This window comes from Dreissena polymorpha, chromosome 10, assembly GCF_020536995.1.
Source record: "Dreissena polymorpha isolate Duluth1 chromosome 10, UMN_Dpol_1.0, whole genome shotgun sequence".
Classification (NCBI taxonomy): domain Eukaryota; kingdom Metazoa; phylum Mollusca; class Bivalvia; order Myida; family Dreissenidae; genus Dreissena; species Dreissena polymorpha.
Genome location: NC_068364.1, coordinates 48,080,263 through 48,152,351, shown reverse-complemented (window position 1 = coordinate 48,152,351; position 72,089 = coordinate 48,080,263). Strand labels below are relative to the sequence as shown.

The 72,089-nt window shown below is 36.2% G+C and overlaps 4 protein-coding genes across 8 annotated transcripts in view; 1 reads left to right on the top strand and 3 right to left on the bottom strand.

The window, feature by feature from the left end:
* The window catches only part of LOC127848576 (contactin-5-like), a 19,311-nt gene extending 11,238 nt beyond the window's left edge, over positions 1–8,073 (top strand). The window contains exons 3-7 of the mRNA XM_052381122.1: positions 3,292–3,404; positions 3,783–3,880; positions 4,063–4,215; positions 4,499–4,624; positions 7,752–8,073. Coding sequence (XP_052237082.1) covers positions 3,292–3,404; positions 3,783–3,880; positions 4,063–4,215; positions 4,499–4,624; positions 7,752–7,927 — 666 coding nt within the window. The 3' untranslated portion in view covers positions 7,928–8,073. The remainder of the gene's footprint in view (positions 1–3,291; positions 3,405–3,782; positions 3,881–4,062; positions 4,216–4,498; positions 4,625–7,751) is intronic.
* A 2,924-nt stretch (positions 8,074–10,997) lies between these two features.
* Positions 10,998–11,981, bottom strand: LOC127849094 (uncharacterized). Its single transcript, XM_052381816.1, has one exon. The coding sequence runs from the start codon at positions 11,979–11,981 to the stop codon at positions 10,998–11,000; it is 984 nt and encodes a 327-aa protein (XP_052237776.1).
* Positions 11,982–40,059: 28,078 nt separating this feature from the next.
* On the bottom strand, positions 40,060–64,586 carry LOC127847856 (kelch-like protein 21). Of its 4 annotated transcripts, none has more exons than XM_052380060.1 (4): positions 64,193–64,586; positions 60,412–60,496; positions 57,123–58,288; positions 40,060–41,160 (listed from the first exon to the last, which is right to left on the bottom strand). In XM_052380060.1, exons 1-4 carry the CDS (start codon positions 64,307–64,309, stop codon positions 40,669–40,671), a joined length of 1,860 nt encoding a protein of 619 aa, XP_052236020.1. In that variant the 5' UTR covers positions 64,310–64,586; the 3' UTR covers positions 40,060–40,668. The 4 variants fall into 4 exon arrangements, with proteins under 4 accessions (XP_052236020.1, XP_052236019.1, XP_052236018.1 ...); XM_052380059.1 differs by having other exon boundaries at positions 40,060–41,333; positions 57,296–58,288; XM_052380058.1 differs by lacking the exons at positions 57,123–58,288; positions 60,412–60,496 and adding exons at positions 44,561–44,645; positions 47,102–47,450 and having other exon boundaries at positions 40,060–42,326; positions 64,553–64,571.
* A 1,453-nt stretch (positions 64,587–66,039) lies between these two features.
* LOC127848327 (uncharacterized) overlaps positions 66,040–72,089 on the bottom strand; it is a 6,363-nt gene continuing 313 nt past the window's right edge. The window contains exons 2-4 of one of the 2 annotated variants that reach the window (XM_052380714.1): positions 71,549–71,665; positions 71,213–71,297; positions 66,040–70,826 (exon numbers count right to left, since the gene is read on the bottom strand). In XM_052380714.1, coding sequence (XP_052236674.1) covers positions 69,298–70,826; positions 71,213–71,297; positions 71,549–71,665 — 1,731 coding nt within the window. In that variant the 3' untranslated portion in view covers positions 66,040–69,297. Of the gene's footprint in view, positions 70,827–71,212; positions 71,298–71,548 lie in introns of both variants that reach the window. The other variant, XM_052380715.1, reaches the window with a different exon arrangement.

The window sequence follows — 72,089 nt, the reverse complement described above, 5'->3', positions numbered from 1 at the left end:
AGTGTGGATTTTGATTTATAACATTAAGAAAGTATATAAAGAATTCGACACCAACCGCCTGCCGCAGTGTCTGACGAAATTCCTGGGGAAATGCCAGTATAAATATATATTATTCGCTTGTTATTCTTGTCTGTTTATCATTACATTTTAATCAGTGACAACAATCAAATGAAAAATCTATCCCAATCACCTATTACACCAACACATCCGCATTTTGCACCTCGAACAACACTGACAAAGATCACACTCACATACAGAACAATTCTTTAAAACGCAACCTTCCCTAACGCATAACACACTTTCACCCATCTCTTTAGTCAACAAAGTCTTTAATACAGACAGCCTTAAGCACTCAACACTCTTAAACGTCTTTCTCAGTCAACTGTCTCCCACTTACGGACGACCATACGGATAGACAACTGCAAGGGACGGGTTCTATATGCTTTTATTTTAATATGTATTTCAATATTTACACACATTATCAAAGCTTTACAGTATGTACACTAGGAGACATACATCTATACACTTTTATTTTAATATTTATTTCATAATCACACACAGTATCAAGCTTTACAATATGTGCATAAGTAGACATACATCTATATACGTTTATGCTAATATTTATTTCATTCCGTTAATTAATTAAGTACTAAATTGTATAGCATAAAAAAATTAAATATTTATTAAGTATTCCATACTACAGCCTTATCTCTAGGCAACCCCTTTCAGTAATAGCTTTATCTACCCCTCGATAATCAGTACCCTCATCAGCTCTGAAATGGTCTATTGCCTTATCAAAGACGTTACGTGTTTATCCCTTTGTCAATGCACCGCAGAGTACATAACAGGGCGGTAGACTTGCTAAGCATGTAAGAACACCCGACACTTCATCCAGATTTTTTTCCGAATTTTCAGTTCAATTAGTATACAGCGCAATAACTGTTTATACAATGCCGTATCTAAAAGCACGGACTCTGCCACTTATCCGATCGCAGCGAGAATACAGTAATAAGAATGTGTCCTAATTCAAACTACTCTGTTATGCGCAATACAATTTCAACTGCTACCACAAGACATCGTCAGATACTACAGTGAAAACAATTTGTGCAGTGTAACCTTTTCTTTTGCTTTGCTCAAATCGACAATTTACAACTTCCGCCATAAACGATTTGTTATCAAGTTTATGTTTTGAGCATGTCTCAACAAAATACACGCAAATTGATTTCGATTGCAACAGGTATTGTGGTTGTAACAATGTATTAGGTTGATTGAACTCGATTTTATAGACATACGTGAGACATAATTTTTTTACATTAAAAAATGGGTTACAAAGAAGAACTCTGAGCTGTACGTATGTACTCAAAAAAGCTCAGAGCAAAGCTCAGAGCATTCAAGAAGAACTAAGCAACACGCTAACCACCTGTGGTTAAAAACCGGAACGTTATAAAGCGTTACAAACGCGACACGATTAAATGACTCGGAGAGTCTTTTTGTTATCATTATATTGTTTAGACATTGCGAGGATTGCTTATATAACGTATTAATTACAATCTCTTTTGGCATGGATGGCTGAGTGATTTACGTGATACCGGAATCTCGTTCGGAAACTTAGCGCATACCGAACAATCGTTCGAAAAGCTTCCGGTTATTTGGTACTCTAAGCGGAAATGCTGATCGATATCGTCTGCTTGCGTTAATCGTCAGCGCGTTTGTGACGGAACACCGGCATCACGAAGACGTCATAATCTTCGTAATCGTCCTCAAGACACACACAATAACGGAATCCGGATAGTGCCATCTATAATCTCGCCCTTCTTTCATCAAGGGCGACACACGAAGCGATAAGCGATATTTTGCGCGACCCACGAAGCGACACACGATATTTTGCGCGATACACGATGCGACGCGCGAGAATGTACCACGAAATATCGCCCTTCCTAGTGCATGTACATGTAGCCCAAAAGGCGATATATCGTGGTATATTTCACGTGTCGCTTCGTGTATCGCGCAAAATATCGTGTGTCGCTTCGTATATCGCGCAAAATATCGTGTGTCGCTTTTAGTATCGTGCAAAATATCGTGTCTCGCGTTCAAAGGACGACACACGAAACACGAAGCGACACACGATATTTTTTGCCCCACACACAAAGCGATACACGATGTTTTATTATTCAAATATCGCCCATATAATCCGAATAAGACCGCGACACACGACACACGAAGCGATACTCGATATTTTGCGCGATACACGTAGCAACACGGAATATTTGTACTGTTCAAGTATCACTGCAATAATATCGCCTGTCGACTCTCGTGTTTTTTTAAAAGGTGTTACAGTAATTTTTAACCTTTTATTATCAATATGGCTAAAAATTACTGAAACACCATTTAAAAAACGCGAGAGTCGACAGGCGATATTATTACAGTGATATTTAAACAGCACAAATATCGCGTATCGCTTCGTGTATTGCGCAAAATATCGAGTATCGCTTCGTGTGTCGTGACGAGATTCGGATAATATAGGCGATATTTGAATAATAAATATCGTGTATTGCTTCGTGTGTCGTGAAGAGATACACGATATTTACCACGATATATTGCCGTTTTGGCTACCTACACAAGGGTGATATTTCGTGGTACATTCTCGCGAGTCGCTTCGTATATTGCGCAAAATATCGTGTGTCGCGCAAAATATCGTGTCGCCCTTGACGAAACAATGTATTAGTACGTTTTTCTCGATAAATGTTAGATCTTAAATATAGTTTTCAACGTAGTAACAAGTCAGAAAAAGTAATATAATGTTTTCCGGGTTATTCTGAATAACGTCATACATGACGCCATCGAATTTGACGTTGATAATTTAACGGAATCGGGACCATTTTAAAGTCGAAGCCGAAACGGGACAAGTAATTATTTGTTTAAATAGAAAAAAACAAGTATTTGATAATACGAATTTAGTGTGTCGTACGCAGGACTAAGTACCTCAATATTAAGGAATGTGTACCTTTTCATTAAGTAAAGAATATATCATCGTGTTTAGGAGTTGTTGTTTCCTTATTTAGGAGTTGGTTCCTCGTTATTTAGAAACTAGGACCTCCATATGTATAAGTTGGTACCTTAGTATTGGTGACTCCTTATTTACGACATGAAACCTCCTAATTTATTAATTGGTGCCTCCTTATCTTCGAATTGATACGAGTGTGTAAAAAGTATCTCCCTATTTAGAAAGTATAGTTTTGAAACCAATGGTATTGACTGCACACTGACGATTTCACTATGGACGTAATTCAGGTTAGGTGGCTCTACAACTCCTTGGTGGTGTCGGAGGATGACAACGTTACCATGGAGATGGCCGATGCCGACAGGGCGCGCTTCACCATTCAGCGGCCATACGAAAGTGACTGGTAACCGACGTGTTTTTAATATGTTGAAAGTAATGTACACATATGCGCTCCAAGTTAATTAAGCAAATATAGCCTACTTGTTTCAATATTCGAAGTTTCTGCATTGGAATATATTAACACTTAATACATTCGTGAGCTCATTTGAATACATATAATCACGATTTGCTTGTTATGCCCCTAACCAATAAATATTGATGATATTTTTAACTTGATTTTATAATCGGAAAATCGATATAATTATTTACATCAGTATTTTGAACATACTGAAATACCTGGGACTTAAAAACCCGTGTCGTAAACAAAAACTTTACGGCCACGGTCTAAGGTGGGATATTGTTGGTTAATTTATTCGAGTCCATCTTTTGTTTCTGTACCCAGGTTCCTAGTGATCAAACCCGCACAAAGAAAGGATGCTGGCTCGTACGCATGCGTGGCGAATGCATCCACCGTCATATCCGCCCGAGTGATCATAGAATGTAAGTAAACTGTTGTTATTGCCACGGTCTTCAATGTTACAAAACTAAAATGAAAGAGCGATTAATAAATCCATCAATTAATAAGTAACAAGATACGCATGTTTGAAAACAGGTTTTATAACCAAATAGTCAGATGTTGAGCAACTGTACTTTGCACACATATATGTATGCGACCCTTTTAGACGCCCCGAAGATCGTTGGTTACCACTCACGTGACATCCACATGCAGGTGTGCGAGCGGACACCACGTGTCGTCATGTGGTGCAACGTGACCGGTCAGCCCTCTCCCAGCGTCAAGTGGTTTTACCGGAAGGACGAGAACTCGCCACAGACTTGTGAGAAAATCCATCAGTTGTTCGTATGTGATATTGTCCCTGAGTTATTTCCCTTATTACAAAGAATGTATTTGTTTGTTCAATCTGATATTTCTACACAGTATTTTCAGCCATATTAGGGCGATATGTTAACTAACAGTATTCCGGTTAACTTATAGTAAGTGTACTTACATACTATTAACTGACATTCGCCCTAAATAAATCAGATGTAATGAAAGAATGGTAATAGAAAGGATTTCACGACTAATCCAACAATAGTTAAATGAGGCGGTTTATATTGCAGATATCGGCCTCTATAATCACATGATCTTTATTCCGGACGTGGATCACTCCAACCAAGGTCAATATCGATGTGAGGTCAGCAACGCGCACGGAAATGACGTCATTGTATTCCACGTTCACGTCATAGGTAAAAGGAAACATATGAGAGTTGTTGACAAACGTTTTAATACTCGTGATTTCTCTGTCTTTATTTCTCAAAGAATATTGTATATAATGTTATATTATATATATATATATATATATATATATATATATATATATATATATATATATATATATATATATATATATATATATATATATATATATATATATATATATATATATCAGGCATTTCCCCAGGAATGTGGGCAGGCACAGCGGAAAGACAGCGTGGACGGGGCTTGCCCCATTGCGCGTGTCGATATTTTTTATTGTTTTTAACTGTTCTAAATCAAAATCTACCCTACTTGGGAGCTTCTAAAACACAACATTTTCTCTTTTTTTTATTTATTTATTTGTCCTCAATTTATTTCATTCAAGTCATGTATTTAAATATTAAATAAAAAGCAGAATAACAGTAGACATTAGCAAGCAAAACATAATTGAAAAACAACAACAATACAGTCACATATTACATGTTCAAAACACTGTTCTGCGAGGCTTCTCCTGTTGCCAGGCATCCACCATTTTCCCGAAGTCTACTGCCTCAAGCTCTCTAAGGTGTGTTGTGAGACTTGTAGTGATAGTCTCTGCCTTGCAGTCGTTTAGTGGCAGTATTGACAGGAATCTTGTCTGGCTCCTGCCATCTTTCAGGAACCTGATGAATATCATGTCAGTAATTATAACAGAGATGTTTATCAAAATATCAGGAATTATACAGATATTTTTAACAGAATGCCATTAACAACAGAAGCTCTAACAAACTACTAGATTAAAGTTGTACAGTCTTGTTGGGTCCCAATGTACCTTTTATATACTGTCATCTCACTGATAACAGATATATCTGTTGTCTCATCCACCATGATGGTGTACCATGGGGAGTCGATGGCCTGGGTCAGGATGTCCTGCCGAATGATGTTGCCCATGGCCAGAACCGCTTCCTGTACAAAGCGCTGCGATTCACCTTTGTTGTTCTGACCCTGGTTCATGTTAGCCAGGATGGAGCAGCCTTGGAGCTTCACTGAAACAGCAATTATTCAACATACATTTTTTATTAGCAAGCAACTTTATGAAATGCTCTTTATTGATATAGAAAATATTAAAATAAGCAATGTCCGAATATCATAATGCGCAGTTACTTACCAAGATCATTAAAAGGGAGGTAGTTTGTTGTGTGAGGAACTTCCTGCTTCATCAACCAGTACAAATTCTTGAATGCTGCGATCATAGCACTTTTCTGTAGAGAGCCCATCTCTTCAAGCTGCCCCACCAGATTTCTTGGAGCCAGGCGGTTTGCCTCCAATAGTTTGGTCTGGGAGTGGGTCTCTGTCCTCTGATGGCGATTAAGTGAGTCCCTTGCTATCCAAGTGCAAGGCACATCTACCCACGGGGCACTACCGATTGCTGAACGCGCAGGTCTGCACATGTGACGAATGCACAAAGAGCACATCATACCTACAAAATATTTTAATTTTCAAACAACTGTTGTATTAAATATTCCATTGCATGTTTGAAAAGTTACATTTATTTATGCGTTCATATTAAAATGTAATTATCTGAAATGAACAGGCTAATCATGGACGTCACTTAATGCACATGCATTAAACCCCCTTTTCTCAGAGCGCTACTCATTTGCGAACTGCACAAGCTAATCTGTGACGTCACTTTACGCACATGCATTAAACCCCCTTTTCTCAGAGCGCTACACATTTGCGAACTGCACAGGCTAATCTGTGACGTCACTTTACGCACATGCATTAAACCCCCTTTTCTCAGAGCCCTTCTCATTTGCGAACTGCACAGGCTAATCTGTGACGTCACTTTACGCACATGCATTAAACCCCCTTTTCTCAGAGCGCGACTCATTTGTGAAAAGTTAAATGCTTGTTATATAACCCAAGTGCGGTAAAGAACTCAACACTCTTACCTCCTTCAACTTCTGTGACCCATGGAAAATCTTGCTTCCAACTACTATCGAACCCACTGGCACGCTGCTTGGACCGCTTTGTTGGTGGTTGGGAAGTCTCATGATCACTTGCTACGTCCTGGACACTTTCACGTTCACTTAGTGAACTCTCTGACAGCGACGGTTCATTATTAATCCTGACCAAGAAATTAGTTATCACAGATTTGCCAGAGACAGGGACTGGTCGTTTCTTAGACCTAATCATTCTGTCATGCACAAAAACTAAAGAAAAATGTGTTGCAGGTATTTTGCTGTTATTAGCGTATTCCGTAAATACGAAAGAAACTATTTGATCTGAATAAATTAAGTATCAGTACTGTAAAGTTATAGTCGCCGATGAAAAAAATAGTGTGAAAACATTTGTAGTGGGCGGGAGCAATCAAATGAGACTTCTAATTCCAGTTAATTGTAATTATAACTTAAATTACCCACAACCGCAACAAACAAAAGTAACTGTTTAGTTTTGAAGTACCGCTAAAATCGTCGTTAACAATTAAAATAAAACAAACAATCCAATTGAGCATAACTTTAACTTCTCTTACGCCACTAGTACCGGTAGTAATCGATCATTATCGCCCATAATTAGGGGACAAACACCATAATTGACCCCCATAAACGACCCGTAAATCGTTCGCACATCTTATCAAAGCCCATTATGCACACACCGCTGATTAGCGCGTGCGCGTTTTATCTGGTCGTCGGCCGAATGCAGACAACATTCGGATCAGACCTTGCGAGCGCTTGTGAATTTTTCAAGCGTCGCGGCGACATGATCGGAAAAACAAGCGCCGCGGGGAGATTGATTTTGAACTCCAAGCACCGCGCACCCGCTGTTCTAAAACCGCCTGGGGAAATGCCTAATATTATAAATATAAATATGGGCTCATTCCTTACAGTTTAAGTGTAAGAAATGTATTTATCCAAAATAGGACACAAGTGGAATAGAGATGAATTGCATACCAAACGTTCGATGCAATGGCAAACTTCACAGACAGTTCTGACTTACTCTGATGAGTGAAGAATGAACTAGTTTTCACTTTTTGGTGAAAGTGTCATGGACGTCATTTATAGGATTTTGTTAAATAATATTTCCCCTACGTTTTAATGGCTTTAAATTGTAAACTTACGCAAATGTGCTCCATTACAGATCGTATTCTAACACTGGATCCAAACAACCCAAGCTGGCCGGGCATCATGATACAAACCGGAAATGCCGTCATAGATTCTTCTAACATGGGCCACAATAAAAACAATGACAACAACAACAACAATGCGTTAACACTAATGTTGGCGGGTCTTGTTTTATTGAATGTGCTTGAATGACTTAAAACACTAAAATACACATTTCAAATCACAGCGAAACGACATATCAATTAAATACTTCAGTTAAACCAGAAAAGAAAACATCTAAAAGTGTGTTCAACTGTTTATACAAATCATAAATGACAAGTAATGAAGCTAGCTATACATATCATATCCATGTAATGATATTAATTGGCTGTGCGTCATTTCAAAGGCGTATATCGACGGAAAATACAAGAACGGAATTGTTTTCAGAAATACTTAGTAAACGATCAGTTTATCGGTTTAAAGGGGCCTTTTCACAGATTTTGGCAATTATTGAAGCTTGTCATTAAATGCTTTATATTGATAAATTTAAACATTGGACCTCAAAATCTCAAGTAAAACAAAAGAAGACAATTTAAAAAAAGAAAAACAAAATAGCCCTCAACTAGGCTCGAACCACTAACCCCTGGAGTCCTGGAGTAAAAAGTATACCGCCTAGATCACTCAACCATCCGTGCTTATGCTGTCAGCGGATGTATTTTTGCTTATTTAAGCAATCCTCGAAGTTTCCCAAAATATAACAACAACAGACATTCTAAATTATTCAATCGTTTCGCGTTGCAACGCTTTATAATTTTCAAGTTTTCAAATCGTCAAAAGATGCATATAATGGATATTTTAGAGCATGGTAAATGTTCAGTATTACTATTTCCTCTGAAATATCATAACTAAAACGAAAGTTTGCGAATCCGATACAACGTTTTTTTAATTTTGTCAGTTTACCAAAACGTGAAAAGTCCCATTTAATGCTGAAAAGTTGACCAAGTATCGCACTATTGATATGAATTGAACAGCTTGACTTCTGTAGAGGTCTGTTCAAGTCCTATTTGAAAGATGTCCATAAAAACGCATGATTCCATTTAAAATACAATTTAATAAGACATAGGAAGCCCAACAATGAATCACAATTGGAAATAAATGTTTTCTGATATGCTATGTCGATGTCTTCATATTTTCTGGAGTAAATGTCAAAAGCTGGCGTTCCGCGAAGAAAAAAATTTCAGAAGGCATTAAGAAACGAAGGAAACATCAATCAATGCAGTAAATGACTACACTACGTCAAGATCTTGGGTCCAGTGCGACCCGTCATGATCTTCGATGGATTGGTTTCTGAAATATAAACGAACAAAGCATGATATGTGTGTATTTAGAAGTTAAAAAGGTCCTTCCGTGTCTTAGGCCGCTTTATGTGAGGACACGGAGTGTGTCCCAGCATTCTACCAAATGAACTGGCTTGACTCCCAAAAGTTGAGACGAATTTTAATTATATGCATATAAATTAGCTTCAATTGCATTTTCATTTTCTTTGTTTTTGAAAGAGTTTCAATTATTGTGTGTTTTTGAATTGTGGGGGATGGCCGAATACCCGAAGGAAACCCCACAAGTCAGGTATAGTGATCACCAACCAAACGCACATGCTTTCGGGAACAGGGATTGAGCCAGGGTCGAGTAAGTGAACCAACCACTGCACGGGGATTGAGCCAGGGTCGAGTAAATAAACGGGAATTGAGCCAAGGTCGAGTAAGGGAACGGAGATTGAATCAGGGTGGAGTAAGTGAACGTGGATTGAGCCAGGGTCGAGTAAGTGAACGGGGATTGAGCCAGGGTCGAGTAAATGAACGGGGATTGAGCCAAGGTCGAGTAAGTGAACGTGGATTGAGCCAGGGTTGAGTAAGTGAAAAGGATTGAGTCTGGGTTGAGTAAGTGAACGGGTATTGAGCCAGGGTCGAGTAAGTGAACGGGGATTGAGCCAGGGTCGAGTAAGTAAACGGGGATTGAGCCAGGGTCGAGTAAGTGAACAGGAATTGAGCCAGGATCGAGTAAGTGAGCGGAGATTTAGTCAGTGTCGAGTAAGTGAACAGGGATTGAGCCAGGGTCCAGAAATTGAACGGGGATTGAGCCAGGGTCGAGGAAGGGAACGGGGCTTGAGCCGGGGTCGAGTAAGTGAAAAGAGATTGAGCCAGGGTTGAGTAAGTGAACTGGTATTGAGCCAGGGTCGAGTAAGTGAACGGGGATTGAGCCAGGGTCGAGTTAGTGAACGGTGATTGAGCCAGGGTCGAATAAGTTAACGGAGATTGAGCCAGGGTCGAGTAAGAGAACAGGGATTGAGCCAGGGTCGAGTAATGGAACGTTGATTGAGCCAGGGTTGAGTAAGTGAAAAGGAATTGAGCCAGGGTTGAGTAAGTGAACGGTTCTGAGCCAGGGTCGAGTAAGTGAACGGGGATTGAACCAGTGTCGAGTAAGTGAACTGGGATTGAGCCAGGGTCGAGTAAGTGAACGGGGATTGAGCCAGGGTCGGGTAAGTGAACGTGCATTGAGTCAGGGTCGAGTAAGTGAACGGGGATTGAGCCAGGGTCGAGTAAGTGAACCAGGATTGAGCCAGGGTCGAGTAAGTGAACGGGGATTGAGCCAGGGTCGAGTAAGTGAGCGGGAATTGAGCCAGTGTCGAGTAAGTGAACCGGGATTGAGCCAGGGTCCAGTAAGTGAACGGGTATTGTGCCAGGGTCGAGTAACTGAATGGGGATTAAGCCAGGGTAGAGTAAGTGAACGGGGATTGAGCCAAGGTCAAGTAGGTGAACGGGGATTGAGCCAAGGTAGAGTAAGTGAACAGGGATTGAGCCAGGGTCCAGTTAGTGAACGGGGATTGTGCCAGGGTCGAGGAAGGGCACAGGGATTGAGCCAGGGTCGAGTAAGTGAACAGGGATTGAGCCAGGGTCGAGTAAGTGAACGGGGATTGAGCCAGGGTAGAGTAAGTGAACGGGGATTGAGCCAGGGTCGAGTAAGTGAACAGGTATTGTGCCAGGGTCGAGTAAGTGAACGGGGATTGAGCCAGGGTAGAGTAAGTGAACAGGAATTGAGCCAGGGTAGAGTAAGTGAACAGGGATTAAGCCAGGGTAGAGTAAGTGAACATGGATGCCAGGGTCGAGTAAGTGAACGGGGATTGAGCAAGGGTAGAGTAAGTGAACGGGGATTGAGCCAGGGTCGAGAATGTGAACGGGGATTGAGCCAAGGTCGAGTTAGTGAACGGAGATTGAGCCAGGGTCGATTAAGTGAACGGGGATTGAGCCAGGGTCGAGTAAGTGAATGTGGATTGAGCCAGGGTCGAGTAAGTGAACAGGGATTGAGCCAGGGTAGAGTAAGTGAACGTGGATTGAGCCAGGGTCAAACAAGTGAACGTGGATTGAGCCAGGGTCGAGTAAGTTAATGGAGATTGAGCCAGGATCGAGTAAGTTAATGGAGATTGAGCCAGGATCGAGTAAGTGAACAGGGATTGAGCCAGGGTCGAGTAAGGGAACGGGGATTGAGCCAGGGTCGAGTAAGTGAACGGGGATTGTGCCAGGGTAGAGTAAGTGAACGGGGATTGAGCCAGGGTCAAGTAAGTGAACGTGGATTGAGCCAGGGTCGAGTAAGTGAACGGGGATTGAGCCAGGGTTGAGTAAGTGAACGTGGATTGAGCCATGGTCGAGTAAGTGAACGTGGATTGAGCCAGGGTTGAGTAAGTGAAAAGGAATTGAGCCAGGGTTGAGTAAATGAACGGGTATTGAGCCAGTGTCGAGTAAGTGAACAGGGATTGAGCCAGGGTAGAGTAAGTGAACGTTGATTGAGCCATGGTCAAGTAAGTGAACGTGGATTGAGCCAGGGTCAAGTAAGTGAACGTAGATTGAGTCAGTGTGGAGTAAGTGAATGGGGATTGAGCCAGGGTCGAGTAAGTGAACGGGGATTGAGCCAGGGTCAAGTAAGTGAACGTGGATTGAGCCAGGGTCAAGTAAGTGAACATAGATTGAGTCAGGGTGGAGTAAGTGAATGGGAATTGAGCCAGGGTCGAGTAAGTGAACGGGGATTGAGCCAGGTTCAAGTTAGTGAACGTGGATTGAGCCAGGGTCAAGTAAGTGAACGTAGATTGAGTCAGGGTCGAGTAAGTGAACGGGGATTGAGCCAGGGTCAAGTAAGTGAACGTGGATTGAGCCAGGGTCAAGTAAGTGAACGTAGATTGAGTCAGGGTGGAGTAAGTGAATGGGGATTGAGCCATGGTCGAGTTAGTGAACGGGGATTGAGCCAGGGTCGGTAGTGAACGGGGATTGAGCCAGGGACGAGTAAATTAACGGGGATTGAGCCAGGGTCGAGTAAATGAACGGGGATTGAGTCAGGGTCGAGTAAGTGAACGTGAATTTAGCCAGGGTCGATTACGTGAACCGGGATTGAGCCAGGATCGAGTAAGTGAACGTGGATTGAGCCAGGGTCAAGTAAGTGAACGTAGATTGAGCCAGGATCGAGTAAGTGAACGGGGAATAAGCCAGGGTCGAGTAAGTGAACGGGGATTAAGCCAGGGTCGGGTAAGTGAAAGGGGATTGAGCCAGGGTCAAGTAAGTGAACGGGGATTGAGCCAGGGTCGAGTAAGTGAACGGGGATTGAGCCAGGGTCAAGTATGTGAACGGGGATTGAGCCAGCGTCGAGTAAGGGAACGTGGATTGAGCCATGGTCGAGTAAGTGAACGGGGATTGAGTCAGTGTCGAGTAAGTGAACTGGGATTGAGCCAGCGTCGAGTTAGTGAACGGGGATTGAGCCAGGGTCGAGAAAGTGAGCGAGGATTGAGTCAGTGTCGAGTATGTGAACAGGGATTGAGCCAGGGTCGAGTAAGTGAACGGGGATTATGCCAGGGTAGAGTAAGTGAACGGGGATTGAGTTAGTGTAGGTGTAAGCGAACAGGAATTGAGCCAAGGTCGAGTAAGTGAACAGGGATTGAGCCAGGGTAGAGTAAATGGACGGGGATTGAGCCAGGGTCTAGTAAATGAACGTGGATTGAGCCAAGGTCGAGTAAGTGAACGGGGATTAAGCCAGGGTCGAGTAAGTGAACGTGGATTAAGCAAGGGTCGAGTAAGTGAACGGTAATTGAGCCAGAGTCGAGTAAGTGAACGGGCATTGAGCCAGGGTCGAGTAAGTGAACGGAGATTGAGCCAGGATCGAGTAAGTGAACCGGGATTGAGCCATGGTCGAGTAAGTGAACGTGAATTGAGTCAGTGTCGAGTAAGTCAACTTGGATTGAGCCAGGGTCGAGTAAGTGAACGGGGATTAAGCCAGGGTCGAGTAAGTGAACGTGGATTGAGCCAGGGTCGAGTAAGTGAACGGGGATTGAGCCAGGGTCGAGTAAGTGAACGGGGATTGTGCCAGGGTCGAGTAAGTGAACGTAGATTGAGCCAGGGTCGATTAAGTGAACGGGGATTGAGCCAGGGTCGAGTAAGTGAACGTGGATTGAGCCAGGGTCAAGTAAGTGAACGGAGATTGAGCCAGGGTCGATTAAGTTAACGGGGATTAAGCCAGGGTCGAGAAAGGGAACCAATCACTGCGCTAATTGGAAGTTCCCAAAGCATAACTTTTTTGCAACTCTGTTAATAGAGGTGTGAAATCACTGCGTTCGTCTTATTTCTAGTCAATATAGTCATAATATAATCATTTAATTGTGATTAACCAATCTAAAGAATATGTAAAGCGATCATGTACTGTAAGTATTTATTTTCAATAACTCTTTCGGAACATGCCTATGTATGCCTCTTAATACCAAGAATTTCGTTTGTTATGCGCAAAATCACACATGTTAGTTGAGAATCGACACATGTGGACACATTCTACCCACACAATTTTCTTATAAAATATTTCGAGTTTAGCAACGTAAAAGTGTTTTTTATAAGTGAGTGAAAAATAAAACGAAATGCATTATCCACGTCATCTCGTTTACATAAATGATTACACCAATTTTAATCAGAGTATTTCCAGTACTTTTTGAATCATTGTTGGATTTAATTTTATTTTTTTTTGGGGGGGGGGGGGGGCATTTAAATGCTAGACCGACAGACGGAAATTGTGTAAAACAAAAGTCCTCTCTGGTGTAACAATAGGAGACTAGGAGGTAGGAGACTAGTAAAGGAAACAAAAGTACACATAATTTGAACTATGCATTCACAAAATCCGGCATCAAGCTAAGGTTTATGTAATAAAAACGAGGTTTTTGGTCCAAACTTAAGTATAAAACCAAGCTATAGCTCTGATCACGAAATAATTTGACTTTACTAAACACATAAGAACTATGCTCTGCGACAACGGAGTTTAATGAATGTAAGTAAAGTGTTGTCAAAGATAAGCCTGTGCAGTCAGGGCAGGCTACTGCGGGACGACATTTTCCGCCCGAACTGGATTTTTGCTAAGGAGATATTTTCTTGAGGCGAAAATTACCATAAAAGCTGAAAGTGACGTCACTGATTAGCCTGTGAGGACTCTACAGGCTAATCAGGAGCTACAGTGGTGGTGCGGTGGTCGAGTGGTAACACTCTGGTCTACCATTCCAGAGGTCCCCGGTTCAAATCCCGGCCGGGGCACTGGAAATTTCAGAAATGCTTCAAGTGTTTCCCACTCAACTAGACATGTACTAGTATGAAACCCAGGTAATTCTCGCGTGTATCGGTGCTATACACTGAGCACTTAAAAGAACCAAGGTATTCGCAAAGAGCTAGGGTATCGCACCCGGATTCCTTGTATCCCAATACTGTCTCTTCTGCTTGCTGTCTCTTCAGGCAAAACCAAAGGACCGCATTGGAAATAAGTGCTTGCACTTTCATGGGTTATCCTTGACCGCAAGGTCAAAATAAATACACAATACACATACACTTTGAGCATATGCATTAAAACACGTTTTCCCAGATTGGTGTCCATTAACACAAAGTTTCTGCACGTACTCATCGGCGGCTTGGGCTCCTTGAAGTCGAGCATGGGGTCTGACTTCCGGACGGTGGGACCCGCTTGGGGTTGCCGCTTGTCCCACATTATGGGGGGCGCCGGGGACTGCACCTGGGTTGGTTCCAGTTCCCCGAGAGTGATGCGAGCCACTTCTTCGTCGCCTTCCTCAATGCCGGCCTCAGCGCGCAACATTGCGCGGTAGTTACGGCGCTTCTCCCTATGCAAGGGAAGATTTGTTTGCTGTTTTGTGTGCGTCCTTATATGTTTGTTTAAATGTTTCGATGTTTTCAACAGTATTTCAATTATATCATGGCCGTTAATTAACATACTCACACATTTCCTGAGTTCGCTGGTTTACAAGTATATAAGTGTATAAATATACTATATAAATATATAATGGTATATAAGTGCAAATACGTTTACAATTAACGGACAAGTTTTCAACTCGAATAAGAAGTAGATAGAAAGTTAAGACCAATCAAAAACTATTGCAATAACTTCATTCATGAAAAGTGTTCACCTTATTATAAACGAATTTGTATGACCCGCTTTTTAATGCGGGCCCTTTTCTTACTTTCTTGTAATTTTGCCGAGCCCCAGTAGCTTCTTCCGGCACCAGGGTATACACCAGCGGTATCGCTTGACCTGCACCGTATACGCCACAGTGAGTGCAACGACCACCAGTAACAGCGTCCCGCCGAGAGTAGACAGCACGGAAATCCACGAAACGCTTCGGGTATCTTCGAGAAACTCTGTGGGCCGATCGGTGGTCGTCGTGGTGGTCGTTGACGTCTGCAACGGGACTTCGGGTTCAAATCTATGTTTCTCATTCTAACAGGGGCCGCTTTTAAGTTAACGGCAGAAAACTTATGAGTTTTTTGTGTTTTAAATGTGTTTATATTTGTTCATAATAACCAGGAAGCCTTTTGAGAACGGGTTTACAAGGAAGCTGTAGTAGATGTTACTGTATTGGGTCGACCTGTCGCTGTTAGCAGCAGTCGGCTGACCGACAAACCGGCCGGCCGCCAGATCCGGCACCTGGAAAATGTAGTAGGCGGTCGTCTGTGCGGCGCGTTGTCATTAGCGTCCTGCGGAAATAAAATGTTTGTACATTTTGTATTATTAATTGTTTGTAGTTGTGTTTGTATCACCTTAAATCTGTATATACAGTCTAAATCCTTTATATTCATAGGAATGCAATTTCGTTTTTTATTAAACACGCGGATCTCTGATTAAGGAAAAAAATATCAATTTTGTTACAGTCATTTTCCGATTTGTGTATGAACATTAATGTCCCCGGAATAATTTACCAGTATATGAATTTGGTAAATTTTGCATCATTTTAAGGAATATATTTTTTCCTCTGAATTATAGAACTCTATTTGCATAAACGACACGATTGAATTCTTTCCTGTCGACATATACATATCCGATTTTGTTCACGACAGTGTTTCAATGGGATAAATGAAAAGTGAATGTAATTTTGATCACGGGTGCCCCGTGCTGAACGTGATGTTCAGGGAAAACATAATGATGAATTTAAATTTGCAAAAAGGGTCTGGAAATACAGAATTTATCTATTTATCCTTTCTATAAACTCGCATAAATATAGAATTAATCGTTGATTTTTTAAAAATAACATGGCGTGAATGTTTTTGTTTATTTTTTCTGTTGTCCTTATTTTTATGTTGGTGGGACAGTGTAAATGTTCAACAACAAAATAATACTAATATAATCGCTGTAGTGTTACAGTTTTGTTCAAATACGAGGCCCCGAAACACTTTGTTCGTGCCCAATCTTTTAGGTAATATACCATGCCCTAAAATTCTACGTTGGTTCTGTACAGTCATGGTTCTTTAATATTTAAAGAAGACACGAGCTTCGTTCTGACAAAAACTGTGTTTAATGCATATGCATAAAGTGTCGACCCAGATAATCCTGTACAGTCCGCACAAGCTAATCTGGGACGACACTTTCCGCCTGTATTGTATTTTCGCTAAGAACATACTTCCTTTAATCGAGAACTTCCATAAAAGCAGAAAGTGTCGTCCCTGATAAGCCCAAGCGGACTGCACTTGCTAATCTGGGACGACACTTTACGCACACGATTTTATCCCATAAAATCTCACATCGATGAGCACTTCCAACAGAGTGGTTGCGGTCATTCCAACCTTGTCCTTGACCTTCACCTTACAAGTGAAGGGCGTCGTCAAGTTAGCCGTGTCGTTGTCGAAGTTGGCGGAGAATGTGACGTCACCGGTGATGCGGTCCAAGAGGAAAAATCGCGTGGATTCCCCGCAATCCCACGAGAGTGTATGTGCTTCGCTTAGAGCCGATACAAGTAAATCTTGATCTTCAATGTCCTTTGTCTTATCCATCCAGCGACCCCAAGTACTGGCGCCACTACCTTTCTGAAAGTTACAGATTAATATAAAATATATCCATACATAGGAGTTTTCTTTGTTTTCTGATTTGTTTATGTATGTGATATAAAACCAAACGCTCGCAAAGATGGGAGGAGCTAAGTATGCAGTGTAATTAATAAGTTTTTAATAAACACCGCGATAGATAGTACAACTATTGCACGATAATCTCCATGCGTTCAACAGCGATTTATTTGAAAACGACTAAAGATGCCCAAGCACACCAGTCATTGCAAAACTAGTTATTCCTTTTTCAGTAGCATGTTTGGTATGTGTCTGAGTAATTGAGCCTCATTCTAGGAATCTGGGATGTATGCATGAGCGTAAGTCATAGTCCCAGATTAGGCTGTTCAGGGAAATTTATTCATGAGCATAAGTCGTAGTCCCAGATTAGGCTGTTCAGGGAAATTTATTCATGGGCGTAAGTCGTTGTCCCAGATTAGGTTGTTCAGGGATATGTATGCAGAGCGTAAGTTGTCCCAGATTAAGCTGTTCAGGGATATTTATGCAGAGCGTAAGTTGTTGTCCCAGATTAGGCTGTTCAGAGATATTTATGGAGAGCGTAAGTTGTTGTCCCAGATTAGCCTGTTCAGAGATATTTATGCAGAGCGTGAGTCGTTGTCCCAGATTAAGCTGTTCATGGATATTGTTCCGCCTACACTCGATTTTCGTTTAGGAGAGACCTCCTTTAAACGAAAATTTCACAAAAGCGGAGAGTGTCGTCTCTGAAAAGCTTCGCGGACTGCAGAGGCTAATATGGAACGACACTTTATGCTGATGCATTAAGTCCAAATTTCCCAGAACAAGTCTCCATTGAAGTAGCGATTGTGCTTCGTAGTCTAGTTTAAGTAAAAATCATGTTCATTAACAGAACAGTTACAGCAACAATGGCATCAGCATAATCATCTTACGACATGTAGGGCCCTAATAAAGAACTACATATCAGACCTTAACATACTAGTATTCTTTTAAAAGAAACATTAACGCAAATTGTTCGACACATTAGAGCAAACATTATTTAAGTATTCACGTACCGCTTAACACAAAATTGGCATACCTTTTTCTGGCCCAAAAGTAAATTTGCAAGGTTTCTGGTTACATAAAAAAATGCGAAATCGCTTGCAGGAAGCCCATAAGCTTGCTGCTGAGGCCTCTGCGAAGCAAGGCGTAAGGAATCAGGCATTTTACAACCGCATGGTTAATGCCACCAGTATTGAGGTAGAGTTTAAATGAGAAAAACTCATTTTGATGGTAAACACAAGTTGGCTGACCGGTGGGAGTCTGAACCATATACCGTCATGGAAATCCCAAATCCTGACATTCAAGTATACAAGGTTAGGCGAGAAGATGGTACTTGTCCTATCAGAACACTGCATAGGAATTTACTGCTGCCAATAGCAATATTTCCTAGTACTTCTCCAACATCAATTTCCAAAAAGGGAGCTCAAAATCCTAAAAGGATTACCAGATCAAAGTCAAAACCCATGGATACATCCGACATCCGACAGTGACTGTTCGTCCGAGTAAGAAACTTATGTCATTCCGCAACGGAGAGTCAGATACGTACCTGAGTATGTCACAAGACAACGGGCAAACAGTTCGGTTGCCAATCCCAATTCTGAGACTCTAAGTCTTGTATTTCAGACACCGTCAGCGGTTGATAGTAGCAAGTTTGAGCAGTCAAACAACTCACTCAATTCGTTTAGCGCACAAATTTCCACAACCTCAGGATGTCACTCTCATGAGAAGCCAGTGAGTAAACAATCTGAAGGTGAGACTCAGACTTCATCACATACAACAAAGCAACGTACACCTCAGGTTACACCACATACAATAATGCACCCAGAAACAGTTGGCCGACCCTAAAGGCGCAGGCAACCTCAAGATCGATATGGAGAATGGGTCATGCCAATCTATGCTCATGACTATAATGACTGTAAAAAGGAAGTCCATATTTGTTATGTATAACTTCATTAGTATACATAACAGATCCTATGAAAATGCATTGAATATCTGCTTTTCATGAAAATATTAAAACATATTTAAAATAATAATTTTGATATAATTTTGTTTTTCCAGGTTTTTATTTCTCATATTTCAATGGTTTAATAATATTTAGACCTGATGAATGGTATTGTTTATTTTTCATCGTGTGTACATTGTCTTCTAAAGTCAATGTGATTAATAGTAGTACTGTTTACTTAAGAACAGTTTTCATGATATCATTATCAGGATATATTTATCAATATTTTGGTCAGTAAATAGACTGTGTTAACAGGTTTAGTTATTTGCAACCTCATGCATTATATTGCAATTGGTGCGTGTACTTAGATACAGCCATCTTAGTTGAATAATTGTGCATATTTTCCCTGTATATATATGGACTAACTCTGTTTACATTTGACTGACATCTACATTTGTAGGTCATTGTCAGCTGATTGAACAGCTTTTTTCATACCTATATATGGCATGATCTTTCGAATTTTCCCACGCACCTGGTAAACACTGTCTACTCTGGTGGAAAGTGTACGTCAGTAATGTGAATTGCTGTTATAGTAAAGGGTGTATTATTGTAGGGATAAGTTATTTAAATTTTTGTGTTCTATACTTAAAATATCAGGAGCCATTTTTATTCCAACAGAGGGAGTATGTAACAAGGTATTCACCCACTAATCCTTTACTACTAATACTAACCCAATCAAGACTGTGAGAGAGTATCAGAGTGGGTGTTAATTGGTGAGTGAATGAAGTTACTAACATTGCATGTTTTATGTGAGATGTTTTTAGCTATAGAGTTTCACTGGTTTTATACACTAGTATAGTGTCATTCGTTTATAAAGTCTCGTAAGAGATAGATGTGATTTCAAACTGGCATTTTCCATTTGCCAGTACCTATTTATCCTAAGACTAAGTCTTCGTGTCGCTGGTGAGTATACTTTTATTGTTCATATAAATACATTGTATTGTTTTGTTTATTGTAATACAAATGTATTTGCCTGATTAATGTGTATTTCAATGCAATATGTAACTAATATTGTTATTTGTAAATGTTATTAATAATTGTTTTTGTTTATTTCAGGCCATCATTTTCATCATCATCTAAATATATATAATAAATAATATGTACAACCCACACTTCTTATATAAATACACAACCCGGCTACATTAATAAAATTTATCATAATAAAGCCCATTTGTGTTCAATATGTCAAGACAGTCGATAGCAAGCTTTACTGTCCAATGGATCTTGTTAATGATCAAACACTACATTTGTTTAACCGATCTTTCAACGACTAAATTTAACGAAAATTTTGCAGCATTTTACTTACTAGTATGTTAAACATTCACATACATAAAAACAATTACTCAGCTGCACTTAAATGCAAATATTTTCTTTTTTAATTTAAATGAGTATTATTTATGAACATATTGTCATTAATAATAAAAATTGGCCATTTATTGCTATTTCAAGAAGTATGCTTTCTGACAGATCTTATACCTGTTACATTGCTTATCAGTAAAGATTACTGAGCATTGACTTCTATACGTGATACTTGTTGACCTTTAGGGGGCGTATCGACGACTTTATATTATCATAGTATATTTAAGAAGTAAATATTGAATTAGTGTTTAACCAACTGAATTGTATTTACAAACAATCAGTGAATAAATAGGTTTATGATTACACAAATGTCTCCGTGACATTTGCTGCAGATGTTGATAATAAAATATTTGTTTGCCATTGCATCTATTGTTTCTTTATTATCCAATACTTATACGATTATAACTTCTTTTAGTCAGGATGATGAAATTTTATTTCGAAGGACCCCTGTAGTATTTATCAGGAATACAAACTTTTTAAAATTGTATTTTAAGATAATTATCGTGATTGAAGTCTCTTTAGTAAAGCATATCGCGAAAGGAGTCGCTCAAATATTGGGCTAAAAATAATAGATAAGTATTAACATTGAATTGGTCAGATACGATTCCGAAACAATTCGCTTTAAGCTAGATACTGCAGAAGACTAAAATAACTCAAAATGCGTTAGACGTGACACTGGATATTGGCCTATTGTCGAGCGCAAAAATATCTTCACTTAAAAGGACAATACTCCATTAACGCTGAGAAAAGCTCACAAATTGTAATTATTATGTTGAAAATTTAATTCAGATTATCGCTAAAACTGCCAACTCGATTGAAAAAACATCGATAGAATTATATAACAGATCAAGAGTTATTGAGCAGTAGCAGAACTTGAAATACTGAAACAAATGCAGTTCGTTCTTTGAGTCTGTTTATTATAAACTAACGGAAACATTTATGGAAAAATGTTAATCTAATGATAATAATACAATAAAGAATAATTACTACAATGTTCAACTAGTTCTGCTGTAGTGCGCGTATTTTAAGTCTTAAAAAATTCAAACTCTTACACGGAGTATTGCATGCTCGTATTCAGAGTATAGCATTTGGTAAATAGTTTAGGTACTGTGTACTGCATATGATATGTCACTTTTTTAGTTGAAGGAGACATACTTGGCTTTCTTTATATAAAATTGGTATCGTGCACATCTAAATTTAATATACATTTTTCAATACCAGTAAATGCGAAAATGGGTTCATACTATGCATAATTAAGGCAGTATGTATTTGTAATGTTTAAGGTAAACCTAATATATAACTGCTGCTACTTTGGACAATCTTCAGAAAAGTTCAAATAAATGGATATCATCTGTGTAAAAATATTATTCATATGAACATATTTTATTCAGAAGAATTGATCCACTGAAATAGTAAAAATAATAGAGTACCTAAAATGATAATTATTTACTGTTTGAACGCAACCCTCACTGAACGAGGAACACTTTGTAGTGTTTGGTGTATACATCATGTCTGATTGAAAGCATAATATGAGTCGAAATCTGAGAAAACTGGGCAAAATGTATGTGCGTAAAGTGTCGTCCCAGATTAGCCTGTGCAGTCCGCACAGGCTAATCAGGGACGACACTTTTCGCTTTTATCATTTTTCGTGTAAATGAAGTCTCTTCTTAGCAAAAATCCAATTAAGGCGGAAAGTGTCGTCCCTGATTAGCCTGTGCGGACTGCACAGGCTTATATGTTACGACACTTTACGCACATACATTATGATTATGCCCAGTTTTCTCAGAACGCGAATCATTCAAATATCCCTATGATTTTCGTTTTACTGGCATCCTCGTAAATTTTTTAAGTCTAATTATCTCCATGCTTTTCGAAAAGCGTTGGGATTATGTGGTTATCTCCGCAGTCCGTCCGTCCTGGCTACTATCTCCTCCTACACTATTAGCACTAGAACCTTGAAACTTACACACATGGTAGCTATGAGTATATGTGCGACAGTGCACTATTTGCAATTTTGATCTGTCCCCTGGGTCAAAAGTTATGGGGGTTGGGGTGGGGCCGGGTCAGAGATTTTTACTCATTTAACTAACAAACATGCGGCGTTGGGATACGCGTCGGCCTCTGCAGCGCCATTTCTAGTAAATTTTTAATTTATTTAAAAAACAACAACAAAATCAACAGAAAGTAAGTCGCTTCAAGTTACTGAAAGTGTTCCAACTGATTTTTTATTCTAAATAAAGGACCAGCATTGATATTTTTCCACACTTTCTTTTATATAAAAAATGTTTCTTGCGAATCTCCAGTAAGGATAGTCTTTATAGATAATGTCGCACACGTGGGTCATGCATATTGAAAGCGAATGACCACACGCCTGTTCTCGGCAAGGTCTAACCATGTGCAGTTGCAAAGGCGATTTGCAAAACAATCATTGGTTCGATAATTATAATCTCTTAAATATCAAATCCGAACAATTCATATATAAATATATTCCATGTTGATTCTCGAACAGACATGTATAGTTTTTAAATTTATACACTATACAGTCTGTTTGCCATGCAGAACGTTTTATTAGTGTACAGACGTATATTTTATTTTGAACCGATGCATTATTGCTAAAAAAATGTCATTAAGTTTATTCGTATTTAATTGACATATTATGGAATACATCATGTAGGAAAATCTAACACGTGCCATGAGGTGTAGTTAAAAATAGACACATAAGTCGATTAGAATCCTTTCATTAGGTCAGACAAACCTGTGATCGCAAGATTACATAATTATAGCTTGCGAAGATACGAAGGAATATATATTTTATTCAGGAATTATATATATAAAGGTACATATTTCTTTTACTCTATTACGAGGTCACCGATTTCTACGTGCTCCAAAACATCAATTACCTCTAAATATAACAGAGTATTCAATAGAAAATTTATTAATTGAATGTACCGAGACAGGACAATTCTCACTGGATATGAACTGAATGTACCGAGACTGGGCAATATTCACTGGATATGATCTGAATGTACCGAGACTGGACAATACTCACTGGACATGATCCGAAAGTACCGAGACTTACAATACTCACTGGATATGATCCGAATGTACCGAGACTGGCAATACTCACTTGATTTGAACTGAATGTACCGTGGCTGGACAATGCTCACTTGATACAATCTGAATGTACCGTGGCTGGACAATACTCACTGGATATGATATTACTGTACTGGACTCAGACTGGACAATACTCACTGGATATGATCCGAATGTACCGATACTTTACACTACTCACTGGACATGATCTGAATGTACCGAGACTGGGCAATATTCACTGGATATGATCTGAATGTACCGAGACTGGGCAATATTCACTGGACATGATCAGAATGTACCGAGACAAGGCAATATTCACTGGATATGATCTGAACGTACCGAGACTGTACAATACTCACTGGATATGAACTGAATGTACCGATACTGGACAATACTCACTAGACATGATCCGAATGTACCGAGAATGGACAATTCTCACTGGACATAATCCGAATGTACCGAGACTGGTCAAAACTCACTGGACATGATCCGAATTTACCGAGACTGAACAATACTCACTGGATATTAATTGAATGTACCGAGACAGGACAATTCTCACTGGATATGAACTGAATGTACCGAGACTGGGCAATATTCACTGGATATGATCTGAATGTACCGAGACTGGACAATACTCACTGGACATGATCCGAAAGTACCGAGACTGACAATACTCACTGGATATGATCCGAATGTACCGAGACTGGCAATACTCACTTGATTTGAACTGAATGTACCGTGGCTGGACAATGCTCACTTGATACGATCTGAATGTACCGTGGCTGGATAATACTCACTGGATATGATATGACTGTACTGGACTCAGACTGGACAATACTCACTGGATATGATCCGAATGTACCGATACTTTACACTACTCACTGGATATGATCGAATGTACCGAGACTGGACAATATTCAGACTGGACAATACTCACTGGATATGATCTGAATGAACCGAGAATGTACAATACTCACTAGATAGGATCTAAATGTACCGAGACTGGTCAATACTCACTGGATATGATCTGAATGTATTTTCCAAAAATATGTGATGTCATCTTTTGGTGTACACGAAACTAATATGTGATGTCTGGGAATAAAACATTGAAGACGCGCATTTGTTCGTGTTAATGTATCCTGAATGTAATTATGAAAAAGTGTATATTCTATGGACTAGTTACCTTGGATGGAACAAGTGCGACGAAAGATTAAGAACTATATGTAGATCTAGCTTATTCGTTTTATTGATTTCCAGAATGAGCGTGCCTATTTGGATGTGAAATTGTGTGTGTAGAACATACTGATGGGTGTTTATTTTGGTTCAGTAGTCTATTCGAATTGTTTTGCTTTGGGAGGTAAGTAAACGTAAGGGTATTTTCTTTGATCAATTAACTATGTCTTTGTTATTTTATCAAAGAAAGTCTATTCAGTAAGAATAACCCGTTTGCAACAAGTGTTTCAAATTTTCATAGAATTATTACGGACTATGTTGTGTTTGGGTGACAAACTACAGGATGTGAAGGCTAGATCTGGACGCCATCAAATTCTGCAGCTTCCATGCAAAAAATAAGGCGAGTATAGTTTTTTTAAAATAATAAATGTTTAGAACGACTCTGTGTGTAAATCTACAGGTACATGTATGTTGACATCGACGTCATTTTGTCAGGAGAAATCGCCGCCATAATGGATTTTTATCATTTTCTTTCGAAAATAAAATGAATTATATTAAAGAAAATCTTCTTTTTGCGGTCATAATGTGTTACAATTTGCATGCGTAAAATTGAATGGATGCATATGGTGATATTTTTTCTCGTTTTACAGTTTACAGTTGTGTGAACTGTTTGAAGACTATTTTGCGTGGTGACATTTGTTACCTAGGCTCGCGCACCCGGTGTTCTTAGCCTCGCAACATAAACTTCTCTCGATTCAACGCTGACGTAGTATTCTCTATGTATTTGATAATAGTTGACCGATTTTCGACGATACTGACTGGATCTGAAAACTGAATTTAACAAGGATGGGAACTTTTATTGTATGTGGATGAAATGAATGCTGGTGATTTTGATATTGCCTTTATTTTTTGGAAAAACTATTTTATCTATTGCGACAACACAAATTGCGTATTGTTTATAAAAAATTTACAGCTGAATGACAATACTGCCTCTGTAATCGTAAAGACATGAAGTTTAGCTGCGATATATTTTACGGAATTATGGCCAATATAATAAATAAAGGCAACATTTTTTATATTTCCACTATAAAATATGTTTACTTTTTATAAATAGCATTTTTAATTGGTTGGTTCATTTGCTAAACAGTTCACAGATGAAAATTGTTAAAGTTATCGAAAAGAAACTACATGTATTTTCAGCAACAACATATTAACCCTTTGCATGCTGGGAAATTTGTCGTCTGCTAAAATGTCGTCTGCTGAATTTCTAAAATTAGCATTTTCTTCGATTTTTTTCAAAGAACACTTCAGAATAGCAAACAGTTTGGATCCTGATGACATTCTGTGGCGTCTCTGTGGCGTCTCATCTGGATCTAAACTTCAAAATTCGGTTCTCGCACTGAAAGGGTTAAGTGGAATTATAAGCTTATTGTTTTCCTAAGACACGGACTCTAGATGAGACGCTCCGTGCCTAAGATTATAGTTTAGTATAAGCAAGTCGTACTTACATGACTGGTTGATATATATGCGACCAATTCCTGACAGGTGGACTAGTCTGCAACCAAACGTTTCGTAGGCGACACATGTTTTCGTTAAGAAATGATAAACATTTTGCAAACGAAAGCGAAATAAATTCTTAGAAGACATCGTGCACTTTTAATACATTCGCATACCAGTAGTTTCAATTTAGATTTTTGACAGGCCTTGATAAATTGATGCAGTAAGAAACGTTCCTTAAACTGATATTATGGGCATCTAACAGTTTATAGGTGTCTATCGCAACCGTTGTTTATTTTTGGTGTTTTCACTTCATATACACCTATCTTTGATAATGCAGCATCAACATACTAAAACAATATCACGGGAAGAGAAAAAATATGCATTTGAATAGCAAACGTACTTTCGTTTGACAGCTGATAATGCATGTACGATGTGAGCCTAAATTTAGTTTAAGTGCACAAAGACACAATTTTGTTTTACGGTTATTTCGGCTTAGAGGATTGGATGAGTCACGTAAAGGCTAGTATTCTATCTATCCGCATCCGTATCCGCATCCGTATCCGCATCCGTATCCGCAAAATCATAATACGGACGCTATATTCCATTTATCCACATAAGTCGAACGTATCTTTCTTTTTTGGGAACACAAATATATGGATAAAATTGAAAATTATAATTAGATACTTAATATGAAGGGCAAGCGTGAATTTAAGTAGATGTAAGGCACAAATCATCATTCTGCCTGTAAAAGAATACAAATGGTAAATGCCTGAAACATCTTCTTCTAGTGCCTTGGCTATGCATTTCCAAACATTTGAAGTGAAATCAGAGTCCCGATATGCAGAACTGCGTTGATTGTATAATTCCGGGTAATTTTCAACGAATTCCATTAGTTTTTCAGATGATTTTTTAGATGACAGCTTTCCTTCATCGTGCTAAATGCCGTCCGTATCTTGTCCGCATCCGCATTAGAATGCTCATTTGAGCGTTCTTTTGCGGACGCCTATTGCGCATGCGGATATGCGGATGCGGATGAATGGAAGCGCAGTGCATTTCAACTGGTTCTATTATTTTGCGGATGCGGATATGGACAGATGGAATAGTAGCTTAAGAATATCGAATATAAAATATATTTTTTATAAACAACTGGTAGCAAGATGAGTTGCAGATAATTGGTCAGTAACCACATTTTATCTAACTCTTTTGACCTGTTTATTCTTTTCAGCTCAATTCTAAAGTGAAAAATGCCCATAATATCACTTTATTTCATTTGATAAATTTGACAAATCTCGTAGCCACGAGATCTCTTAAATATTTTTGAACGCACGTAGCGTTCGAGAACGCTCATAAGAGCGGACACCATAACCACTAATTAACGATTGAATAAATCAAAATTTATATGTCTTAATTATATTTTTATTTTATTGATACATTTTGTATTAAATTAAATAATTTTATGTATCCGTCAGTATTTTAAAGATGTATTGGCAAACAATGAACAATTTATATATCATTTAGAAAAAGCGCTTTAAAGGGAAGCAATTCAGTACTGAAAATGGAAGATATTTTGTATTTTATATAAGTATTACAGTCACGTGAAGTTTTTAAATTTAAAATGTACGCTTGTAAGTGAAATGTTAATACACTTTATACGCTTTTCTTTATCCATAGCGCTCTATCTAGATTTTTCTGTGAATATTCCAGTAATTCACGGTAACACAGATCCGTAATGAATGCATTTATAAAAAAACATACTACGTACATTAAAAAGAAGAGATGTGCATACATAGTAGGATTCTGAAGGTTAACATTTAGAAATAAAGCCATACATTAAAAAATAAGGCAAACACATTTGACAACTAACATACAATTAAATAAAATATGGACTGAATATTATTGTAATGCGCTTTTCAGATCTAAAGTTATTACCTCCCATTAAAAACTCATTTAACCGAATCAATATTATCGACACAAACAATTTACATGCTAAATCATCACTATCTCATATAAATTATTTATGTGTTGGGATATGCAATTTACTTATTTATTCCATGGAAAATGTTTAATAGTTTATAAGGTATTTTTTACATTATTGAGTTAGCATAAGACCACTTGACGATATGCACGGTGAGAAACACTCGGTGCATGACCTATCTTTGAAGATTTCATTCCGTACGATCGGAATGAAATTGACCATTTTAACGCGTTAAATTTACGACAAGCAATTGCATTACAAAACTACGCTTAATTGTGACCTAAAAGACAGATACAGTGGAACTTTTATTTCAACATAAACATTAACTGTTCCGTTACTATTTCCTTTTCTCGATTAGCCTGTGCAGTCAGCACAGGTTAGGTAGCACTATACAGCTTTGAGCCTTAGTGTCGAATTGGCAGGGGATTTATTTATAATAAATAGGGATACAGTGAAACTGAGCAGCAATACTAGTGTTTTACAAGTTTAAAGTATCAGATTTGAGTGGTGGTGGTTTGAAATGCATGCTTAGTGATTTCGAAAATGAAATGTGTCCAGTGCATAGCCAGTGTCTCTGCTGGGCTGCCAAGGTCATAAAATACGTACATGCTAGTTTCTAGCTCCGAAGGTTAATTTTGCATGAATTTTAAATTTGCCTCCACTCAACTGAATTTCTGTGAAAAACCACGTGGATGACCTTAGGATTCTTCGGGGTCGGTCAAATATCTGGTTAGTGATGCAGTAAAACAGAAAGTGTTTAAGGAACTTGCATTTGCAATTTAGTGGTAAATTTGTTTTGAAAATCACGGAAATGTTAGTGGTAAATTTGTTTTGAAAATCACGGAAATGTCCGCCCCAACAGGTGACATTCAGACCCCAAAATTGGCTGATTTTCCATGATAAAAATATAGAGCAAGTTGGTGCACCATGGCTATCCATGTATTTTTTGGAAGACATACCCCCAACAATACTGAAGAAATTTTGTGTATGATTTCAGGTGTAGACGTTGTTTCAGCTGTGAGGACGGACAGTACCCCCACCCCGGCAGCCAGTAGCCAATTGTTGAAAAACTGTAGTGTTCCCCCTTAAGCATAAATGACACTTTCCGCATTTTTGGAGTTGTAAAACTTTTTTGCAGTCGATGTTGTTGCCTAAAGAAACATACATTTTTTTCCTTTTCATAATACTTTATTTATTGAAACGTAATCTGGGCAGTAAAGCTGCCCAGGACCCGATAAAGAAACTAAATTGAAATGTACACAAGACTTAAACAAGGATGTAAAATTACAGTCTTTGACGTCTGCACGTAATAATAATTAAAGGCACTAAAAAACTTCAGTCTTTCACGTCTGCACGTATAGCATTTTACAGTCTTTCACGTCTGCACGTATAATATCTATCATAGGTGTTAAACAATCACACAATATCACATGTATAAATATATCACAGTCTTGCAATAACTTAAATGAAATCGGATACAGTAAGTAAATCAATGAATATATGATAAGTGAAATAATAGAACGTTTTTGAAGTAAATGTCACGTCCTTAAAAATCAGTGAAAAATAACAAGTAATATAAAATATGAAAATAAATAAACAGTAAAAGGGAAGCGCCAACAGGTGGTGGCATCTCTCGAATGACGTGGCTCGGGCCTACCTATCTGGAAAAAACCACCAACCGTCCGCGGACTTCCGTAGTCTACGGCGGAGCTGGGTAGACTAAGCGAGATCGTGGTGGAAAAACCACAACCACCCTTCAGGCCCCGAGACCGAGCACAGCCTGGTGCACGTGACATGTAAAAACAGTGAAATTATTAATAAATGACACTTATTAAATGTTAAAAATAATTCGCTGATAACAGAAAAGTTAGTACGTCGCTCTATATAACCGACATGAGTGATTATGAGGCAATGGTATTGCGCAAATACATAGTGATGAAGTATGAGTGATACTGAAATCAAAAGCATGAAATGAGATGAATCTCAATAGATCTACTGGGTTACATAAAATAGTATGAAAACGTGACTGAAATGGAACCTATATAGAAACGACCATGAAAAAGGATGATGGCATATACAATATACAAATACACAAAGAAAGACAACACATATAATACAATACAATACAACAATTATCTCCCTTCTGCCCGCAGGATGACAACCCCGGTGTCCTACACGCAAACCGGTCGGCTATCGTCATCCTGAAAGCAGAAAGAAAAGAACAGCAGCAAAGAAAATATCAGCTTAAATTACACTACATGTCTAAAATAAAACCGTAAACATATTAAAAACACCTAAACCGACAACGACTCGACACAGCGCACAATGAAGCGCGGTTTACCTACAACAGACAAATGAACGTTAAATAAAGTATTAAATCTGTACAACAGACGACACATTTTGAGGTTTAAATTAAATAAACTTAAACAATTAGTTATTATATACAGTCAAAAAATATGTACTTTATACAATTACACAACGAAGCAAAAAAAAGTAATAAGAAGTTTACCAATTACAGCTGGCATATAAATCAATAAGTCGAAGGTGTTCGCGGCTCAATGCGTATCACCTATCAACTGTAAAAACATGGACAAAGAACGAGAGACAGTATAAATACATGTACATTAGGACAGGTTTTATACCGGCTATTTATAAATACATGTACAAAAAGAAAGAAAACGTTACTGGAAAGAGAGTTAACGCAGTTTAAATTTGTTGACATAGAATTCAACAAAACTATCTGCACTATAAACTAGTTCATTATCAACAGGGGAGATAATATCATACAATCCCCATGATTCAACAAATTGAGAAAAGAAACATACAACTCTTCTTTACCTGTCACGGACTGAAGGACGGAAGAACGGACGGACAGAACAGTCACTATATGTATCATGCATGGATACGCCGGTGAAAGTTGGGCTCAAACATAATGCAAACATGTAAGAATTATACAATTAATGAAAGTTTAGTAAAGTCGTAGTTAGCAAAACTTAAATACCAACTATGAATCAGCTGTCATTCAAATATACAATTTTATTCGTTATTTTGATATAAACTATGGTTGTTAACGTTTAGTATGCAAACGCAAAGATATGGATTAAATGAGCGTGTGTGTGTGTGTATGAAAGGGCGGTGAATGTTCTTTTCGTTCATACGAAGAGTTGTGTCCCTCGGTATGAATTGCAAATATCATAGTTACTTATTAGTACTTGTAAGTCGTTTTACTCATTACAACATCATAGTAATATCAATTTACGAAAAAGAAGGAAATACGGAATATTATGTTTAAGAAACAACTATTTACTTAATATCGTCGTTTTAAAAGTGACGTTATATATATAAGAATAATAATAAACCAGGCTATACCTGAAACGACTGCAACTACTTTTTTTGTTATGAATTAGCTCCCTTGTATAAATCATTGTGCGCTTGTTTTGCAAAAACAATCAAGATGTTTCCTCTAAAATGTAAAATATATGTAAAAATAAACATTATATTCAGATTACGAATAATTTATAAATAAACTGATAAAATACAAATTTATATATAAACAACTAATTTTGTTTACAGTTACACCATATCCATTACACCACTGAACGATTTGCTGAAGGGGCATTCCCATAGCAAGACCAGTATTTGAAAGTTTCATTCTGCGAAATCAGAATGGAATTAACAAGAATCCATACCGTAATCATAAAACATCAAAAGCTTACCACGTTTCATTTATTGCCTTAATAGTAACTTGAAACTTGCTAATTTGATGACACGCCTATTTATATAATTATATTCAATGGCGTTGTACAAAACATATAAATATACATACAAATGATAAAAACAAGAGTGATTGGTACTTTTATGCAGCATTAATTAAAGGATTAATAATCTAAAAACGTGTGATATAAATAAAAATGCTGTAAGAAACTTAAGCAATAAAACAATACAGGCTACGATATTAAAACACAGGAAAAATAAAATATTATGTAATAAATTGATATAACTAGGGTTAAGACAATAATTATAATGATATTATGAGCAAAGTTTTGGCAACGATACTGTTATTCATTAACTGAAAGTAAACGTGAAAGGATATTTCTGCACTCTTGTTGTCGAATCCCACAGCTACCGGTCACCTGTCACCCTTACGGACACTTCTTTTGGGTTTTAACCTTATTTGAACTATTGTGACTACAAGTCACAAATAGACTGACCAAGTGTGACTGCAAGACAATACTGGAAGGTTAAAATTCTAGTGTGACTATAAGACACAATTAGAGGGGCTAAGTGTGACTAAAAGACCGCTGGATGATGTCATTCAATCATTGAGCAAAGAAGCCCTAATGATTTTGGGTTACCGGTCACTTGTAAAATAAATATCCTTTTCGAGCAAAGAAGCCCGCACAATTCTTTAATTTCTTAGTCCCCTGAGTCATGGTTGTTGGACAAATAAGCCCATACAACTGAGCATCGATTTGTATTGAAATCACAGGTATTCAAATTAAAATAGGTTGTAAAAGTCTCTGAAAAGAAATGTTTTCAAATTCCTTTTGAAAATGTCTATTGAGACAGAAGTCCGAATGCTTGTAGGTCATTCCACAGTTTCGGACCAACAACTCCGAAACTCCTGTCCATGAATGTTTTTCTCATTGTGCGTTTCACATCATAACATCCGTCATACGAGACGGTAGATCGTAGGTTACGTGCTGGTACTTTTTCTTTTAAAAAGTTCTGTAAGGTATTTTGGCGCGTGACCAACAGAACAAATATACATAAAGGTCAGTAATTTGAATGTTATCCTAGCCTTTACTGGTAGCCAGTGTAGTTCATACAAGGCATCTTTTGAACTGTCACATTTCTGTCGGCCGAGTACCAATTTGGCACACATGTTTTGGATACGTTGCATTTTGTTTATTTCGCATTGAGCTGTTCCATACAAGATGAGATTACAATAGTCCAGACGGGATATTACCAAAGACAAAACGAGTATTTCTGTTGCTTCTTTTGTTAAGTTTTTCCTTATGTTTTTGGTTTTAAGGTAGTTGTACATGGCTGTACGGCACTTAATTTTGATGTGTTCTTTAAAATTTAGTGTTTCGTCTAAATATGCACCCAAATACCGTATGCATTTTTCTGCTTTAACAGTGTCACCAGCAATATCTATTTCTTTAGATTGACATTTATTTAATTGGGGTCTACTACCGAACATGATGAATTCCGTTTTTGATTCGTTCATTTTCAGTTTATTCTCGTTCATCCAGTTGTTAATAACGAGTGCACAACTTTCAAGTTCTTGAATGGCGGTTCTTTCAACAGAAGAAGATGTAAGTTTGAATCGCTTGTTTGCGGTGTGGTCGTCTGAAAAACCGCAGACTGTGATAGAGGGAGAAACGACATCAAACAGTGTTCCAGCGTACGTCAGGTAGGGCCATGGACCAAGACAACTACCCTGGGGGCTGGGGGACACTACACTCCAAAGAACGTGCCGCCAATAAAGCTGAAATAACAAATATGCGACAGCTTCTTGGACAAAGATACGAGTTTATCCAGTTTAATGCCGTGCCACATGCACCGTTTTGTTTTTACAACACGTCTAGTAGAATGTCATGATCGACTGTATCGAAGGCAGCACTCAAATTAATGGCGATAAGTGCTGTAACCTCTTGTTCCTCCATACCTTCGAGTATATCATTGACTAGTCTAAGTAAAGCAGATTCACAAGAATGGAATTGTCTGTAGGCTGACTGATTTTTTGGAAGGAGATTGTTTTCATTTACGTGTATATTGAGTCTAAACAGAGCAGCTTTTTCAATCGCTTTCGATAGAAATGATAAGTTGCTCACTGGTCTATAGTTGGCATAACTCAAGTCTAGTCCAATTTTCTTAAGAAGTGGTCTTGCTATTACCTGTTTAAATTTTGAAGGAAAAACTCCTTGACTCAGAAAGAGATTAACCAATTTTGTCACGAACGGTAGTAACTCGTTTAAAAATGATTTTAGTACTCTTGTTGGCATTGCATCTAGTTCGCATAATTTTGTTTGAAGATGATCGTTTTCACTTTATCTTGGTTTAGCTTCTCGAACATACCGAAACATGGTACTTCCTTGTGATCGGGTGTGAATTTTTCGAAACTTGCAAGGGCATCTCGAATTTTGTTAATTTTATCCAGGAAGTGATCGGCAAAATATTTAGTTATCGCGGTGTCGCTTTCACCTTCCGGCGTAGGGTTATCAGTATTTTTCCTGTTAATTCTGATACAAACTTGTAGAGTTTTTTAGAATCTCCGTGAAAATCAATTACTTTTTGACTAAGCGATCGTTGCCTCTCTGCATTCAACTCAAAAGTGTATTTATTTCTGCCATTTTTGAAAAGTTCATATTGGTTGGGTTGTTTGTATTTTGTCCACATGCGTTCCAGTTTGGGTGTTTTGCGTTTTAGTTCAAAAATGTTTTCATTAAACCATGGTTTTGGTGCACGACAAATTTTGTTTTTCTCAATGTATGGAGCGTGTTTATAAAGAATTCTTCAGATTTCATCTTCAAATTGCTCTACAAAAGTATCTACTTTGTCTGCTGTAATTGACATTTCATGGAGGTCGTTAGTAAATGCTGAGTGGTCTATGTTTTTAAAATTTCGAAATTTTATTGTTTGACTCTTAATATTTTCTTTTTGTACTTTGGTAACGACTTTAACTACACAATGGTCCGAAAAGAAAGGGCCTGGTTCACATTAATTGATTTCAATACCATTTGTAGCCTCAGAGATTACTAGGTCAAGTGTATTTCCCTCTGTGTGTGTGCTGAAATTAACATGTTGTTCCAAACCCATTGCTACAAGAGCATTCTTAAATTCAGTCACAACACTGTTAGTTTTGTTGACATGCAAGTTGAAATCTCCAAGAATCATAAGATTTGAATAGTTGGGAACAATTTCCTCCATGAATTAGAATAATTCTGTTAAAAATTGAAGTTCAGTCCCTAATTATTGTGGCCTGTAAACGCCAATTACATTAATTGTAATGTTTTTGAGAATCAGTTGCCATATACCATGTTTAAATGTCCGGGTATTACTACTTGACACTTTTCGTACAGTAACCCCAGTCCGGCAAGTTTAAAGCCACTCCGCCGCCTGTTCTATTTGAACGATTTACAGTACTCATTGTGTAACCATTTTGGATATAAGTCTGAGGTATCTATTTGGTGTAGTCAAACATAATGTAATAGGATTTATTTTATGATTTCCGGTGGTTTATAGAGAAATATCAGTGAAATAAGACTGATATTTCACTGTTTCATACAGTGAAAAATATCGATATTTTTCACTGTTTTACTGTGAAATGACGTCGTTTTTGTCGAAATGACGTCATTATACAAGCGAAATTCTCCGGTTAAACTCTTCTAGGCCCTACAATGTAGAATAGAATCTTAATAGAATCTAAACGGTGAAAAAAACATACAATAAAAATAATATTTATTGGATTCGGTGGAATGTCGATTTTAATTCACTCGTGATCATAGAAAATAGCTATTTTCTATTATAACTCGTGAAATACAATCGATATTCCACCGAATCCAACAAATATCCACTCTTTTTTTGTTTCGAAACGCAAGAGGAATTGCAGGGTTTCAACTGTCACTTTATATAAACGTTACAAGCTGAGTTCCGCTGACTATTTACAGACGTGTTTATCAATGTTTGTTCTAGTTTATCTGTCGAGGTTGACGCCTTTTAGGCAAATATGATTATTTAATTAGTATGTAGTTTATCATTTAATCGTTTTGTTAAGCTGATTATTGACATAGGAAAGTTACTAAAATATAAGTTTTGTCTTTCTGAAAAGTATCTAATTATAATAAGGAAAGATAAAAACCAATAAACCAGTAGATTTGAAAGGAGTTTGATTTTTATGAGTTTTTTTTAATTACTTAATGTTGATAGTGCCACCGTTTATTTTCTAGCTGTAACGTATATGACGATATTTGTTCAAATTACTAGAATTATTAATTAAATTTCATGACATTTTGCATTATTTACATGTACTTGCGGGTAAACATCAACATAATTAGTCGCCCGCATAAAATCCACATGAATACTCAAAATCAACGAACATTTCGTAAAATAGTGAGTATAAAGTTTACCCATAAAAAAATCAGTGTTCCTTATGAGCAAAAGCGAAAATTTAAATGCTGGGTAAGGTCTGGTCACATAGATTTAACGAGATACAAAATGCTCGTTTTTAGTTTTTGTGTGAAAATATATTCCATGTGTATTTTCCCGCGACGATTTCCGAATATGTACGAGCGAACGCGATCTTGGCTTCGCGAACGCTTCGGTCAGCTTATGAGAACTACGTCGTGCTTCCGAAGCATTCACAATTTTCCCAAATGATACGTCTGTAAATAAAAGACAGAACCAGCCCATCGGATGTTATTGTTTATATATGGATAGAATGATTCACCATTGTGTAACATATATAAATGAAGACAGAACCGAATGAATGTATGCTACATCTATGAATAAAATTGCCAGGAAATTCAGTAATAAAATGGATATCAATAAAAGCCAGAACGAGTCACACGCATGTTATGTGTATAATGTATATACAGGGCGCAGGATCAACGTGCCTTTGCGGGGTTACCAATTAAACGTAAATGGATGTAAACAAACCGTAAATGGTACATTTTACAAATATCTTTTTAAATCATATTTTCTGATGGATTTCAACAAGTGCATCAAGGACAGTTTGCTGTTTATTGCAATGTTAAAAAATTCAGAATTACTTTATTTAATAAGCCTGCGTCCTTGGCCAAACGTCCAGAAATTCTGTGTGTACAACATTCATGTAAATGATTATGCTGCACGCAACATTAAATTTTGGCACCGATTTCTGACGTATGCAAGGATTCATTCTTAAATCTTAAGAACTCGACACAAACTGCAAGAAAAAAATTATTTTATGCACTAAATATTTTTGCAAAAATATATTTCAATAACTTGAGATATTTGCAAAAATAAAGTGCTTACATTCTGTCCAACCCGTGTGTAAACCCCATGTGAACCTCGTTAATCCTACACCCTGTATAGATAGAATGAATGATTCGTGTGTTACGCTTATAAATGTTGACAGAATACAACGAATGTTTGTTAAATCTAGAAATGCATATAACACCAATGGCATGCACGGTGCGCCAAAAGATGTAAATGAAACCGAGGACGTTTAGAGTACAAAAGATGTCAATTAAACCGATGCCATTTAGAGTACAAAAGGTGTAAATGAAACCGATGACATTTAGAGCACAACAAATGTAAATGAAACCGATGACAATTAGAGAACAAAAGATGTAAATAAAACCGTTGACATTTAGAGTACAAAATATGTAAATGAAACCGATGACATTTAGAGTACAAAAGATGTAAATGATACCGATGACATTTAGGGAACAATAGATGTAAATGAAACCGATTGTATTTAGAGTACAAAAGATGTACTTGAAACCTATGACATTTAGAGTACAAAAGATGTAAATGAAACCGATGACAGTTAGAGTACAAAAGATGTAAATGAAACCGATGACATTTTGGTTACATCTGAAGTTGTAAAATAAACCAGATAACATATAGTGTACGTCAAAAACTGTTACATGACATGGGTTAGGTATCCGTTATTTCTGTACGTTTCTCTGGTTTACTCAAGAATGTTTTTGCAGATGCTGTTCAACAATTGATTAACATAAGTCGAAGTTTAGTGTTTCCTCCGTTAACTAATTAATCATGAAACTGAACATGCATCATATGTTGTAATATGAAGTTTTATTTCCCAGTTTTAATTACCATTTGAACATCCAACAATAACAACCATCATATGTGTGAATTTTAAAAACAACAATAGTATACATATTTTGTTTCGAAACTGTTTGAATAATCCATTATCAAATTATACAAATGCCATTGTTTTCATCAGTTGCCCTTACTCTATCAGTTTTTCTATGACAACATATGTTAATCAATTGTTATACCGCGTGATACAACCTTAAAGGGAGATTATACGCTTTTTTATAAGTAATAAATTGTAATAATGTGATAAAAATATGTAACAATAACACAAAGCAGGCAAGACTTAATTATACATTGAAGACGAATTTCATAAAATGCAGCAAAGACAATTAAGCGCCCCAAGCCGATTGTGACGAAGATATTTCGTACATATTTTCCTACAATAACCGAAGCATTCGTCTTTTTATTAGGATCGGAGTTATTGTTCGTGTGTCGTTTGTATAGATATCGTTGCAGGAAATTTAAATAATCCGTACAACTTAATTTAGATTCACATCGTACATACATGATATACATGCTGGCGAATTCGACTCTGAGTCTAGACATTTTCGATTTCAGAATTAAATATCTGGCTTATTTCGCATTTTTTCGACACATGTTCTTCTTAACTTTTATTTTAATTCATATTGAAATATAAAAATAATAAGTTTTTTTTACATATTTTATATAAATTTATAAATATTCGACAAAATCGTATAATGTTCCATTAAATTGTTCTGTTGTAACGTTTAGCAAAGACCTATAGAATACAAACATTTTATAGGTCTATGCGTTTAACATCAAATTTCTAGAGTGTGCATCGGCCTCGAATTATTTTTTAAATAACGATCTTTCAAATAATAGGAACGATACGTCAGTTACTGACTGTTTGGTTGAAATATTATTGTTCGTTTTGTTAAGTACCATCCATCATAATAAGATGATGATGAATACATGTATATATTAGTAATTTGAGTCACAATATCATAGTCAACAAGAGTTTTAAATAGTAAAAAATGCGACGTTTAAACACATGGGCAAAATTGATCAAGTTTGATTATTATAAAAATTAAACTATTTGAATAAGATAGCGGACAACATTCATTTATATAATCGCAGATTATTCAATGACGATTCTTTAGAAGTGCCTCGGGCAATCTGGCTGGTTATCATACTTGGCTAAGTTTTTAAGCAAAAAAACAACAACAACAATGTTAACAATTATAAGGGGGCAACGATTAAAACTAATTGAGTTAAACGTCGGACAGGGTTTAGTTGACCATTATTAATACTGCAAGGGCCATAATCAAGATGCACGATACGTCTGATTATCGAACTTGGTAAAGATTGTTTGACCACACACATCACAACAAAGTTCCAAGATAAACCGATTAAAACTGTTCGTGTAAGAGAGCGAAAAAAGTACATTTTGTAATTGTATCAGTGAAAGGCAATAATTAAAAAGTGCATCAAACTCTCTAGCTGGCTTACGAACTAGGCCGTGATAATATGCTTACAAACACGATCACCAAGTTTGATGATGATCATGTATAAACGGTTTCAAGTTAGGTAGGTTTTGATGATACGAGCCGTGCTCTGTGAAAAAAGGGTTAATTGCATGTGCGTAAAGTGTCGTCCCAGATTAGCCTGTGCAGTCCTCACAGGCTAATTAGGGACGACACTTTCCGCCTAAACTAGATTTTTGCTGAGAAGAGAATCTGTGTAAACAAAAAATATCATAAAGGCGTAAACTGTCGTCCTTGATTTGCCTTTGCGGACCGCACAGGCTATTCTGGGACAACACTCAACGCACATACATTAAAGCCCCTTTTCATAAAGCACAGCCCATATGTTTAAAATTGTTTAAGTTATTGAGCCCATAGCCCAACGCCCGCCACGGGTGTTCCATAAAACGTTCCGTTTTTAAATTGGCTTACAACACGTCTTTAAATTCTGAATACGTTTACATTTTCTGATGTTTGTAACATGTCTTATCTATAGTGTGAATGTAACTAGAAGAAGCAACCTTTAAACACATTTTTTTCTTCAAATTTTCATTTAAACAAAACAAACAATAACATCATCATCATCTTAATTTTGTACGTCATTATCGTCGTCATCATCATCATCAATGTGTGAATATTTATATGTTTTTTTTTGATCGACTGATATGAAAATATTGTTCTGAATGTCTGGTAATTTTCGGCGATATTAGATCTGTGATCTGTATAGATCTGTTAGTCCGTGGCAATGGATCTAAGTTCATTTACTGCAGTTGTTCCCTGCTCATTTTGTTGGACTCTGACATTCGAAAGAAAATGAATTTTTCGCAAAAATTATTACAAACTTAATTTTACATTTTCAGAAAGAATAAAAATCAGTATTGGGTATGACGTCCTTAAATTTGAAAGCATTTTTTGATGATCAGTTGTTTAAAAAAAAAAGCCTAAATGTTTTAAAAACTCAATGAACTATTTGTACGAGGTTTTAAGTTTTACGGTAATAAACATTTTAAGACATTAGAACGCAAAAACAACAGGTCAACATGCTTGTTTTATGTGAAATGAAATACGGATTGCAAGCCTGGAAAGTGCATCATGTTTAACGCAACAAGCGGCAGAAACAATTACTGTCACATCAGTTCGTACAAGCACTGTTTGCAATCAACGGAACACCTCAGGAGATCCGACGACAGCGGCACGTGGATAATGCACTGCGACACAACCCTGTACTGTAAAATGGGGACTTTATGGACATCGCCCGAAACAAAATCAAACATAGAAAACGTGTCGGTTCGGTCGTCGAACACGGACAGGGAGTTAAGCCCATTACCAGTTCGAAGGTAAGATTCAAATTCCTCGTCGTCGACGTTAGCGTTATCAGCGTCCTCATCCGATAGAAAATGTCTGGGAATAATTTTTCCATTTCTCGAAGACACTTGCCCATTTTCTACGTTGAGAAACTTGTAATTGTCACTGTCAACCTTGGTCATCAAAACTCCATCAAACGTGTCACAAACCAACTCCTCCGTGTCAAAAATGCTCATGTTGTCCGGCATTGCTTGCGGAATCATTTTATGTCGCTTTAGTTTTTTGGTATGAACGTCCTTGATCACGACCTTGACCTGTTTTTCCGTGCCATGATTGTTTAGTATAGTTACCATGATAACCAAGTAGCGGTTTTTGACAATACAAGTTTTCACTGAAACGACGTTTGTGAAATGTCTACTCAGCTTTAGTATGACAGTTTCATCACAAATATCTTGTCCATTGTATACCAACAGTGTCACATGTTTAGGTTCTCCCCACGAATTCAATGGAGTCAATAAAACACATAATCTGTTGGCGACAAATGATATGCACTTAACATCGATTTCCCTTGATTTTTGCATCGGCAAATTGTATTTTTCCACCGTCCAAATACGAGTTTTTAAATCGTATTTATTAATATGTAATTTAAGATTCGTCGAACTAAAATCACCACCGTAATTCCAAATGTGATTATTGCACGTATAAACGCAGTGATTATTTTCGTCAACGCCAATTAATATTTCATCGTCGTGGGAATGATCGATTGACGATGGAACTGAGGTAATAAACGCCCATCGATTGATATCTTTGACGTACGCACACAGGAACAGAGAACTTCTGTCCGAACTATGGCCAATATGGTCGGCAATAACAAGCAACGTGTCTTCTACGTTATGCCTAGGCTTTAACTGATATCGCAAGAGCGCTTGTCGTGTTTTTTGGTAGAAATCTCTACATGGTCGGAAGTTCTGTATGAAATCGCACGCTAAAGACTCAAAAAAGATGTGCGTCGTGTCTTCAAGATTTAATGAACAGAAAAGTTCCTCAAACGCCATTTTTCGACCCACAACGTCGTAATTAAGCCATTTCCTGTAGAACAGGAAAATCACCTCCTGTTCTATGCTTTCTGCTACAGCAACTAGAGATATCTCGTTCATCATTTCAGTCGAAATATGTTTAACGTTTTTCGGTTCCTCAATGACGACGATCAAGTTGTTAGCAATATAGTGCATGAGGTTGTTAAATAATTCCAAGTTGTAGTTTTTAGCGAGAAAGTAGATCTCAATGCAATTATCCGGACACCATTCTAATTTGATAAGGAAATTATTGCACAGATCTGTAAGGGAATTTATCTGAAAGTAGTCCGCTGCATGAAGAAGGTCCTCGACCAAAGTATACTCCAGTGAAACCTTCCCGGTGTATATGTAGCCAATGGCAGATCTTATAGCGTGTTCGGTCCCTTCAGATATGTGGATTTTCCCTGAAATAATATTTGAAGTTTTTATGCTCAAACGTCAGAAAAACAAATGCAACACTTAGAGAACCCTAAAACAAAGGGTAATTAGATTGTGTTTTAACAAGATTCCGCGTTCAATAAATGCATATGTCCCCATGATGCTTTTTGATTATTTGGCCCATATACATAGAATACATCTAAACCTAGGTAAATATCAAAGTCAACATGGGGTCAAGTTATATGTGTGTATTTGTAGTGTTAAAATAAATTATTCGTGTAAGTATAAAATTATTGAAGAAAGCAGTATTGGTGTAGACAAAACGCTTCATTTCATTAAACCAAGAATTCGGAAAAACTGTAAAAGGAGGTCATTTTCAATGTAAAAATGATAAAAATGACGTCAGATAATGAGGACGTTTTGATCGATAAAATGAAATGAATTATCAAAACTGTAGCAAGCGGACTTGATATCAAGCGAATCGTGTCATCTTGGGTCTACCGCTAGTTTTGGCCCTTTGATTTTGTTCAAATAAAAAGTAGGTCAATGTCACGGTCAAATTGAATTCAAACAGTATGTAAGTATTTGATGGACCAAATGGGTCATTTGGTTTAACCTCGTTTGGACGAAGGTATGAAAAACTGGACAGGCAAAACGCTGTATGATTCCCGATAAAATGAAACGCTCAACGCATAAAAACACATGATGTTTATTTATAAGGCCTATAGACACTTACACGTATCAGTCGGTATTAGAGGACAAGTTAAACTTGGTGGGTGTTTACATCCAACAAATAATTGCAATCTTTTTTTCAGTTCTTGTGAAGTAGTCTGAAAAAAACTAATGCTTTAAAATGTTCATATGTGTGGATTAGTTGGTCACACTTTATGTGTAGCTTCTAATAGGGCTGTCTTTCAAATATGTAACTTATTCAATAATGACAATAGGTTTATTTGTACTAAAAGTCCCCGGCCCAAACATACATGCAATTATTACAAGTAGTGACATTGTACACAATATGAACAGCAGTAATGCTAAGACGTGTAATGGTCCCCGGCCCAAACATACATGCAATTATTACAAGTAGTGGTATTGTACACAATATGAACAGCAGTAATACTAAGACGTGTAATGGTCCCCGGCCCAAACATACATGCAATTATTACAAGTAGTGGTATTGTACACAATATGAACAGCAGTAATGCTAAGACGTGTTAAGTAGAAGCAAATGATGCTTTTAGATTAATTGTCAAACATTTAAACGTAAGTTAAATGTATTTCAACCAATATGAGGCGGGTGTTATCAAATGATTTATTAACACATTTACGCCTGGAAGAGTATCGCACAAAATATAGACAATATGCGAGATAGACTTCAGTTAAAGGGCCTTTTCACGTTTGGTTAAATTGACAAAATTGAAAAAAGTTGTTTCAGATTCGCAAATTTTCGTTTTAGTTATGATATTTGTGAGGAAGCAGTAATAGTGAACATTTACCATGCTCTAAAATAGCCATTATATACATCTTTTGACGATTTAAAAATCTGCAAATTATAAAGCGTTGCAACGCGAAACGAATTAATAATTTGGACATATCTGTTTTTGTCGCTATATTTGGTGAAACTACCGTTTGGCATTGTATCTGGAAGGATGGCCGAGAAGTCTAGATCGTAGACTTTTTTACTCCAGGACTCCAGGGGTCAGTGGTTCGAGTCCTGCTGAGGTTAACTTTTTTTTAAATTTTTACTCCTGATTTTTTACTGGAGCTTTTTAGATCAAATGTTTACATTTATCAATATAAAGCATTTATTGACAGACTTCAAAACATGACAAAATCTGTGAAAAAGCCCCTTTAAAGTAAACTCGCCCATAACTTATATGCGACGTCAATATATCGGCCCAAGGCAAATAGCTTGCTGCTTAGTGTCAGACATAATCAGCACTAATAACTGATCTGCAATAGTACATTCCAACCAGTTTACCATGAAATATTGTTCTCTTGACCTTATTACAGATCCACTAAGAAGATTTGAGGGAAGTAAAGTCGAGATGTAAAGCGAATTTTAATACGAAATAAACGCTTATCACCTTTCAATTATATGGCTAGAAAGCGAGCGTCTTTAAAAATTAAACAAAAGTTATAAAGGGAATAAAACGGAATACAACGGCGAACAATAACTGCCTCGGAATCGAGGTCGCCATACCAGTCTTACAAGTCACATTCTAGCACATTCTTGTTTCCATAGCTAGCATACTCGTACCTTCGCGTTTCTCCTTCATCCCCACGTTATACATAGCTCGGAAGTATGGACACTGAACCAGGACACACCAGTGCGCCCGCATTTCCTGAATATTGAAAAAAGAAAATCAGCGTTATTTTAGCATAATGTATTATACTACAGTTTAAAAGGGCACATCGACGGTATTTTTGCTGAAATAAAGACACGTATGAATATAATGCATATTTCCGTAATCAACAGTAAAAATAAACTAGCACCAATAATAAATTGAATATCGTTAAGAAACAATATTGCAATGTCCCACAAATATTGTTCGATACATGATCCCTATAAGATTGGAACCCACCGACACCAACCATTTGTATCGTATTCGCAACCTTATATCCGATATTCATATGAGTGTATGAGAACATGGCTTTCTCGCGACACGTTTCAGTTCTAATATACATTAAAGGGGCCTTTTCACAGATTTTTGCATGTACTGAAGTTTGTCATTAAATAAGTTATATTGATAAATGTAAACATTGGATCTAAAAAGATCCAGTAATAAAACAAGAATAAAATTAAAGAAAGGAAAAAAGGTAACCATCAACTGGGCTCGAACTACTGACCCATGGAGCCCTGGAGTAAAAGTTTAACGCTAAGACACTCGGTCAACCGTTCTCATACTATGAGTGATGTATTTTATGCTTTACATAAGCAATCCTCGTAGTATCACAAAATATAACGGCAAGATCAGAACTTTCCAAATTATTAACTCGTTTCGCGTTGAAACGCTTTATAATTTTCAGGTTTTTAAATCGTCAACAGATGCATATAATGGCTATTATAGAGCATGGTTGTTCAGTATTACTGTTTCCTCACAAATATCATAGCTGCAACGAAAATTTGCGAATCTGAAACATTTTTTTTTATTTTGTCAATTTACCAAAACGTGATTAGGCCATTTTAAGCTTATATATAATTTATTTTAAGCTTATATATAATTTTGCTCTGAAAAGCGCTCTGCTAAATGTTTTTAAGCTTGTTAGCATGCTATAAGTTTTCGCCGTATTCATCGTTTTTCAACCGTATCACGAAAGTAGTAAACCCACTCGCACTTTTCCTTGTAAACCGGATTTACCAGTACTTAAAGAACACACAATGTTTATAGTCATAAAGGAGTTAAATGAGTAATACACCATTGTTCAGAGTTTGACAATGAAAGTATGTGTATATTTTAACATCTTTCTCTATTTAAATATAGTCACTATGCGTTTCATAAGTAATTCGTATCAAAAACTATATTGGTTTTACACTTTCTGTGATCATATTCGCTTTAAGTGCTCATAAACCCCGACCGCTCTTCAATATAGAGTGCAAACACCTCTCTTTAACCAAAATGAATTGAATCCCCACGCACATGTCATGGTGTATACCTTTATACAATAAATTGACTAGCTGTTGAGTTAACTAACCCAAACAAGGTTGGTCATAAACACGTAATACGCTTAAAAGGCGTAGTAATAAAGTTGTTTGTTTCCATTAACCCGACCGACCCTACCGGTACTTGTTTTTCTATGCGCCGACAAATATTTTTTAGGGGGTATTCAATGTGGTTTTTGATAAGTGTTGCTAAATTTGATCTTATTCGCTTATTTCACACAAACTTTATAAAACTAACAAAAGAAATTATTAAGATAGAGATTTGGTATACATATGCATGTCATTGCATATTCCGATTGACACGTAAACAAGTTAAAGAGAAAAAAAACCGACCAAAACTGTTGTAAAGATGCTGTCATATTTTGGTTTGGACTGTCCACTTACTTTTCTCACTACTTTGGTTACAAACAATACTGATCTTCTACTTCTTTTATTTTAATAATTGCACAAAGTTTCATAATAATTACCTACTTAAATGTTGTAACTATTGTAAAATAATTTATATTCTTTAATTTTAAAATTGTTGAACTATTTTACTTAGTTTTTAATTTTAATGATTGCTGATATTCAACCTTGCCATACTGGTAAAATTTGTTGCGTTAAAGTAATGTGACTTGAATAAATATTTTTATTAATAGATAGCATGGCAGAATAAACATACAGGGCAGGAAAAATAAGTTGATAGAGCCAGTTACACATTTTTAACCAAACACCAGCATGAACCATGGTAAATTCACTTGCATTTTGCGACAAAAGTTAAGCCGACGTACCAACACATTTGGTATTTTTTTAGATGGTAGTGGAAACAAAGTACGTTTTTATTTTCGGCCTGTACAGTTTCCGTTAACTTGACTGGAGCAAACACTCCAATATTTAAACACGAGGAAGTATTAAACGTTGCGGACATAGTTGTGGCTAATTAAACAAAGATAATGTAGGTTTAAACATTAGCTTTCATTTAGGCTGAATACTGAATAATGAAAAAAAAAAACCAAGCAATAATTAGAAAATATGCTCCACCCACTTCCTTTCAAACATAATCCAAGCGTTGAAACATATTCATGTTTCCAGAAGTAGAACGTTCCGGTACATGCTATAAATCAACAGTCAAGCCATTCAATACAGAATGTCTAATACCTTGCTTCCGAAGGATATTGTGACGTCACATAACTCCGAATTTCCCAGCGCCTGATTGTACAAATGTTCTTGAAGATTGCAAAGGTTTGACACATCCGACTTCGAATTATTTTCCATAATCTTTACTACTTGGTTTCGAATTGTTCGACTTCATTATCACAGTGTAACTACGTCTAGTTTAATCGAAACATACAAATGAATCACGTTTACATGTCGATCGACTCGAACATTCAGTTGGTTTACTACGCGTTTTCGTTATCCTTATTTTGGTATAATATTATTCATTCATTAAACGAGATAGGAAATTTCTGTGAATGCTAGGTCCCACGTTGAATCTACAAATGAAAAACTTGAAAATATAATCCGAAAGAACATTGCTTGTATCTATAAATAACGTATATCTAATATCTAAATATCTATAAATAGACTATTTACAGTGTGGTTACAGCTATTATGGGCTTTTGTCGATGCATGCAGCCGGCTAACGATGTCAAGTGAGTTTTTTTGCGATAGAATCGTACATTTTTAGGACATTTCTTACGTTAAGAATCGATTTAATAATTATTAAAATCAATTGTTTGTACACTTTAGCTCCGTAGATAAAATAGAAAATAAAGTGTGTTTAATTAACGAACGTCAATGCGTATCCAAAATAAATGGTGAAAATCAAATTAAACATTGAACCTCAGGAATCGTATTACTTTTCTTTATGAGATAACTTAGTCTTTAAGATAAAAAAATTTGTCATATCATATATTGAATGTGTCGGTAAATGTGGTTAATGACTGATATTAATTTAACCTCATAACTACGAACAAATTTGATTTAAACTTTCAACTTACTTCCCAGCATTCACCGAACATCGCATGTTATCTCTTACGATTATGAATATTAATTTACACACACACACGCATGCACGCACGCACGCACGCACGCACACACACACACACACACACACACGCATATATATATATATATATATATATATATATATATATATATATATATATATATTGATTAAAAATGTCGACCTATCTTTCTTGTTTTTAATAAAATGTCGGTGAGAAATTTGGTGAAAATATAGGTATTACTGGATGGTTGTAGTAATATGTGAGTAATTTCGAGGATGGATGTGATAGTGACGGATTTTTAGTGATGACCAGTGATGGTCCATTAATCATTGAAATGAAAAAACGTTTCTTGGTGCGAAAATCATTTGTAATCGACAAGTGAGCTCTTGTGGACTAATTTGGATTATGATTCCTGCCAGGATTGAGCACAATTAACAATTTGGAATATTTTGGTGAAAATATATCACTGTGTCGTCATTTCTGTGATCGCGGGATTTCACGAGAACAGGAACTGTCATGGCCGACCGAGGAAGAACTCGAGCAGGAAGTAAATCCAAAGTGGCTGGTAGGACAGATAAAGCATTATGTATTTTATGTAGTATCACCCAAATTGATGAGGATTCCCCGGGCTTACGTTGCGATGTTTGCAAACATTGTGTATGTCTTGATTGTGCCAAATTACCCCTATCTTTTTACCAGGAACTTGTGAAACTGGGAGATCATCGAAATGAAATTGATTGGATATGCAGGGTATGTAAATATTTTAAGAGTGATTTGAAGTCCATTGGAACTACCTTAAACGATTTAAAACAGTATAGTGATGCACGTTTGACCAATTTTGAAGATAGACTATTAAAACTTGAAAGCTCAGTGAAGGTCACTGTCCGTGAAGAGGTTGAACATGTGAAATCTAGCATCTCTGAAACACTGAAAAAGGACCTTGTTGAGTCGTTAAAAAGAGATCTAACAGAATCTATTGAATCTGTCGTTGAAACACGAATTAGAGAAGTTGATGATCGTAGGAACAGGTCGAACAATCTATTGATCTTCAAACTGAAAGCCTCTGACTCACTGGATTTGGAAGTGCGCATAACTCATGATATGGATCTCGTACAAAAGCTGTACACGTCGCTCTGTCCGGGCAAGGGAAACTTAAATGTAAAAAGCTTGTTTTAGACTTGTGAAGAAGGGTCAACCCCGAGGAGAAGCACCCCCTCTGAAAGTTTGCATTGCCCCCGGTCCCAAGGAACAACCTAGACAACTCCAATGAAATTCCAAAGAAATCAAGAATCTTAATGACGATTTGAAAGATGTTATTGTTGTACGTGATCTAACCATCGAACAGCGCAAAGCAAACAAGAATACCTACAAGGAGAAAAAGAAGCGCGAGGAAGATGGCGGGTATGTTGAAGAACGTTTTGGCGAGGTGATCACTTCTAGCTCACCGAACCATTCATTTCAAGAATAAAAAGAATAAGCAAAATGTTTTTAGACATGTAAATAGAGAAGAGAATTCCTCTTTTTTAAATATTGTTTATGCAAATGTCCAGGATAGTGGCTTACTAAACAAGCGGAATGAACTGTCGGTTTTGATTAATGAAAAAAACCTGATATTATATTGTTTAATGAAATCCTTCCCAAAGGAAAACGAAAGAAAAAGAAACTTTCTTATGAGGACTGTAACATTGAAGGCTTTGATTATATCGTACGTAGATGGATAGAAGGACGAGGAGTGATTATATATTTTAAAACATTTTTATCTGTTCAGCCTGTAGATATTTTGAACAAATGTAATTTTGTAGAATCTATCTGGATCCGCCTTAAACTTCAAGGATCAGACAGTTTACTGATAGGCAACGTTTATCGAAGTCCGCAATCATCTAAAGAAAATAACTTTAACTTGAACTTACCTCTAAGAAAGGCTGTTGAGATGAAAGATACACATATACTTGTTGCAGGCGATTTCAATTACGGGAGTTTGAACTGGGAATTATATCAATCACATAATAGTATAGAACATTGCTCATCAAAGTTCATGGAAACTATTAAAGACTTATTTCTGTATCAGCATGTGGGTGGAGAGACGAGACATCGTATTGGACAATCCCCTTCGCGGTTAGATTTACGTTTTACTAACGAGGATGGTATGTTGAACGATCTAGATATACTACCGCCTTTAGGTGCGAGTGACCATTCATGTCTTTCTTTTCGTCTTATGTGTTATACGGATATCAAGCTATGTGATGTTCCACGTCCAAACTTTTATAAAGGAAACTATACTGCTATAAGAGAGTCTTTACAGTCAACTGACTGGTGTGAAATTGAAAGTGAAAACATACAGGAATTTTGGGATAATTTTCTTAATGTTATAAACTCTTCGATAGAAAAACATGTACCTGAGGTAAAACCATCAAATAAAGCAAAATAAAGCCATGGCTGAACAAACAAGCACTTATAGCTATTGAAAATAAAAAGAAAGCTTGGAAAAAATATCTTATGTGCAAAACAAAGAGTAATTTTCAACAGTATGCTGAAAAGCGTAATGCAGCTCCAAAGTTATGTAGAGATGCGAAGCTCATTTTTGAAAAAGAACTTGCTGGAAATATTAAGTCGGATTCTAAGTTATTCTGGAACTATGTGCGCTCTAGTCAAAAAACAAAAACTGGAATTGGTGATATAGAAAATTTAGATGGAGTACGTACTTCCTCCGATGAACAAAAAGCAGAATTTTTGAATGCATTTTTCTCGAGTGTTTTTACAGACGAGGACCTATCCCAAATACCTACACTAAGTGAACAGCATTTTAATGAGGAACTAATTAACACCGAAATAACTTCAGCCAAAGTTAAGAAGAAATTGTCTTCACTAAATACTTCAAAGTCACCTGGAATTGATTGTATTCACCCACTGCTGTTGAAGGAATGCTCTGAGGAACTAAGTAAAATTTTGTGTAAACTCTTTAATCAGTCTGTTCAAAGTGCGTGTTTCCTCGACATGTGGAGACAAGCACGAGTTTCACCATTGTTTAAGAAAGGAAAAAAAACACTTGTGTTCAAACTATAGACCAGTAAGTTTAACTGATATTATGTAAACTTCTAGAAACCTTTGTTAGAGACTCAGTCATGAAGCATATGGAAGATAGTAACTTATTTACCAGTCATCAGCATGGTTTTAGGCAAAAGCACTCTTGTGTTACCCAACTTCTCGAGGTTGTAGAGCAATGGTCACATATTTTAGAGCATGGCGGCAGTCTTGATTGTATCTACTTAGATTTTGCCAAAGCTTTCAATGCAGTTCCATATGAGCGACTTTTAGGTAAACTACATACGTATGGAATCCGCGGGAAAGTGCTTGGTTGGATTATATCATTTTTATTGAACAGGCACCAACAAGTTCGTGTCGGGGCGCCAGAATCTACTTGGGTACCCGTGAAAAGGTGTATACCACAGTGGAGCGTCTTAGGACGTAAATTGTTTCTTGTATATAAAAATGACTTGTCGGATGTTGTTGAAAACATTGTGAAACTTTTTTCTGATGACACGAAAATTTTTAGAGTAATTTCCGGATCACCCGATATTAGTCAGATAAATGGCTTCTCAGATTTAATGCTGGAAAATGTAAATGTATGCACTTTGGCAAAGAAAATCCTAAACATCAATATGCAAAAGGTAACACTGCAATTGAAAACGTGAAACAAGAAAGAGACCTCGGTGTTTTATTTGATGACGAACTAAAATTTAATGAGCTTATAGCTCAAAAAGTTATAAAAGCCAATCAACAAGTAGGCATGATACGGAACACTTTCTCTTGTATTGATCCTGAAATTTGTATACCTTTATATAAAAGCTTCTTTCGTCCGCATCTGGAGTATGCTAGTGTGGTGTGGAATCCCACTTATAAGAACGATATTTTAGCCGTAGAAAATGTCCAACGCAGGGCCACTAAAATGGTTACAAGATTGAAAGACAAGTCATATGAAGACAGACTGAGAATTTTAGGTCTCCCCACACTTATATACAGAAGAGATCGAGCGGACATGTTACAAATCTTTAAAATTTTGAATTCATTTGAAAGTGTCAATATCAACGACATTGAACTTGCGCAGAACAAAAATAGGGGTCATAAATTCAAACTTAAGAAACAAACCATACAGTCTTATTTCGGAGCGAAACGTTTATATATATATATATATATATATATATATATATATATATATATATATATATATATATATATATATATATATATATATATATATATATATATATATATAAATAAATAAATGTAACTGTATAAAAACGTTACAAGCTGAGTACTGCTGACTATTTACAGACGTGTACTTATCAATGTGTGTTATAGTTTCTTAAAAATTGTCGAGGTTGACGCCTTTAAGGCACACATGATTATTTAATTAGTATGTAGTTTATCATAAAAACGTTTCGTTAACCTGAATAATGACATATGACAGTATTTTTTTCTGAAAAGCATTATAATAAGAAAACATAATAACCCATAAACCCGTAAATTTGACAGGAGTTTGCTTTTTACAAGTATTTTTTCGAAAAGTACTCAATGTTGAAACTGTAACTGGTTATACCTTAGCTGTCACAGATTAAATGACGATATATTTTAAGATGTCCCCCTACATCCCTTACCCCTTACCCACCCAGTTGTTGTTAACATTAATCGGAGTCGTTCGCGTTCGTCATGTAGCCATGGAACTCTTTAAATTTATATAATAATTGCAAACATATAACAGATTTGTTCAAAATACCAGTATAATGAATTTTATTTAATGACATTTTGCATTATTTACATGTATTTGCGGGTAAACATCAACATAATTAGTCATCCTGCATTGAAGCCACGAACATGCTCAAACGTAAAATAGTTCGTAAAATAAAGTTAACCCATACAAAATCAGTACTCCTTATAAGCAATAGCGACAATTTCAATGCTAGATCTGGTGACATAGATTTAACGAGATACAAAATGCTCGTTTTTATTTATTTTTTTGAAAATATATTCCATGTGTATTTTCCCGCGACGCTTTCCGAATATTTACGAGCGAACACGAGCGAACGCTTCTGTCATCTTATGAGAACTACGTCGTGCTTCCGACGCATAAGCAGTTTTCCCAAATGATACGTCTGTAAATAACAGAACCAGTCCATCGCATGTTATTGTTTATATATGGATAAGATGATTAATGATTGAGTAACATTTATAAATGCAGACATAATCGATTAAATGTATGCTACATCTATAAATAAAGATGCCACAATATTCAGTCATAAAAGGATATCAATTAAAGCCAGAACGAGTCACACGCATGTTATGTGTTAATGTATATACAGGGTACACGATCACGTGACTTTGCGGGGTTAACAAGTACACGTAAATGGATGTAAACTCACCGGTAAATGGTTCTTTAAAAAAATCCTTTTTAAACAATTTTTCTTAAGGATTTCAACTAGTGCACAAAAGACACTTTTTACTGCTGCTCATTACAATGTGAAAAACATCAGAATAACTTTATTTAAAGTGACCTTTTCACGTGCTGGTTAATTGACAAAATTATATTAAAAAAACTGTTTCAGATTCGCAATAGTTCGTTGTATTGATGATATTTGTGAGGAAACAGTGGTACTGAACATTAATCATGTTCTGAAATATCCATTATATACATCTTTTGACGATTTAAAAACCTGAAAATTATGAAGTGTTGCAACACTGTATTAAAAAAGAAAGAAGGATCTAACACACAGGAGAGACACGCTGATGCATTAACTCTTTAGTCATGTTGGAATTCAACTTATATGTAACATCAATAAAAACAAAACTGAACATGGAACATATGTTGTTATATAAAGTTGTATTTCTCTGTTTTAATTGCCATTTGAACATCAAACAATAACTACCACCATATGTTTGCATTTAAAAAAAATAAAACTAGTGTGACATATTTTGTTTCGAAACTGTTTGCATAATTAATAATCAAATAACGCACATGCCATTGTATTCATCTGTTGCCTCTACTCCATTCGTTTTTCTATGAAAACATATATTATTTACTTGTTATATCGCGTGATACAACCTTAATTGTTCCGTTGTAACGTTTAACATCAAATTTTTAGAATGTGCATCGCCCTCGAATTATTGACTATCAGTGAAATTATAGGGATATTACGTCAGTAACGGACTGTTCGGTTGTATGACCATGTTTAAGTAACATAAAAGGTTTATATAGTTTCTGTTTTAAAGAATGTGATAAACGTATCTTACAATCGTTGTAATCAAATACATTATTTTTAAAAGAATATTTTGACGAGGTTTGTACACTACCAGAATTATTAAAAGTTTTATACAACACAGACTAAACCCATTTATGCCTAGCGTCCTGAAAAAAGGACTTTGCAAACAGCGTAGACCCAGATGAGACGCCGCATGATGCGGCGTCTCATCAGGGTCTGCGCTGTTTGCTTAAAGGAATTTCAGTAAGTAATATTCTAAATATAGAAATAAATATACCAGACATTCCCTAATTTTGGAAATAAATTGATCCAATTTCGAAGGATGGGAGAGTCCACTGGGCATAAATGGGTAAATAGAACGAAAGAAACCAAACAGTCTTCGATTGGTCAATTTTTTCGGAAACGCGTATCAAAATTAAGAGTACACAATGTGTTACATAATTTAAAAAAATACAGTATAGCACAGATATGCAATGCTTTTTTTCGGGTACGAAATAATATTTATTTCGTTTTATTAAGTACTATCCAACAAAAGAAGATGATGATAAATATGTTTTAGTTATTTGGGATCACACTATAATAGTCAACAAGAGTGAAAAATAGTCACAAAATGCGACATTTTAACTTATGAGTTATATAAAGCAAGTTTTATGATAATAAGAATAAGACTATTTGAATAAGATAGCGGACAATATTCATTTAGAATATCGCAGATTATTAAATGACGATACTAAAGAAGTGCCTCGAACAATCTGGCTGGTTACAATACCTGGCTAAGTGTTTAAGCATATAAACAACAACACCAACATTGTTAAAGCTATCAGGAGAAAACGATTTAAACTTATTTAGTTAAATGGTGGACAGGGTTTAGTTGACCATTATTTATACTGCAAAGGCCGCAAGTAACATGTCTGGTTATCCAACTTGGAAATAATTGTATGACCACAAACATCCAACATATTTCTAAGATGAACCGATACTGTTCAAGTAAGAGAGCGAACATAGTACATTTTGCAATTGTATCAGTGAAAGGCAATAATAAAAATATGCATCAAACTCTTTAACTGGCTTACGAAATAGGCCGTGATAATATGCTCACAAACACGATCACCAAGTTTGATGATGATCATATATAAACTATTTCAAGGTAGGGAGTTTTTGATGATACGAGCCGTGCTCTGTGAAAAAAGGGTTTAATGCATGTGCGCAAAGTGCCCGATATTAGCCTGAACAATCCGCACAAACTTGATTTTTGCTAAGAAAATACTCTGTGTAAACAAAAATATTATACAAACGGAAAGTGTCATCCCTGATTAGCCTGTGCGGACTGCTGGGAAAACACTTCACGCAAATTCATTAAACATCCTTTTCACAGAGCACGGCCGAAATATGTTTTAAACCGTTTAAGTTATCGAGCCCATCGCCTTACGCCCGCCACGGTTGTTCCATCATCATCATCATCATCATCATCATCATCATGATCATCATCATGATAATCATCATGATCATCATGATCATCATGATCATCATGATCATATCATCATCATCATCATCATCATCATCATCATCATCATCATCATCATCATCATCATCATCATCATCATTATCATCATCATCATTATCATCATCATTATCGTCATCAGAAACAACAACATCATCGTCATCGTCATCATCATCATCATCATCATCATCATCATCGTCATCGTCATCATCATCATCATCATCATCATCATCATCATCATCATCATCATCATCATCATTATCATCAATAACATTATCATCAATAACATCATCATCATCATCATCAATAACAACCATATTTCGAACAAGTTCAGAACTGGACAATATCCGTTTATGTAAGGTCTGTGCCCCTGTCTTTATATTCAGTTTGCTGTAGAACATAATTTGCAAAAATATAAACAATGTGGGCATATTTTAATGTTCATTTATTTGATCGACTGAAATGTAAATATTGTACTGAATGTCTGGTATTTTTCAGCGATATAACATCCGTGATCTTAATAGATCTGTGGTTAGCCCATGGCCATGGATCTATGTTCATTAACTGTAGTTGTGCCCTACTTATTTTGTGGGACTCTTACGTATTGTATTCCAAAGAAAAATGCATTTTTGCAATAATTATTACAAACGTTACTATACATTTTCAGAAAGAAAACAATCAATCAGATTCGGGTATGTCCTTAAATTTCGATGCATTTTTTAAGACGCATTTGTTTAAAAAAAAAAACTACGTTTATGATGTAACCAAACATAAAGATTTATGGTAATTAACATTTAGAGACATTAGAACTCGAAAACAACACGTACACATGCTTGTTTTTATATGGAATGAAATACGGTTTGCAAGCTTGAAAAGTGCGTCATGTTAAACATAACACGCGACAGAAACAATTATTGTCATATAAGTTCGTACAAGCACTGTTTGCAATCAACTGAACACCTCAGGAGGTCCGACGACAGCGGTGCGTGGATAATGCACTGCGACACAACCCTGAACGGTAAAACGGGGACTTTATGGACTTTGCCCGAGACAAAATCAAACATAGAAAACGTGTCGGTTCGGTCGTCGAACACGGACAGGGAGTTACGCCCATTACCAGTTCGAAGGTTATATCCAAATTCATCGTCGTCGTTGTCGTCGTTAACATTATCAGCGTCCTCACCCGACAGAAAGTGTCTGGGAATGATTTTTCCATTTCTCGAAGACACGTTCCCATTTTCTATGTTAAGTAACTTGTAATTATCACTGTCAACCTTGGTCATCAAAACACCATCAAACGTGTCACAAACCAACTCCTCCATGTCAAAAATGCTTATGTTGTCCGGCATTGCATGCGGAATAATTTTATGTCGCTTTAGTTGTTTTGTATGAACGTCCTTGATCACGACCTTGACCTGTTTTTCCGTGCCATGATTGTTTAGTATAGTTACCATGATTACCAAGTAACGATTTTTGACAATGCAAGTTTTCACTGAAACGACGTTTGTGAAATGTCTACTCAGCTTTAGTATAACAGTTTCATCACAAATATCTTGTCCATTGTATGTCAACAGTGTCACATATTTAGGTTCTCCCCACGAATTCAATGGAGTCAATAAAACACATAATCTTTTGGCAACAAATGATATGCACTTAATATCGATTTCCATTGATTTTTGTATCGGCAAATTGTATTTTTCTACCGTCCAAACATGAGTTTTTAAATCGTATTTATTAATATGTAATTTAGGATTAGTCGAACTAAAATCCTCACCATAATTCCAAATGTTATTTTTGCACGTATAAACGCTGTAGTTATTTTCGTCAACGCCAATTAATATTTCATCGTCGTAGGAATGATCGATTGACGATGGCACTGAGGCAATAAACGCCCATCGATTGATGTCTTTGACGTACGCACACAGGATCAGAGACCTTCTGTCCGAACTATGGTCAATATGGTCGGCAATAACGAGCAACGTGTCTTTTACGTTATGCTCAGGCTTCAACTGATATCGCAAGAGCGCTTGTCGTGTTTTTTGGTAGAATTCTCTACATTTCCGGAAATTCTGTATGAAATCGCACGCTAAAGACTCAAAAAAGGTGTGCGTCGTGTCTTCAAGGTTTAACGAACAGAAAAGTTCCTCAAACGCCATTTTTCGACCCACAACGTCGTAATTAAGCCATTTCCTGTAGAACTGGAAAATCACCTCTTGTTCTATGCTCTCTGCTACAGCAACTAGAGATAATTCGTTTATCATATCAGTCGAAATATGTTTCACGTTTTTCGGTTCCTCAATGACGACGATTAAGTTGTTTGCAATAAAGTGCATGAGCTTGTTGAACAATTCTAAGTTGTAGTGTTTAGCGAGGAAGTAGATCTCAATACAATTATCCGGACACCATTCTAATTTGAGTAGGAAATTATTGCACAGATCTGTGAGGGAATTAATCTGAAAGTAGTCCGCTACATGAAGAAGGTCCTCAACCATAGAATACTCCAGTGAAACCTTGCCGGTGTATATGAAGCCAATTGCAGATCTTATAGCCTGTTCCGTCCCTTCAGATATTTGGATTTTCCCTGAAATAGTATTTGAAGTTGTTATGCTTTAACGTCAAGAGAACGAATGAAACACTCAGATCCCCCTTAAGCTTAAGTTAACTAGAATGTGTTTTCAAAAGATTCCGCGTTCATTAAACGCTTATGTCCTCATAAACCCATTTCTTTAATTTGTCCAAATACATATAAAAATTCATCCAAACCTATGCGAATATCAAGGTAAACATGGGGTCAGGTCATATGTGAGTATTTAAAGTCTTAAAAGAAATTATTCGTGTAAGTATCAAATAATCGAAGAAAGCAGTATTGGTGTAAGACAAAACGCTTCATTTAATTTAACTAAGAATTCGGAAAAAATCCAAAAGGAGGTCATTGTCAATGTAAAAATGAGGTCGGCTGATTAGGACATTTTGATCGATAAAATTAATTGATGTATCAAAAGTTTGTAGCAAGCAGACTTGATATCAGACGAATCGTGTCATTTTTGGGTCTAACGCTAGTTTTGGCCTTTTGATTTAGTTTAAATCCAAAAGTAGGTCAATGTTACGGTCAAATTAAGGTTAGCCAATGTGTGGGTATTTGATGGACCAACTGGTTTATTTTGGTTTAACCTTGTGTCGACGGAGGGATGGAAAAACGCACAGGCAAAAAGGTGTATAATTCCCATTAAAATGAAACGCTCAACGCATGAAAACACATGATGTCTACTTATATGGCCTATAGACCTTCAAACGTATCAGTATGTATTAGCGGACACGTTTAAACTTTGTGGTTGTTTACATTCAACAAATCATTGTTATCTTTTGAGTTTGTGTGAACTGGTGATAAAAAACTCATGCTTTAAAATGTTCATGCATGTTGATTAGTTTGTCATACCTTATGTGTAGCTTCTTATAGCTCTGTCTTTCAAATATGTAACGTATTAAATAATGACAATGGGTTAATTTGCATTAAAAGTTCCCCGGCCCGAAAAAAACAACATACATGCAGTTAATACAAGTAGTGACATAGTATAGAACCTATATGAGGAGGGTGTTATCATATGATTTAATAACACATTTACGACTGGAACAGTATCGCACAAAATATACACAATATGCGACATTAACTTCAGTTAAAGTAAACTCGCCCATCACTTATATGCGACGTAAATATATCTACCCAATTCAAAATAGCTTAGTGCCAGACATAATTAGCACAAATAAATGTTCTGATATAGTTCATTCCAACCAATTATCCATCAAATATTTTTCTATTGTATGATCATAAACAGGGTAGACTAATACCATGTCATACACATTTTCAATACTATACACATTCCTATGTAGACACAATGGACAGATCCTATATTCCCTGTCAATACCAATATGACGACCATTTTATGTCATACGCTAGTGACTAGATACACGAAAATTCGATAAACAGTGTTTTAAACGATATGACAATATTGTAGATACGTAGCGCTTTGGCTCAATTAATCGTTTAAACTATTTAACTATGTAATCATTTTGCACAAGAATTTATATACCCTTAAAGGGTTTTCTTCACAAAGTCAAGTAATCTGGTATTAAATATATTTAAAAAGACAAAACTGTTTTAAAGTTAATGACTAATCAATGTGTGACCTATTCCGAACAAAAATAGTAAATGTTGTACATGCATTGTCACGTTACTCGAATATGTACTGTATATTCGATACATTGTCGTGCATTCTCATTTCGCTAGCTACATAATCGTGCCATCTCGTTTTCCAAACTATCTTCAGCTATCCCAAACAGATAGATTTCGTTTAAATTAGTTTTCACTTCAAGCTTTCTATAACAATTAGTGTTTTTTTTTCATAAAAATTATTCGAAAAAGAATCGTATCTAATTCGTTTTTCCATTTACATAATCGTTTTCTGTACGATTCATTTTATATAACAATAAACATGACCTACTGACATTGTAAACAGCAATTCTGACAAATAATCAAGATGTGATTATGAATTTTATAAACACAAATGGTCTGATTAAAAACGCGGGTTAACCGTGCGCGTGATGTCATCACGTAAACAGTGGGGTGCGTTGTTTTATTTAAGTCTATAACAGTTTGACTGGTCACATTCTAGAACATTATTTTTTCCATAGCTAGCATACTCGTACCTTCGCGTTTCTCCTTCATTCCCACGTTATACATAGCACGAAAGTATGGACACTGAACCAGGACACACCAGTGAGCCCGCATTTCCTGAATATTGAGAAAATATAGTCATCGTTATTTTAGCATAAATTATTATACTACAGTTTAAAAGGGCACATTGACGGTATTTTTGCTGATATAAAGACACGTATGAATATAATGCATATTTTCATAAGCCACAGTAATAGCACCAATAATAAATTGAATATCGTCAAGAAATAATATTACACTATCCCACAAATATTGTTCGATACATGATCCCTGCAGGATTGGAACCCACCGACACCAACCATTTGTACCGTCTTTGCAACCTTTTATCCCATTTTCATATGAGTGTGAGAGATAATGGCTTTCTTGCGACATATTTCAGTTCTAAAGTACATAAAAGGGGCCTTTTCACAGATTTTGGCATGTATTGAAGTTTGTCATTAAATACTTTATATTGATAAATGTAAACATTGGATTTAAAAAGCTACAGTAATAAAACATGCATAAAATTCAAGAAAGACAAAAAAGTAACCATCAACTGGGCTCGAACCACTGACCCATGGAGCCCCGGAATAAATGTTTAACGCTTAGACCACTCGGTCATCCGTGCTCATACAATGAGTGATGCATTTTTGCTTTACATAAGCAATCCTCGTAGTAACAGAAAATATAACGGCAACAACAGAACTCTCCATATTTTTCAGTCGTTTCGCATTGCAACGCTTTATAATTTTAGGTTTTCAATCGTCAAAAGATGCATATAATGGATATTATAGAGCATGGTTGTTCAGTATTAGTGTTTCCTCACAAATATCATAACTGCAACGAATATTTGCGAATCTGAAACATTTTTTTTTTTATTTTGTCAATTTACCAAAACGTGAAAAGGCCCCTTTAAGCGTTATTGTTATTTTGCTTTGAAAAGCGCTCTGCTAATTATTTTAGTTTGTTATCATGCTATACGTTTTCGCCGTATTAATAGTTTTTCAACCGTATCACGAAAGTCAGTTAAGATTCATGGGGGGGATAAAATTCATTAAAACTTTGCTTTGGTTTTTCTTCATTCAATGTGGTACAATATGGTCAAACTATATATCATTTTAAAGCTTAAGACGGATAGAATAACATAAACACATTTTTGACATTCAATATTTGTGTGCTTTTTTCATATTTTGGTTTAAAACCAATATATTTTTACACTAATTTACAAAATCTCAATCTAAAGTTAGGAAGGATATGCACTACTTTAAGTTGAATAAATACAAAGCTATATACATATACAAGGTCAAGTTAGCAACATTTCACAGAAAATTATTGTCATAAAACAACAAATTGATTTTTATTCAACTGCCTTTTTTGGATAAATTTCCTAAACAAAGCTCTAAAAATAGCTAAAACGTAACTACTTTTTTAAAAGCGAGGTATGGTGGATAATAAGAGTCACAATTCTATTTCAAAGGCTTAACAATTTTGTTATTTACCTCTCAACCAAACTGCAAATTTTAAATCATCTCAAATTGAAATAGATTGCAGACGACAAATAAAATTGTAAAGGAATATAAAGAAATTGGCAAACCGATTGATTTTATATTTCGATTCCTTCTACCCATTTTGAAAGCGTGGACATCGCTGTGCTCCGTAGAAAAACGTGCAAAACAAATCGGTCGAAACCACGTGCAGTGGTGAGAAAACCGGGTATGTGTATACACATACCTGAGAAAACACAAACTTATTTTGACAGTTGGGTGGCAACTAGTAAAACAACTATTAACATTAATCAGCAAGAGATCGCACTAAATAACAGAAATGACCACGTAGAGATATCATCACTTACCCTATTTCAAATATTTTCCAGCTGAAAATTATCCCCCACACGTCTTTTTAGTTTATATGTATTGTTTTTTCTGGAGCCGAAGTGCATCTCACAGCATATCCATCCAACTTCCGTTGTTTTCACTTTCGTTATTAAAAACTCCGTTAAAGAGAATTATTTCTACTTTAAGATTGTTAAAGCGATGTATTATTATATATCATCAATAGAATAGTATACCGTGATGAATTAAACGGAGTTACGTATCGATCTTTCTGTCAGTCTGTAAGCGTACTATTTTATGCGCAATAATATAATACATGTGATTCGACAACGATTGTAAACATTGGTGAAATGCTTCTTACATAGTTATTCTTTTGAGTGTTTATGAGGTCTGATCGTGCAGTTTGCAAACATCAACGGAAAGATTACAATCCAATGCATTTGTCATCGTCAACCGTTTGGCATGTCAATTAGGCGATGAGTGAGTTTTTAGCATGTTTCTTTTTATTTTATTAATTTAAAAATGGCTGCCCCCATGGTGATGAAATGACATGTGTTCGAGTTTTGATATTTCTGGATATGTAAACTTTTTTTACTATTGAAGCGTAACTTGCCCTCGTCAATGTCGATATCAATCACTAGTTATATAATTTTCCGCCGAAATACGTGGAATAAATATGATTCAGATTTTTGAAAATAATGTATATTTTATTGTTAAAATCGCTTTGTATTTTGATTGATTTTGTGGATGTTATGATACGTTGATGTACAAAATTGGTAGCAGTTTGAAGGAAAAACATCCTTCAAAGCATATATGTATACATTTTCAATGTGGCACTCTTCCTTTAGTCAAAATTGAGTTAAATGCTAGGGGTCCCACATTTTTCAAAACGAAGCCTCTACATGAACCTTAACCCACTCGCACTTTTCCTTTGTATAAAGCTGATTTACATGTACATAAAGCACACACATGTGTTACACGATTTTGTAGTCATACATGAGTTGAATTAATACACACCATTGTTAGAATTTTACCTTTAAAGCATGCTAGTATTTTAATATCTTATTATATATTAAAATAATCACTATGTGTGTCATAAGTAATACGTATCAAACACTATATTGGTTGTTCACTTTCTGTGATCATATTCGCTTTAAGTGCTCATAAACCCAAACCGCTGTTCATTATAGAGTGCAAACACTTCTCTTTAAACAAAATGATCCCCACGCACATGTCATGGTGTATACTAATATCCAACAAATTGATTAGCTGTTGAGTTAACCCTTTGCATGCTGGGAAATTTGTCGTCTGCTAAAATGTCGTCTGCTGAATTTCTAAAATTTTCTTCGATTTTTTTCAAAGAATATTATCAGAATAGCAAACAGTTTGGATCCTGATGAGACGCCACGTTCTGTGGCGTCTCATCTGGATCCAAACTGTTTGCAAAGGCCTTAAAAATTCGGTTCCCGCATTGTAAGGGTTAACTGACCCAAACAAGGTAGGTCATTAAACACGTAATACGCTGAAAAGGCGAAGTAATCAAGTTGTTTGTTTTCATTAACCCGACCGACCCTACCGGTACTCATTTGTTTTTTAATGTTATTGGAAGCAAAGTCTTTTTGTGGTTTTTGGCCTTTGCAGTTTCCCTGAACTTGACTGGAGCAAAACAATCCACTATATAAACACGAGGAAGTATTAAACGTTCCGGACATAGTTGTGGCTAATTAAACAAAGAGAATGTAGGTTCAAACATTAGCTTTCATTTAGGCTGAATACTGTATAATGAAGAAACAAAATCAAGCAATAATTAGAATAAATGCTCCTCCCACTTCCTTTCAAACAGAATACAAGCGTTGAAACATATTCATGGTTCCAGAAGTAGAACGCTCCGGTACATGCTATAAATCAACAGTCAAGCCATTCAATACAGAATGTCTAATACCTTGCTTCCGAAGGATATTGTGACGTCACATAACTCCGAATTTCCTAGCGCCTGATTGTACAAATGTTCTTGAAGATTGCAAAGGTTTGACACATCCGACTTCGAATTATTTTCCATAATCTTTACTACTTGGTTTCGAATTATTCGACTTCATTATCCCAGTGTAACTACGTCTAGTTTAATCGAAACATACAAATGAATCACGTTTACATGTCGATCAACTCGAATATTCAGTTGGTTTACTAGATAGATCTACGCGTTTTCGTTATCCTTATTTTGGTATAATATTATTCATTCCTTAAACGAGATAGGAAATTCCTGTGAATGCTAGGTCACACGTTGAATCTGCGTATGAAAAACATTGAAAATATAATCCGAAAGTACATTGCTTGTATCTATAAATAACTTGTAGCTAATATATCTAAATATCTATAAATAGACTGGTTACAGTCTGGTTACAACTATTATGGGCTTTTGTCGATGCATGCAGCCGGCTAACGATGTATTTTTTTGCGATAGAATCGTACGTTTTATGTCATTCCTTACGTTAAGAATCGATTAAAAAATTATCAAAATCAAATGTTTGTACACTATAGTTCTGTAGATAACATAGAAAATAAAGCGTGTTCAATTCACGAACGTCAATGCGCATCCAAAATATGAATGATTATAATCAAATAAAACAGTGAGCCACAGGAATTGTATATATTTGTATTAGCATATATAACATGTGTCGGTAAATGGGGTTAGTGACTGGAATTAAAAATTGTATTAATTAAATCTCAAAAATACGAACAAATTTGATTTAAACTTTGAACTTCCCGGCATTTAACCAAACATCGTATATTATCGTATATTATATCTTAGGATTATTTATTTATTTAATGTATTTATTTCATTTAATTTTGACTCCCACAGTTTTAATTCTTTGTGTCTGGTGTATATTTAAGTCAGAATTTTTTAATTGAAATGCGGTTCTATGTGGGTAATGTGTATTTACAGGTGTGATTTATGACTAATTTAGGGCTAGCCATCAACCAGCTAAGACCAGCAATGTTTGTACACTGTCCGTTTTTAAGACGACGACTCTACGTTTTACCATTTGATATGTTTAATAACTGCGTTTTACGTTTTTCCTGTATTGTATAAGTAATCGGTATCTTCCATTACATAGAAGTCAAGTAGACGTTAACAACAATTTATCTCCTGGTAATTTCTTTTGGTGATCTTTTCCCCTAAATAAGTCCAAAGTCAAAGCACTTTTATATTTATCTACGGAAATCATCACATCCAAACGGTTGCTTATTTTATATCGAATTTTATAATATCAATATTATATTTTTATATAGAAAAATAGCTTTAATAATCTTTGTCATGGTACATGTAACAGATGAGTCAACATGAGAACGTAACATAGTATTGTTGTCCCTTACCAAGTTTGTCGAAAGAATAACCCTTCCGGTACTTTCCTCACGTTTAAGAATATAAGCAAAACCTTACAATTATTTTATGTAACAGGACGGCCCAGAACTTGGTATTTTGCATGTTAAACAAAATTAATCACTAATTAACTGTTCAGCTGATATAGCAATATAAAGGACTTTTTATTTTGTAAACAATTGCGGAATTTTACAGGACTTGAGGACCTGAGCGAAGGATTTCGATGTTATCAAGCTAAAATATATAAATTAAAAGTAACAGTTTAATTTAAAATTACGCTTCCTCTAAATAATTTTAAACAGACAAACATCATCGGTCCAAAGATTGGTCTTCACTTGTGGATGAATAAAACAGTAATGATACGTCATGGGGAGATACACACAAACACACACTAATGGGCAGAAAAGAACAGAACAGAATATTTATTAAGGACTTGAGCATATACAGCTCATCGTCACAACAATATGAACAGAAAAAACAAATTCACATGCATCAACAATACATGTCATTGTATACAGTACATCAGTTATAAACTAGCATGGCTTAATGTGAGAATGCCAGAACACTATGAGATGGGTCTTAATTTGCTAAGAGTATTACAATGTAATGCTTGAACAATTCACATTTAAATGATTGAATATATATACTTTTCGAAAAATCATTTATAGGGCACGTATGTACTTCACATCACTAGGCAAGTAAAAAGCATACAACTTGACTTTCTCCCAATGAGTCAAGTCATGTGGCATAATTTGAGCAAAAACTAGTATAGCATTTTATCACATACCATACCCTGTTTCCCATTTAATATAACCATTACATATTTTCCTATATTACACATGTGTAATACAACATTTAAAAGCGTTTTCATTGACTTAGTTTTCGTTTATTGACCAATCGCATTTTGTTATTTTGCTGAAATGACGTTGCAACGTCAAATGACGTCACGAAATGTAAACAACATTCGGGATTTATCATTATGTTTGAGTAAATATTTATTTAATTTGCTCATTTAAAAGCATGTGATAACAAATATCTGACACTCGTTGTCATATCATACCATATTTTATTAAACTCGTCCAGGAAAATTGTTAGTAATCTCGCCAAAGGCTCGCTATCTAACAAAATTTCTGAACTCGTTTAATAAAATATGGTGTGATATGACAACTCGCTCCAGATCCTATATAACACTGGCCTGACTCATGCATTATGTGTGGTAGTGACACATCTTTTAAAAGTCAATTTATTTCATCAATTGCTCGAAATAGTATTACCATCTTTCTTATTTATCAATTTTAAATGGTCCTTAAAAGTCTGTAGGGTGGCAGTATGTAAAGAATATTAACCCATGTGTTTCTTCTGTTCAAAATGTATGGAGCTGTGCAGAACAAAATCAGTTAAATTTATATGTAAAAACACTCATTTTTTAAGTACCACTATATTTATCTTTAATTATATGTTTTAACAAAATGCGATACAAGAGTTGTTGATTAAGTCGTTAAGAAATATCTGTTATGCTTATTTAAAGAGTTCACACATGACCATAATCAAGACATACAGACATTGATTTATCAAGAAAAATAAACCATAATGTAATGCAGCTCCAATACAAATGTAATGAAGATCCGATATGCATGTAGTAAAGATCCGATATGCATGTTATAAAGATCCGATATACATGTTCTATTTTTATATGCATGTTATAAAATCCCGATCAATATTAAAGTATAAACTACTCTGGAACATATGTTTACAGAAATTTGGCCCTGTTATTTGGGCATTTATACCTTCTGATAATTCAAACGTTTAACAGATGAGTATTGCCTTACCAAACTAAACACATACTGTACATACATAAACATGTCTTTTGTAGGTAATGCCCTGTCTACACAGGATATTTATTATGCGTCAGATGCATTGTGGGGTTACGAAAGGATGTTCAACTAAGGTAAAAAGTATAATCTCTAAATATGATATTTTCATTTGGTGAGCAGGTCTGAGCATATGTAAATTACCTCCCTTTCTAATATTGATGTTAAGTTTCATCAAATCTACAGTTTTATTTACTGTTTTCACTTCCATGGTATTCGACAATCAAATTGAACATTAATCCTGACGTAAAACTGTTGATTTCATTAAAACTTTTAGTCTGGAAACATTGACAATCATGTATGACATTGAGAATTTCCTCCCCCAATAGAATGTACTAGGAAAGAAATATTGAATAAAGGACTGCCAGGTATTTAACTTTAATTAAACAACTCTTTATAAAATTGTTCTTCCATACATATTATATGCTTTACTTGGCATAAAATATGCATGTATATACATGATCATTATTATTTAAATTTCATACTTAAAGTTGTGTAAAAATATATGACAATCTCATTTGTTAGAGAAAATTTCATTGGAAAATTACAAAGGTCGAACCAGGTAAAAACACATGGTAAAACAGCTGTATCGGATAAAATCAAAATGTTAAAAAGTGACTTTTAGTTTTAATTATAAATGTGCAGGGGACTAAACATATGATTTTTGATAGGACTGAAGACTTGAATAATTCATTATTTATGATAAACTATTGAGTTGTAAAACATCGTACATACACGTTTACCCTATTCTAACGGGTATCATTGAACATGTGTAACTGGCGTCTTACTACTGCTAATAAGTCACGTTTTGGAAAAATTAGATACATCTAGTTAGAACGCTCATTAGTGTTTCTCTCTAAGAAGTCGAAATACAGTCAACCTACTAAATGGGGTCCTGCTATCTATTTTATTTGCGAGTACGCATCCTTCTCGCCACGTCATAAGCTTGTTCACTTCTTTTATACTGTGATCTCTCGGCGTACACTCAGGTGATCATCCGCGATGTCATTGCGTCCACATGTTTTTTGCGTGTCTTCTACGACCCGACTGAATTCTAAGCGTCTGCTCAAGGACTGCATGCGACAGGGTCGTACTTTGAACCCAATCGACGCACTGGAAACGAGATCGGATAGCCGAATAATCTTGTGGTACTTATGAACTAATTATCTGCTTCAAACTTTGGTTATTCGTGTTATATCGCGTTACTGATATTGGTTTAAAGTGGTTCAAAGGCGATAATACTGCATTCTAGCCCGGACGCCGTTAGAAAGCCGAACCCTTGCGTTTTCTTTGACCTTGTCCAAACTTGTCACCTTAAGGTCGCCATTTTGGCATTCTTAGCGTTTTAAGCCATCCAAATGTGTTCTCGCGATGACTCAAAGGAATTTTTCTTTAAACTACCAGATTATTTAATGCAATTTTAGTTATCTACTGGGAACCACCTTATTTTCAGTTTTCTATGTTAAGTAACATGGTCCCAATTCAAACCGAATAAAGATCTGAATATACACAATTTCTGCGTAATACCTCCATCCAAACTAAACTTATCGACCAGCAACAGTATTTGTCTTGCAATAACCTTCACTTTATCCTGATTGGTTCCGAGTGAAATGCCATGCATGCTTGCTATATCTCAAGTTTAGTCTCTGCATAATCGTTATGGGCCGGAAACCACCTGTTTGACGCCGCCTTACCACCCGAATGTTAGAATAAGCATCATCATCATCATCATCATAATCATCATCATCATCATCATCAAGTTTCTTTTATGACTTTGACGCGAAATACAATTTGCTAGTCGAGAAAAGCGGCAGACAACGCAGTTCTTTGAAAAATAGAACCGCTGCCGATCTTGAATGGCAAGTGTGAAACATAAGAAACTGTCCGTGTTTCAAAGTCATACGTGAAAAGTTTGTTAGATGTTGAACTGTACACAGCTACAGCATTAAATCCACAGCCATGGTACAGGGCTGTATCGTCAAGCTCAACAGATTCATCGCCAAATATTAATGATCTAGGTAGAGGGTGGCTTTCGACAATCAAGGTATCCTGAATATCCCCATTTAATTGCAAACATATACCTTTCTCCTTGGAAGCAACGATTACTCCATTGTGTGTTTCAACCATAACCAATTGTTTTCCGATTACATCATGTTGTAAAACCCTTGTTAAGATCTCCTCTTTACAAACGTCTAGCACACGAAAGTACGACACCAGTTCTGTCGTCCATAACACGACCACATATCTACACCCGACTGTACATGCTTTCACATCAAGAAGTTTTTCTTCTGACTGTCTCCATGTCATTAATGAATAATTCTGAACGCACATTTCCTTATTAGATTGGAACACAATACATCTTAAAGACTTTGGTTGCGACCAAGCGGTTAATGGTGTAACAGTTAAGAAAAGTTTATTTTTAACACACACCAGACTTTTAATGTCTACACGACCTCGACTGGAGTCGGTTTCTTCATATTTAAAGTTCTCTACCGTCCAAGTTCTAAGTAGTATATCGTACTTGAACGTCTGTATTAGAATAAACGTGGAATCCGCTGCTTCTCTGTTATATTGGTCTTTAAGTGCATATAAGAAATGTTTGGATGAATCTTGTGCAAGTGCATAGAACAATTCTGTCGTAAACGAATTGTTTAGTTTAACTGGTAGCGCCGTAAGCTGCGTCCATTGTTTGCAACTTACATTTAGCATCCAGATATACCGGCTGTGTACGTCCACAGTTTCTTCTGAAAACACAAACAAAGAAGGCACTACAATGCACCTAAACATATACTTCCGACATAGTTCAGAACATTGAAGGAAGTTATATTTCGATGAAAAGCTACACACATCATCGTCTGTTAAGTTAAGTTTAAGTTCACAAAATATTTTTACAAACGTCAGTTGTCTAATTTCTTCATCGTAGCTCATCCATTTACTTAAAAAGTAAATTATTGCGTCTTGACGAATATCACATAAGTCCAAATTCGCCAATATGTCTGTCATTTCATCACTTGAAATATCGCAGAGTTGGGTCGAATCGGCAATATCTTGTAAGTGCGTTTTTATATAAAGCAGTAAGTTTTCATGCAAATCAAAATGACAACGTTTGACAATCAAATAAATAGGTAAGCAGTTTTCGGGGGTCAGCTGTGACGTGCGTAAAAACTGCCCACACAAGTGAACAAGGTCATCAATTTGTAAATAGTTTGCAACGTGCAACACGTCTTCAATATTTGGCAGTTCCAGTCGTGTTTGGTTCGTGTACAAAAACTCAATAGCTGCTGTAATAGCGTCCTCTGTTCCTTCAGTAATTTGTATTATACCTACAATAATTAAATAGTTTCATGAGGAAAAAATATTCACACTGCTTTAAGATGGATCGTAAATTTTATCAAGTGAGAAAATACATTTAATAAATCATATAACTTTAACTTGTTATACGTGGACAAATAATACCTCAACGTTTCTGGTTGAAAATATCATACTAGTGTCGGAAATTTAATCTTAATTACAAACCAAAATTGATTATAGCGAAAGAAATTTATAATGGTCGTGTACTTTATTTGAGACGGGTACATGTACTGTTGTGTTGTTAATGTGATACTAGAGAATACAATTGGCGTGTTTCTTTATCTCAAAACAACATTTTTTTTAAATAATTGACGCAACATAAAATGTGTATCCATATAGAATGTTTGTATTGAAATACCGGTTTGACGCTCGCTTGCTTTGACTTTGTACATGGCCTCAAAAAATGGGCATCGAACCAACACATACCAATGGGCTCTCATCGCCTAAAAACTACATAGTAAACAATGAAATGACAGAGAATGGTCTCCTCTACGTAGCTTAATCATCCAATGTTGCCGAATAACTTTAATTACAGTAATATTAAAAAATACTAAACAATCGTTAACCAGTTCGCTCGATAATGAGTCATCAAATCTTAGAAGTGACTGTTGTAATGGATCAATATAGCATGCTAATACAGCGATAAAGCTCGCTCGTGACAATGGCAATTTTCACACACACATTTTCGCCTTACCGTGTTTCCAAACTGTAAGGTAACGTCACAGCACTCGTGTCCTTCTACTGCTTGATTGTATAAGAACTGCGGCAACGTCGACACGTCTGACATCTCTCTCTCTTCTTCCATGGTTTGCTTTGTTTATTGTTGTATGTTTAATATGATTGTTTGTGTAATATGTATAATTTTGAAAATATATCAATAAAACATATCATACACGTGTAATTGTGTTTCTCTTGATTATATAACGTGTTTCACTATTGTATCCTAAATAGATGAGAAGTATATAGTGCTATTGAATCGTAAAGTTTATCGTTTATCAATGTGATTGTGTCAAACAATCGATCTGTACATATGATGAACTGTTATCAAAATCTGTATATTTCATGAAATCGCTGTGCTCAATGTCCATTAAAGGTTATTGCACTTACACAAGATACACGAGATATCTATTGTACGTGAAGATGGGCTGTACGATATGGCAATCTTATTCATAAAAATATATTAACTACATAATCTTAAATGTAAATTACCTGTTCAATATTGGCTTATTTTCAGT

Bases quoted from the DNA above. Each gene is read 5' to 3' on its own strand.
- LOC127849094 (XM_052381816.1), bottom strand. From the start codon at position 11,981: ATGGCTCAATCCCCATTCACTTACTCCACCCTGACTCAATCTACGTTC.
- LOC127847856 (XM_052380057.1), bottom strand. From the start codon at position 64,309: ATGGAAAATAATTCGAAGTCGGATGTGTCAAACCTTTGCAATCTTCAA. The intron at 60,497-64,192 runs GTATTAGACATT...CTCAATATTCAG, and splicing joins CAATATCCTTCGGAAGCAAG to GAAATGCGGGCTCACTGGTG. The intron at 58,289-60,411 runs GTACGAGTATGC...ATACTATTTCAG, and splicing joins AATGAAGGAGAAACGCGAAG to GGAAAATCCAAATATCTGAA.